Source organism: Theropithecus gelada, chromosome 5 (genome assembly GCF_003255815.1).
Source record: "Theropithecus gelada isolate Dixy chromosome 5, Tgel_1.0, whole genome shotgun sequence".
In the NCBI taxonomy this organism is placed as follows: domain Eukaryota; kingdom Metazoa; phylum Chordata; class Mammalia; order Primates; family Cercopithecidae; genus Theropithecus; species Theropithecus gelada.
Window position 1 is genome coordinate 96,534,325 of NC_037672.1, and position 63,986 is coordinate 96,598,310.

General features: G+C 37.9%; 1 protein-coding gene and 1 pseudogene across 2 annotated transcripts; both read right to left on the minus strand.

Moving 5' to 3' along the window:
* Window positions 1–10,185: 10,185 nt before the first annotated feature.
* ADH4 (alcohol dehydrogenase 4 (class II), pi polypeptide) lies at window positions 10,186–31,911 on the minus strand. Of its 2 annotated transcripts, XM_025384921.1 has the most exons (10): window positions 31,806–31,874; window positions 30,767–30,906; window positions 30,285–30,386; window positions 29,110–29,251; window positions 26,611–26,698; window positions 24,341–24,572; window positions 19,383–19,643; window positions 13,326–13,461; window positions 12,714–12,852; window positions 10,186–10,575 (listed from the first exon to the last, which is right to left on the minus strand). In XM_025384921.1, exons 6-10 carry the CDS (start codon window positions 24,536–24,538, stop codon window positions 10,551–10,553), a joined length of 759 nt encoding a protein of 252 aa, XP_025240706.1. In that variant the 5' UTR covers window positions 24,539–24,572; window positions 26,611–26,698; window positions 29,110–29,251; window positions 30,285–30,386; window positions 30,767–30,906; window positions 31,806–31,874; the 3' UTR covers window positions 10,186–10,550. The 2 variants fall into 2 exon arrangements, with proteins under 2 accessions (XP_025240706.1, XP_025240705.1); XM_025384920.1 differs by lacking the exon at window positions 30,767–30,906 and having other exon boundaries at window positions 31,806–31,911.
* A 16,652-nt stretch (window positions 31,912–48,563) lies between these two features.
* LOC112624341 lies at window positions 48,564–52,279 on the minus strand (annotated as a pseudogene).
* Window positions 52,280–63,986: the final 11,707 nt, after the last annotated feature.

The window sequence follows — 63,986 nt, forward strand, 5'->3', positions numbered from 1 at the left end:
AAAAAAAATCCCAGCAGATTATTTTGTGGATATTGAGAAACTGATTTCAAAGTTTATGTGGAGAAGCAAAAGACCCAGATTGGTCAACTGAATATTGAAAGAGGAGAATAAAGTTGGAGGACTGATACTACCTGACTTCAAGTCTTACTGTAAAGCTGCAGTGGTCAAGACAGTGTGTTATTAATGAAAGACAAAGGAACAGAAGAGAGAACTCACAAATAGACCCACATAAATATAGTTGGTTGATCTTGGACCAAGGGGCAGAGGTAATACAATGGAGAAAAGATAGTCTTTTCAATAAATGATGATGGGCCAATTGGACATTCACATGGAAAAAAACAGAATCTGGACACAGACATTATACCCTTCACAAAAATTAAGTCAAGATGGATCACAGACCTACGTGTAAATTGTAAAACTATAAAATTCATAAAAGATAACATAGGAGAAAACCTAGATGATGACCTTGGGTATGGTGATGACTTTTAAATTACAACATGAAAGGCATGTATGAAAGAAATAATTGATAAGTGGGACTTTATTAAAGTATTTTATGAAAGACAGTGTCATGAGAAAAGACAAGCCACAGACTGATAGAAAATATTCACAGAATATTTATTTGATGAAAGACTGTTGTCCAAAAAACACAAAGAACCCTTAAAATTCAACAATAATAAAACTAACAACCTGATTTAAAAATGGGCAAAAGACATGAACAGACTTCGAACCAAAGAAAATTTACAGATGGTAAATAAACATATGAAAAGGTGTTCATCATCATATGGCATTAGTCAATTGTAAATTAAAACAATGATGAGATGTTACTACATTAGAATGGCCAAAATTCCAAACACCGACACTAGCAAATACTAGTGAGGATGTGGAGCATGAGGAACTCTCATTCATTGCTGATGGGAATGCAGAAATGGTACAGCCACTTTTAAAGATAGTTTGGTACTTTCTTACAAAATTAACCATACTAATCATATGATTTAGCAGTTGTGCTCCCTAGTATTTACCCAAATGAGCTGTGAACTTACTTCCACACAATAACGTGTACACTGTTGTTTATAGCAGCTTTATTCTTAATTGCCAAAACTTGGATGTCCTTTAGTAGGTGAGTGGATAAACTGTGGTACATTCAGACAATGACATATTACTAAGCACTATAAAGAAATAAGCTATCATGCCATGAAAAGACATAGAGGAATTTTACATGCGTATTGTTAAGTGAAAGAAGCCAATCTGAAAAGGCTATACATACTGTAAGATTCCAACTATATGACATTTTGGAAAGGCAAAACTAGGAAGACAGTAAAAAGGTCAGTGGTTTTCTTGGTTTTGAGGGGAGGGAGGGATGAATAGTTAGAGCACAGAAAATTTTTAGGACAGTGACACTATTTTGTATACTTAAAATGGTGGATACATGTTACTATGTATTTGTCAAAACCCATAGAATGTACAGCACCAAAAATGTTCAAAGAGCAGGAAGAGAATTACAGCTTGGTTTAGAAATGCTCTGCACAATATCCTGGTAGTTGGTAGTGGCAGACTTGGAAAAATCTTGCTGCGGTATAGAACTTCAAGTATTATATTTCTGTGAACCCTCTTGGACAGGAATGAAATCGCCTGAGGTAAAGATCTACATTGGCTTATGGGTAGTAATTAATGATTTGGTCAGATGATCAGGGACTTTGAAAGAATATGATTGTAAGATTGGTAACGAGGAAATCTGGAGTAGAAGTGTGATGGACCTTTCGTAATGGTCACTGAGTGAGGAAAATTATTTTCCATGTGCTTCTCACCAAAAGGTCTGATTTTGAAGGACATTGTCAATAATTAGGTGAACAAGATGATCCACCTTGGGGATGTTGTTCAGAAGGGTATCCAAGTGCTTGCTCCATGGGCTTGTAAATGTAGTGGCCATGGATATAAGCGTGGGCCCAACGTCATAGGTATTTTCTTACCAAGGTTATTCTGACTCTGACACTGCTGAATACCAGATTGAGAAGTAGCACCACCAACCCTGAGTCCCCAATATGGTATAGTAACTCAAGGGGACTAGACAGTTTCTAGGGGACAGGTTGCTTACATTTGATCTCTTTCATCATGGAGGAGGCAGAAATTTGTTCTCACTGGGACCAACACTTACTCTGGATATAGAATTGTTTTCTGGCTCTGTCATGCTTCTACTTCTACCATCATCCTTGAATTTATTAATATAAATTAAACATAGACTGAGACTCTGAGATTTAAAAAATTAAGGCATAAGCTTTAAATTATTCTGTTATACATGTAGGCGGAAAGGAAAATGCTAATGGTTTTCTTTTAACTTAGCAGAAAAACTAAAATACTGCTTAGAAATACAGAGATGTATTCTTACAACATTTTTCCCAGGTCAAAACCTTGTCAGTAAGACAATCAGAATTACAGATTCCTTTTGGAGGTTATTTTCACAGGACAAGGCAATACTTTGTAACACTTTGGAGTCTTATAAGACATTTTGGTTCAAATAACATTTATATTACAGAGAATGGATTTCTTTTTAGCAAGGAACAGAAGAGGTTCTAGTAACAATTATGAATATTCACACAGCTCCATATTGCTGAGGATAACAAGTGGATTTTTTTGGAACATTCTTAATTTAATATCTTATCAAATCAGATTTTTTGAAATACTTCATGATGCAGAATTATGTTTCTCTTTCCATAGCTGCAAGGAGAAGGGATATCTTTTTCTCAGATTTCTTTGGTTAATTATAAAGACTTTCATTTTTAAGGTCAGCTTCTGAAATTTTATTAGCTATATTATAAGCAGGCCTATAGAAGATAATTTTATTGGCAGAAATGGAGAAAGTGATAAAAAGTTATTTAATACCAAATCATAGGATGGTATTGTTTTTCTTCTATATTATTAAGTACCCCTTGTTTACCTATAATTTCTTTCAAAAAGACCTTGAAACTTCAGGGAAGACAAATGGTCTATCCTTGTGTTTTTTGTTTTTTTTTTTTTTTTTTTTTTTGAGATGGAGTCTCCTGGGAGTGCAAGGCCGCGATCTCGGTTCACTGCAAGCTCTGCCTCCCGGGTTCTCGCCATTCTTCTGCGTCTGCCTCCCCGGTTCTCACCATTCGCCTGCCTCAGCCTCCCGAGCAGCTGGGACTACAGGCGCCTGCCACCATGCCCGGCTAATTTTTTTTGTATTTTTAGTAGAAATGGGGTTTCACTGTGTTAACCAGGATGGTCTCGATCTCCTGACCTCGTGATCTGCCCCCCTCGGCCTCCCAAAGTGCTAGGGATTACAGGCGTGAGCCACTGTGCCTGGCCTATTCTTGGGTTTAAAGTTATAGAATAATAGTGCCTAAGAGATATGAAAGAAAAAAATTAAAAAATTAAGTTTCTAGAAAAGAGCAGTCTGGTTTAATAGCATTTTAGAGTGGATATATTTAGGAATTTTATAAAACTCAATATTTGTCAACAATAGGAAACGGCTGGTAAGAGAGTACATAGAGACAGCATTTACTGGCTTATTTTTCCAAATAAGAATGTTATTCAGACTGTATATAGAACATTGAGTTTAAGTTATACTTAGAGCCATTTAATTAGGAATAAAGAGGACTTGGTGGTAGTGGGAAGAGTAGGGGAGAGGCATGCCAATAGTCTTTAGCTCTCCGGGGGACTGGACGTACGCTGTGATACTCCGGAGAGCAGAACGGGGAAGGCAGAGCTTAGCTTTAGCCATAAGGAAGAAATTGGTCTGTGTATATGTTAAGCCGAAGGACGGCTGACCTACCAGACATGTTTTAAAAAGTGATTTCTTTATTGAATTTGGAGTTGGAAACCATCCATGTTTCTTCACCCAACTTTTTACTTTGAAAAGTTTCAAGATTTCAAAATTTGAAAAACAGGACAATAAACATCTCTATGTCCTTCACCTAAGTGTACCAATATTTTTTGCCACACTTACTTTCTCTCTCTCTCCCTCCCTCTCTCTCTCTCTCTCTCTCACACACACACACACACACACATTTTTTGATGAAACATTTGAAAGGAAGTTTCAAAACTCATGAAATTCACCCTTATCTTCTTCAGCAAGTATCCCCTAAGAACAAAGACACTTTCCTACCGTTCCCATTCATCCTTAAGACAATGTTCAGCTTGCAGGTGCTATGATTCTCATAAACCAGTAAGAAAAATAGTGCCTGTTTTCTCTGTAATACAGGATTCATTCCGTAAAGTTCTTGCCTGCTTCACAAGGTGCGTTGCTGGAGGCCTGCTCTCTGCAAGCCTCTCAAAGAATATGAAAATAGTCCTGCCCTCAAGAAGCTCATCAGATGAAATAATACATATGAAAATACTTAAAATGTTAACTATGATATAAGTGAAAGATGCTATTATCATCTCTTTGCAAATTCTTTTTCTCAAAGAAAATAGGGTTTAGCAGATGGAAAAACAAAACAAAACAAAAAAGTACCACCAGAGGGCACTATAGTAGCATTTGTAGTAGCATTTGAAAAACAGTGTTTGAAGGCATTGTGAATATATCTTGAAACTTCATTATTTTTTCTTCTCAGAGTAATATACTGTGATTGTATTGCCTTCTAAATTCAACTCTTGTGCACCCTATTAACTGGTGTTCTTAAATATTTGTAATAATTTCAGACCAAAAAATAAGTTTTTTTACATAGACCCATGTATCTTATACTGAACAATATAATTTTTTTCCTGAAAATTTAATAATCTTTGACATACTGAAGGTCCATGGCTTATGTGCCTTGGACAGATTTCCAATGTTTGGTCCAGAAGATCGGGTTAGGGGGAGCGGTAATTCTGAAGAAATGTTTAGAACAAGGGAAGGTAGATCATCCATCAAACCTTTAAAATACCGCTTTTTGTTTTTTCCTTTGGAGGGGTCAAGTTCCATTCCAGTTTTGTTTCACTGGCTTGACTCCTTTGAAATATTTTAATTTGTGTTGCCCCTACTCTTTCAAAAAGCAATATTCTTTAAATGAAGAATGAATATGAGAATACTTAGGAGAAGTGGACAACTGTCAGTAGTTTACAGACTTTTAAAAATGCCTTTGAAGCGTAGTTCTTAATTGGAGGTTTTCTACATATTGCCAATGGCATCACTGATGTGTAATTTTTGTTTTCTCTGGAGTATCATATAGAGATTCAGCATTCATTCTTCAGTTTGAAAGAGATATATTTGAGCACCTTAGGCATTTGGTGTGCATTTTGAAAAATTATACTATAGGCCAGGTGCAGTGGCTCATGCCTGTACTCCCAGCATTTTGGGAGGCTGAGATGGGCAGATCACCTGAGACCAGGAGTTCGAGACCAACCTGGGCAACATGGCAAAAACCCATCTTTACTAAAAATACCAAAATTCGCTGGGGGTGGTGGCACATGGCCTGTAATTCCAGCTACTTGGGAACCTGAGGCAGGAGAATCACTTGAGCCTGGGAGGTGGAGATTGCAGTGAGCAGAGATCGTGCCACTGCCCTCCAGCCTGGGTGATAGAGACTCTGTCTTAAACAATAACAACAACAAACAAAACAAAACAAAACAAAAATTATACTGTAAATTACTAGGAATTTCAACTGGGTGCATGGAGGAGAAAAAAACCCTCTGTTGCTGAAAGAATGATGGAGGTGAAGCCTTAAACTCCATACATCTCACTCTGGGATTTCTCAGTTTTATTTTTGCTTCCAAGGCAGGGTCTTGCTCTGTCGCCCAGGCTGGAGTGCAGTGGTGCAATCACAGCTCACAGCAGCCTCAATCTGGGCTCAAGTGATCCTCTTTCCACCTCAGCCTCCCAAATGGCTAGGACTACAAGCACATGCTGACATGCTCAGCTATTTTTTATTTTTACTTTTAATTTTAGTAGAGACAAAGTCTTGCTGTGTTCCCCAGGCTGGTCTCAAACACCTGAGCTTATGCCATTGTCCTGCCTCAGCCTCCCAAAGTGCTGGGATTACAGATATAAGCCACCTTGCTCAGCCTCATTGATTTTATGAATAATTCTAACAGCTCTGCCAAGGATAATCAGAATTTTTTTTGAATTACAAAACTAGATATGAAAATTAGAAGACTCAGAGACAGGGACATTTACTGCAGCAGTGATTGCTCAGAGAAAGAGGAAGGGAGGAGAGAGAGACTGAGACTACTGAATCACAATTTAGCATAAAAATTAGTGATCATAATATGGACAAGAGACAGGGAAATACTGGATAGAAGAGGGTGGTTCCCCAGCAAAAGCCCCACCCTCAAGCCTGGAGACCCTCAGCCCTAAGTGGGAATGGGCATTTCTGTTTTTGTGCCCTGAAAGTTGCCTTTTGACCTGCTATGCCCCCCATTTGGTACCCATGTAACCCTGAACTTTAGGCTCCAGAAGCAGACGAGCAGATGAGATGAGGAGACAAGCAGATGAATGGCAGAACGAAGTGGCAGAGAAAGAGAGAAGAGGAGGAACATCTGAACGCCAAGAGGAGTTAGGCTGGGGGTGGTGGGAGAGGAGTTTAGCCTCTGGATGGCCAAACTCCAGGGGAAGATAATCTTCCCACTGCATCCCCACTTTCAGCTCCCTATCCATCCTGCTGAGAGCCACCTTTACCACTCATTGAAACCCTGCATTCATCCTTCAAGTATGTGTGCAACCTAATTCTTCCTGGATGCTGGGCAAGAGCTTGGGATACAGAAAGCTCTCACACTGGCCCTCTGCCCTTGCAAAAAGGCAGAGAGTCCATTGAGCTGGTTAACAGTTATGCTGTCTGTGGACGGCAATGCTAAAAGAGCCTTGTAACACTGGGGCTGCAGGCACCCACCCCTAGACACCACTGCGGGGCTGGAGCCCAAAGCACTCGCCCTGACTCCTGCACCTTACAGTCTGCATGCTCCCCTTCTTGTCAGGGGTTTGAGCAACGGTGACTGAACAGGCGAGTCACACCTGCGTTGCACATCCTTCGAGGGGGATCAGGAACTCTCCCATTTCAATAATTACTATTCTGTGTTGTTAAGATTATATTTGGGATTATCTATTTAGAAAAAAAGGAAATATAGAAAATGTTTTGGAAATATTCCATTCAAACGGGTGAATATAAAGTATTCAGACATGAGGATAGACTTTTGTTATCAAGCAACATATGTTTATCGAGCATCTCTGATAGAGGGATGGATTCAAAGATTGTTCTGCCTTCAGGGAGTTTACAAACATGTACTTGAAAAACTAGCAATGGAAACGGTGTGTGATAGGATTTTGATGAAAACGCTAAGCATCAAAGGAGATCAGGGAATGAGAACAGCTTTGTGGCTGCAAAGATCTGAAAAAGAGCTGGATCTGAAATGGAATCTAGGAAGGATTCACTGAGGCAAAGGAAAGGAGGAAAGGGGTGAGGAGAGAGAAAAGAATTAATATAGGGAATTGTATGAGAAAGGCCAACAACGTGTGGAGTGCATTTTAGTCCCACAATGCCAACAAAGAAAGCATTTATAGATAAAGTGTCTGGCTTCCATTTTTAACGAGAGAGAATTTTAAATAAGCAGGAATATAAGTTTCTACTTTGAGGTATTAATTACTATCATTTCAGCAAAATGTTTATCTTCTCTCAGAATTCAATACATGGTAAATCATTTTTAAAGAAAACTGAGGTTTCAGAAATTACTCCAAGGTGAAAGCTAGTCTTTATTACTCTGATCTAAATTATTATGTATCTTGTCTGTTTTTTTTTTCTTCAACTTTTATTTTAAGTTCTGGTCCAAGGTGAAAGCTGGTCTTTATTACACTGATCTAAATTATTATCTATCTGATCCTTTTTTTTCCTTCAACTTTTAAGTTCTGGGGTATGTGCGCAGGATGTGCAGGTTTGTTACGTAGGTAAACGTGTGCCATGATGGTTTGTTGCATGGATCAACCCATCACTTAGGTATTAAGGCCAGCATCCATTAGCTATTCTTCCTGATGCTGTCCCTCCTGTCCCCTGGACAGGCCCCAGCGTGTGTTGTTCCCCATGATGTGTCCATGTATTCTCATAGTTCAGCTCCCACTTATAAGTGAAAACATGTGATGTTTGTTTTTCTGTTCCTGCGTTATTTGCTGAGGTTAATGGCTTCCAGCTCCATCCGTGTCCCTGCAAAGGACATGATCTCATTCCTTTTGATGGGTGCATAGTATCCCATAGTGTATATGTACCACATTTTCTTAATCCAGTCTATCACTGATGGGCATTTGAGTTCTATCTTGTCCTTTTAAACTGTTCATTGTAACATCTTGAGTATAATAATTTGAAACCTTCCATTTTGCTATTTTTATATAAATCTTTTCATCTGTTAAATCTTATAACTATGAATGTTTACTTACATTATTTTATAAGTACATCAATTTTTGTAACTTTTAATTGACTATTGAAAATAGCATTAATTAGTACCAATTACAGATCATTAAGCTCAACATTATATGTTGTAAAAATTATCAAAGATCACTGATCATTAGAGAAATGCAAATCCAAACCACAATGAGATACCATCTTATGCCATTCAGAATGGTGATTATTAAAAAGTGAAGGAACAACAGATGCTGGTGAGGTTGCAGAGAAAAACGAATGCTTTTACACTGTTGGTGGGAACGTAAATTAGTTCAACCATTGTGAAAGACAGGGTGGTGATTTCTCAAAGATCTAGAAGCAAAAATGCCATTTGACTCAGCAATCCCATTACCAAGTATATCTCCAAAGGAATATAAAATATTCTGTTATAAAGCTACATGCACTTGTATATTCATTGCAGCACTATTCACAATAGCAAATCAAACCAAATGCCCATCAATGATAGACTGGATAAAGAAAATGTGGTACATATACACTATGGAATACTATGCAGCCATGAAAAGGAATGAGGTCATGTCCTTTGCAGGGACATGGATGGAACTGTAAGCCCTTATCCTCAGCAAACTAATGCAGGAACAGAAAAAGAAATACTGTGTGTTCTCATTTATAAGTGGGAGCTGAACAATGAGAATACATGGACACATCATGGGAAACAACACACTGGGGCCTGTTGAGGGGGTTTGGGGGAGGGAGAGCATCAGGAAGAATAGCTAATGGATGCTGGGCTTCATACCTAAATGATGGGTTGATATGTGCAGGAAACCACCATGGCACACATTTACCTATGTAACAAACCTGCACATCCTGCACACGTATCCCAGAACTTAAAAGTTGAAGAAAAAAAATTATCAAAGATGAAAGGGCAGTTATTTTATAGAGATAGAGACTTGAGAGAGTAGATATGCTTTTATTCTTTTAAAAATATTCACATAAATAGATTCTGATATTTCCTTACATGTGATTGCAGTTAATGATAGAGTGGGGCTAAGAGAAAAGAAATTAACAGATGTTAAAAAGAAAATTATTTAGCAACTTATTTTTAAAAAGTAGCTTGTGGCTTATTGGAACACAAATTATATAATAGTGTTTTATGTATGTATATGTGTGTATATATTAATATATATAGACATCACAATTACTATATATTTCATATATATATTTCATATATATAATGTGTGTATATATAGTGTATACATGTACACATATATGTGAAATATAGTGATTTTTTCAAGTAAAAATCTTTTTATTGTGGAAAATCTTTTTTTAATTTTTATTTTCAAATTTTTTATTTTAATTTTTGAGGGTATTAGATGTATATATTTATGGGGTACATGAGATATTTTGATACAGGCTGCAATGTGTAATAATCACATCATGTAATATGGGGTGTCCATCCCCTCAAGCATTTGTTTGTGTTACAAACAATCCATCATACTCTTTTAGTCATATTAAAATGTACAATTAAATTACTGTTGACTGTAGTCTCCCTGTTGTGCTATCAAATACCAGGTCTTATTCATTCTTTTAAAAAATTTCCAACTTTTATTAAGTTCCAGGGTACATGTGCAAGATGTGCAGGTTTGTTACACAGGTAAACATGTAGCATGGTGCTTTGCCACACAGATCATCTCATCACCCAGGTACGAAGCCCAGCATGCATTAGCTATTCTTCCTGATGCTGTCTCTCTGCTGACTCCCTGCCTTCAACAGGCCCCAGTGTGTGTTGTTCCCCTTCATGTGTCCATGTGTTCTCATCATTTAGCTCCCAGAAAGTTTTCAACATAGACAAAAGTGGAGAGAAAAGTATAATGAAACTCCATGTATTCATTACCCAATCTAAAAAAATTATAAACATAAAGCCAATCTAGTTTTATTTATTATCTCTTAATTCCCCACTTTCACCTTCCCAGAACTAATTTTAAACAATTTCTAAAGATCATATGATTCTGTTCATAAACACTAGTTGTTATTATTATTATTTAACATAGGGAATATTCATATATGTAACAGGTACAAAGGCTGTAATATTTAAAGCTCTTTTATGTTCCCGTATTAAATGTAAATATTTGTTTAAACTCATGGCTTTCCTTGGTTCATCAAATCAGGTAATAAATTAACCAGACAGGTTCACATTCAATCAGATAGCATTCCAAATTGCTCCTGGCATCTTCAAAAGATCAGGATTGTTCGGATGCTGTTAATAACAATAAAACATTAATAAGTATAATTTTCATGATAAATTTAACCAAAGCTCACAAATAAGTTTTGCCTTTTCATTTCAGGATCTGGTCTTCCTTTTTAGACATCCACTTTATTAAGCCTAATTTCTTTTATCCCATCATCCTCTTCCGTTCATAGTGTTAATAATATTTTATACATGTGCTAGTAAACTGGGGGGGAATTCAGGACCCTCACTCACCTTAGGCAGCGTCCTTGTTACTCAGTGGTGCTGTTGAGGAGAATTAGAATGTACCAAGGAGGGAGTCAGGTTTTAGTCTTGGAATAGTCACTGTTCTCAGATCTCCTATAGCTGAGGGCAAAGTTGAACATCGAAGGAGGGAGTGGGCATCAAAGTTGGTGTGTTGGGATTCTACTTTTTGAGAACCCAGATATTCTTATTCCTGGATAACTCCAACATGTAGACACCAAGCAGGGGATAAGCCTCAAGGACAGAGCAGTCCTTATCTCAGACATTACTGCTGGAGCTGTGGAACCCCTACTATCAGCAGCTTGCTATGCATAAATGTTTTCTTCACCCAGGACTGGAAGACACCCCTACCTGTGGAAGGAGAATCTCTGTGTCCTTTCCTCACTCTGGGGCAGGGTCACTGCACCTCAACAGGCTAATCAGTCATTGTATCCCATCCCCTTCCTCCCGCTTCCTTGCTTCTTTGCAGCTGGGTGGTAGGAGGGCCTGCCCTCTCTTGTGCTTCCTGTGCCCATATGGGGGACACACCTGATGAGGCCCAACTTCTGCCTTCCCTATTGCCACCTTTCCATCTGTGTGGGCAGTCTGACGGTATTCTCAGTGGGCTAGAGAAGGAGCAGGAAGCCTCACTCTGGTGTCTACCCCTAGGCTGATTACCAGGGAAGCCTCCTTGGAGAATGTAGGAGACTTGCCCATAAAGCAATGCAGCATTTTCCACCTGGCTGCCACTTAGCATTCCTTATGGGTGTGTTCCATAATTGAGAATTCTGGGAGAAAAAGTTTGTGTTAGAGGATATGAGTACAAGGGTGTGAGGCTCAAACCCCACCCCAACCTCTAACTACTAACTTGAGGAGTATTCCTTATGGGGATATTGAGATTGTATAAAGTATTGCAGGGCTTATATACTAAGTTTACATGGTGTAGCATAAAAAATAATGCTTGTATTTTCTTTTTATTGACCTTCCTTTTGATATGTTGTCACTGACACGTTTGCAAATTGGGGAGTTCATGTCAGTGGGGATATTTCCTCAGGTTTCTTCCCCAAGAAGTAGTCTGGGTCCTCACACCATGAAACTATCTTCTTCTTCTGCAACATTTATTCCCTGCTTCAAATCCCAGTTATTTTAATTTTACTTTAGCCTTTTCCTCCTCTCTTTTGTTGTGTCTTCTCTTTTCATTTCTTCTTTGTCCTGCATCTCCTCTATGTAACATTGTTCCTAATGTTTTTGACCTTTGTTTCTATTGATCAAGGCTGTGCTTGAATATTTTACCTAGAATCATTTATCCTAGTCTTACTAATCCGCCAAACCCTAAGAATCTTCCAGGCGGAGCATTTCTATATATCAGTTCCTGGAATCCCTGACATGGGAGACTATATAACTATAATAGTGGATCAGAAGGTATCTTATAGGAACTCCATGGCAAAGCAAGAGAATGAGACAGTTGGGGCATCCTTTACATGTCTGATCCCTGCCACTCTCTGTTCACATAGCCATGGTTTTCACCCCATTCTGATTGTGAGGGGTCTGGGGTAGGCACTCTGTGTCAAACTGCAGAACACCACGGTGCCAAACTCAGGGGTACACTGTACTAGAGGGATCTAACATTATACTATGCAGAAACCTCTCTTTCTAGGGAGCAGCCCCAACTGAGTTAATGGTTTTTGAAATAGAAATTGTATCAATTTATACCACCATTCTACATTGTAACAGTGTACAGATGTGCATTATTGAAATGGAAGCCTTTTCTCTCTGAAATAGACACTATTCAATCTTTTAAGCACATCTAATACCTGGTCGTGGAAAATGTCAGAAAAAACAAGTTGGTTAGTTCTTAACATAAAAAAAAAATAGAATCATTGTAAATGTTTTTTAAATCATTCAATCATCTATTAGTAATGTACCTTTTTCCTTGGTTCATTAGGTCGAATGCCTCACTGATTTTGTCAAAAGGCAGGGTATGGGTCACCAATGCATCCAGATTGAATTTCTTATTCTTATAGTCAGTGACCAGCTTTGGGATAGAATCTACACTTTTCCAACCTGTAATGTGGACAAAATGCAAAATAAAGACATGCACTTGACACAAAGTAGTTTAATCAGCATTTGCTGAACGAATGAAATTATTAGGTCAGATTTGCTTTGTTTCAAATAGATTAAACTCCTTCCATCTTTAATTTTCTGCACTTATATCTACTTTAAAAATTTTCTTTATAAGAAAAATTTAAGATTATTTTCCACTCTATATAACAAATTATCTCAATTAGATCAATGTTTATTTTTTGTTCCTTCATGTTGGTTTATTCAAATGCAAATTAAATTTCAATTTGAAAATTATAATTACTTTTTTATATAAATTACTTGTAAGTAATTAATAGCTTTATGTAGTGTTTGGATATGCTCTAAGGATTCAGTGTTTGAGTAAATTATTTTTATTTCCTTTCAATAATCTTCACTCTAAGAATTTCAGAACTACTAGAAAAAATATTTAAAGCTATGAAGAAAAAAAAACTGACCACCAAAGAATGTTCCATTTATAGTACGGCCGATTATTAGCTCCTCTGGAAAAATAGTCAATCCTTTGTTACCAGCAGCTACTCCAATGAAAGTACATGTTCCCCAGCCTGCGGTTGTACAGTCCAGGGCTGCTTTCTGTAAGATCGAACACAAAAGACTACTTGAGTCAGTGGAAAAGTAGAATATGAACTCCACTGTGGGAATGTACAATGCTTTAGAAAAAAATTAATGAAACTCTGCCTGTAAGATAATGGGATTCAAGCTAATGACATCATAGTATCATTGTAGATTGAGCCTTGAGGGCCAAGTGTTCCATTACAGATAGAATGTTCAGTACAGTCTGGGTGTGGGTGACTCATGCCTGTAATCTTGGAACTTTGGGAGGCCAAGGTGGGTGGATCACTTGAGGCCAGGAACTCAAGACCAGCCTGGCCAACATGGCAAAACCCCGTCTCCACTAAAAATACAAAAATTAGCTGGGTGTGGTGTTGCCTGCCTGTAGTCCCAGCTACTTGGGAAGCTAAGGCTGGATAATTGCCTGAATCCAGGAGGAGGAGGTTGCAGTGAATGGAGACTGCACCACTGCACTCCAGCCTGGGTGACAGAGTGAGACTCTGTCTCAAAAAAAAAAAAAATTAGTAAAATAAAAATAAAGGTGTCTAAAAAATCAGCATACATTTGTGTGTAAGTAAATAAGTTTTATATTTGCCTCTGATAAATGTTTAAAGTGTCAGAGTTTGGCACAAAGGTTGTGAGACTATAAACCTAGCCGAATCTATCTTTGTGTGACTTTTTTTTGACAAATAAGACTAATTTAAATTTGTTAGGTCAATAACAGCAACTGAATCACCTAATTTATCAGCAAAATACCTATGTGTTTAACCTTAAGTTTCTTACTTAGGTTTTCACCTAATGTTCAGATTTTAAAAATAGTTAACAAGGGCCAGGCATGGTGGCTCACGCCTGTAATCCCAGCACTTTGGGAGGCCGAGGCAGGTGGATCACTTGAGGTCAGGAGTTCAAGACCAGCCTGGCCAACATGGAGAAACCCTGTCTCTACTAAAAATACAAAAAAGTAGCCAGGCACGGTGGCATGTGCCTATAGTCCCAGCTACTCAGAAGTCTGAGGAAGGAAAATTGTTTTGAGCCCGGGAGGTGGAGGTTGCAGTGAGCCAAAATCGTGCCCCTGCACTCCACTGGGCGACAGAGTGAGACTCCATCTCAAAAAAAAAAGTTAACAAGGAAATAACCTTAAATAATGACTAATTCTGCATAATATCTCAGTTATCAAAAGTTATCCAGATAACTGTTAAAAATGAAAAAGTATATGTAAATGAAATAAATGCTTATAAGTGGACTTTGTGTAATATAAAATCTGAAAATTATTTTAAATTAAATAATAAATGCTGGATGTGTGAGTCATTTCCAGTTAAAAAATTGTGATATAGGAAAACATGTTTCTAAAATTGTGAGATGATTTCATCTATAAAATGCTTACATCTAACAGTTCAGGATTTCATGCTTTCTAAGTTTTCATGAAAATTTAAGGTTATTAGGAATAAGAATTCTAATTCATATATAAATATATAATTGTATTCTCTATTTTTTTGAGGCAGTCTCACTCTGTTGCCCAGGCTACAGTGCAGTGGTGTGATCATAGCTCACTGCAGCCTCAACTTCCTGCAGTTTCTCACCTCACCCTCCCAAGTAGCTGGTACTACAGGTGTGTGCCACTACACCTGATTAATTTTTGTATTTTTAGTAGAGATGGGTTTTTGCCATGTTGCCCAGACTGCTCTTGAACTCCTGGGCTCAAGCAATCTGCCCACCTCAGCCTCCCAAAGTGTTGGAATTACATGCGTGAGCCACTGTGCCTGGCCTGTATTCTTATTAAAAAATAATTTTATATAATTTGGAGATTATTTTAAAGTTATTTATTTAAAAAGATGAAAAAAGTAAGTAGGGGAGAGAAATATACAGTTATAAATATAAAAATGTATTTTTAATAAAATATTTTTAATAAAATAATTTAATAATTATTTTAATAAAATATGAATTATTCACATATTTCATATAAAATTTGATATAAAACTTGATATAAGGCCGGGCATGGTGGCTCAAGCCTGTAATCCCAGCACTTTGGGAGGCCGAGATGGGTGGATCACGAGGTCAGGAGATCAAGACCATCCTGGCTAACATGGTGAAACCCCATCTCTACTAAAAAAATACAAAAAACTAGCCGGGCGAGGTGGCGGGCGCCTGTAGTCCCAGCTACTCGGGAGGTTGAGGCAGGAGAATGGTGTGAACCCGGGAGGCGGAGCTTGCAGTGAGCCGAGATCCGGCCACCGCACTCCAGCCTGGGCGACAGAGCGAGACTCCATCTCAAAAAAAAAAAAAAAAAATTTGATATAAAATTTCATATAAATAATTTCATATAAAAATAATTTCATATAAAAAAGAATCTTATGGTAAAATCTTTTCCTAAAATAAAATGACTGATTATTTAAAAAGAAAAAAATTAGGATAAGTCAAAAGTCCAAGCATATCATAGATCATCTGTGTAAGTCATAATAAGGTTCATGAAGAGGAATTTATTTAAAAATTTTGTATGGGATTAAATTTGCTATAATTAAAAGAGGATTATTTAGAATAGTCTTTCTAAGATTATTCCCCTGTGTTAAAACAAAGTTTCTTTACAGTATTGATTTGCTCTTAATAAAATTAAAAGAAATTTAACTTTTAATTTTATAACTTGTTTCTTTTGAAAACTTCTCAAAATCATATGTCAGAAGTTCAACTTTTGCTATGTCTCCCTGCTTTCAGCTTTGTCTCCCCTTGGACTGTTATAACTCTCTTCTTTAGCCTTTTCATCAGTTATTATAAGTTTTTTCCTCCAGTTCTAACTATTCTTATGGCCTGATACTAAAATGTTTTATCTTAAAGGTCTAGGAGTGAATGTTTTCCTCCAGTACAACTTGATTCTGTACTCTTGGCTTTTCTTGATATGTTTAAATTTTTCAATGTAATCAGAAAATTTCTCATGCAACTACTAAGAATTATGTATTTTCCTACTGTACTCATAATCCTGAACACATTTTTCCCATGTCTGATTAAATTCAAGCACTTTTCCCATCAGGTTTATTGAAATGGGCTTCCCATAAGGAGAAGCAGTCACACTACCAGTTTTTCTTTCCCTTTCTGGTAACTGACTTAAGAAACAACATTTTACATTTTATCAAAATAATTCCCATGTTGTCTATATTAGGTTTTTAATTACTTTAAAGAACAGGGTTAAGGTTTTTACATCCATATATCCTTATGTATTGCCTTTAAAGTCTTTTGATGAAATAAGTAACTATTGCTTTACAGTGACCTATGGTTCTGTTTTCATCAAATGTTTTGAGGCCTTTAATGTTTTTGACAAACACTTTCAAAATTAAATTCTAAATTAAGTCTCTGACTTATTGCTGGGGCTTATCAAAGCTATAAAAAATTAATCACTGAAAAGTTATAAAATCTTTCTACAGCTTCCAGTCAGGTCATAGACTCCAGTATCACTACCTTCAGCTCCTTAAAAGGGTCCTTAGCAGGTGTTAGTAAACAGTCCTTGTGCTGGTAAGTTACAGGGTGTTGACCCTTGGTTTAGAGGGTTAGAGGTCATTGAAACCTAGAAACATAGCTTTTCCTAGTTATAGAAACTTTTGGTAGGAGAGTAGGTAACTTATCTTTTGGTGATTAAGTAAATCCTTCTCTTTCCAAGGATTTATTTGGATTCTCTAATGTAATTCTGTTCCATAACTGAAAATGATTTTCATGATATAATAAGTCAGTTTAATGAGAGAAGATGCTAACTTTTAGGTCAGTGGTTCTCAGCTTGAGAAATTAATTTTTAAAATGTTGTCAGTGGGCCCCCAGCACACAAGAATATCCTGGGTATGGCGCATTCATTGGTATTAAAAAAGCAACAACAATGAAAAACCCTTGAGGAAATTCTAACATATAGCTAGTGTTGAGAATCTCTGTACAAGAAAAATAAGGTGAATAGGCTAAATTTTAGTGTTTGTAAATAAATGAGCCATGGGAAGCGGGGTGATGGATGTGGCATGCTGCACACTGCAGGTACTAACATCAATTCAAAAGCAGGGCCTGAAGCCTTGAACACAGGTGAGCAGTGCCAGATATGGAGCCCTTGATGCATGCATTTTCAATAATAGCTAATGTTTATTGTGTGCTTAGTACCTGCCAGATACTGTTTTCAGCAGTTTGCATATATTATAATGAAACTGTTCAGAGAAGAATGACTGAGGAACAGCAGCCTGTGGCTGTCATCACAAGTCTTCCTGGATCTCATTCTCTTCTGGGGAATACACCAGTTGTGTAAGAACCAAGGGGGAAGAACCAGCACAAAATTTGCTTCTGGGAAGTATAGAATTTTATGCTTTATATCTTGCCTAGAGGATGGCTTGGGAGCTAGGCTGAGTGAAGGTGTAAGTAAAAGGAATAACATCACAACTACTTCATGGCTCTCACTAATGAAATAAGAAAAATCCATAGGCAGATAATTCAGTTGATGAATTCTTTGGTCATTTCATTAAAAACAAAAACAAACAAACAACACAAAACAAAACTCCCTAAATCTGCTTAGTGTCTTTGAGTAAATACACATTAGGTGATTATTTGCTGACTCTCTGGAGAATTAGGCTGGGCACTCCAGCAAGGTAACTTTTCAGTATATTGCCTGTAGTTGTAGTTGGTTCTTCATTCCACTTTTTGGAGTAGAATAGACAGGCCGGCTTCATAAGTGTGCAACCAGTGCAGTCACTGAGGGCACTGTAGCCTGTCCTGAGTCGGGAAGAAATCAGAATGATACAACATTGCAGTGTTCAGGAAAAAAAGGTGATTTAAATTTTGTGGTATGGTTTTTTTGAAATATAGAAAATTTCAAATGTGTAATTTGGACCTAATTTTGCAACCTATTTATTGAGATCTGATGGACAGAGCTGGGCTGTGTGCAGGTTGCTAGCCTTTCCCTGTTCTACTTTAATATGGGAGCGAATGTGTTGTAGCTATTAGGAAACACCAGTCACCCTCTCTTATTTCCTCCTCTAGATCTGCCTTCTGTATATTTTTTTGTGGGGGGAGGGCTCACTTCTCATAAAACACAATTCTTTTAAAATGTTCATTTCTAAGTTTTCTCTTTATTTTTTGCTGCGTTTCATATAGAAGAATGAACAAATATTAGTAACATTAATATTAAGGACTAATAGAAATAGTTATTTACACATTAATAAACATTACTTACAATAGATTATTATATAATGTATAGTATCTAAGTGTTAACAAATAGTATTTATTATCTGTAAACATGTTAAATATATCAATACATGCACATATTGTTTATTAATTTTAAATATTATATACTGTTATAGAAAAGATATTCTACATTATTAACAAATATTAATATTAATGACATGTATATAATGTATAAGATAGCTAAGCCAAACAGGTGTTTTTCCTATTTATTCATTGCAGTTAGTTAATTCATCCCTTTATATCTTTTGCTAAAGAATGCTGTCACTTAATGCACTTGTCATTTTATTTGATTTCATAGTCAAAAGGAACATTTCTCTAATTAATTAAAAATGAAGAAACCCCTAAAATTGTCTCCAAGGAATAGGAATTGGAATTATCATAGAAAACAAAATTAGAAAATATTATCTCCAGACAAATAATATTGAGCTTTTTAAAGGGATCTCAAAAGAAAAATCAGCATCTACACATAATGCTGGCATGGCTTCTTATCACAAGAGAAGATTGAACTCACCAAGATAGTACTGGCATTTGGGGGGACACATTCATGGGCATTGAAGGAGATGGAGTATAGCTGAGGGAATGGGAAATGATTTGTGGCTTATACTTCTACTCCACTGTCATCCATTTGAAAGTACTAAGAAGGAATGGTTATAGTTGCCATAATAAACATAACCCACTTTCCCCTATTATTTAACAGCTAAAGAATAAATTGAAAACATAAACCAAGAAAAAAATATACATACCATGGTTTCAGATCCACCTGCACAGTCAAGAGCAAAATCCACACCTCCCTTGGTCAATTCAATGATAACCTCCTGGATGGGTTTATGTAGGTCTCTAGGATTGAGGCAATCAGTGGCTCCCAGGGCTTTAGCCTTTGCAAACTTCTCGCTGTTGATGTCAATACCTATGATTCTGGAAGCTCCTGCCGCTTTACAACCCATTACAGCAGAAAGACCCACACCTCCTAGGCCAAAGACAGCACAAGTCGAGCCAGGGGTGACCTGCAAGCAGAAAAATTGTAAAATAACTTTTAAAGTAGCTAGTCCCACTTTTTTCGTTTTAAGGGGCAGGAGGAAGTGGGGGCATGAACATATGAATTAAGGACAGCCTGCTATTAAACTCTATGATATAGCCAATGGAGGAAATCTGCCAGTGTGAAAATGGATGCATTACTACCTAAATTTGGAGAATTATTTGATGTTCATTAAGATTATAAGAAACAAACCCAAGTAAAAATAATTCCCTTGTTTTACTTTTTCCCTTCAGTGTTAGAACAAAATTTGAAAACCCACACATTCTGAAAGGTTTATTGCTTTCCTTTTAAAATTGGATCACTAGTAATTTGACATCTATATTTCTAATAGGTCTCATTTGGTTGTATTAATATTACAGTGATTTACTTGATCACTCCAAATCACCAGTTTGGAATGAAATCCAATTTGTTTTACATGGCATGAAAGGATTTTTATTGTCTGACCTCTGTCTACCTTCCAACTTCATCGCCATGATATTCCCAGTACAAGAACTGCGAACGGATTGTTGCACTTCTCCTCATGCTGTAGTTGACACCGTTCCCTCAGACTGATGTACTTTTCATCTTATTTTCTTTAATTAAAGTATAACCTATACTCCTAGGCCTGACTTCAAGGACATTCTCTCTATGAAACTTTTCTTGATTCTTTAATCAGAAATCAATGCCTATCGTTTTGTTTTTCTTGTATCATATAATTTATAACCTACCTTGATTGTGTGTGTATGTGTGTTTCTTTAAAAGACTACATTTTATGAAGGCAGAAACTTTTTAAATTCCACATTATTGTGAAAGGGTCTTCTGTATGTTGAGTCTTTAATAAATGTTTGTTTCATTGCATTAAATGGAAGTAATAGATAAGATGGTAAGAAAAGATGCTGTAACTGTAATATGTTATTCTACAGACTAGTATAGTGATAGAAAAATACTACATAGAGAGATACTTAATATTTCCTAATGAGGATGCAAAGCTGTTAGTATTAAAACATAAACAAAAGGAAAAGAGAAAATCTGCTCAAGGTAAGTATTAATACATTCTAAATTGGAAACAAAATTACTGAGCAACAGGTAAACTGCAATATTTTCATTATTTATCTATATTAGGGTATGCACACCTCTGGCTTTTGCACTCAGGGGAAATAATATATATGTATATATATTGCAAATAGTAAGAATATTGTTCTTATGATGGCTTCTTTACTATAATGTTGTGGCATGTGTTCAGTATGTTTCTTAATATATTTCTCCAGAGTCTCAGTTAAAAAGAGCCTGTGAGTCTCTTAGGAAGTGGAAATGCATTTTTCCCATTGCAGCAGTGTAACTACTAGTTGGATTCTCAGGCTAACTCATGACAGTGTGTAAATAGAATTTGCTGCATTACTTGTATTATACAACTAGGCCCGTGTGTATAAAAGTGCATTTGCTCGCAGAACTTTGGTGGGGTCACTATAAATTGCCCCTACAATTTGCAAGTAGGTCTACACACAGTGGATGATTATCTGTCTGCAAGTACCACTGTTAGAGGACATTTCCACTCTTCCAAAGGTCTCTGTGTAATGTTTAATTGGCAGATACAAGCACATCAAAAAGAAATAGGGGTTCTGGTGATGCTAGTATGTTCTCAATAATTATACAGAGAGGTTGCTTCACTTTTCTTCCCAGAAGTAAGTTAAATTTTATCAAAGCTCTTGCCTTTTGAATAGAATTACTGATACTTCACTTTCCTTAATTTCTTCCTATCAGATTCATTTCTCTCTGAGCATCCCATGAGGTGGCTCAGCAGCTAGAATCTCCTCCTTTACAGTGGGAAGAATAGCTCCTGGAAATTTAGGTCGACTTTGACTGGATTTAAAAGAAAGCTGTACAATTCCACTTCTGGATATATAACCAGAGGAAATGAGCTGTGCATACCCATGTTCAATGAAGCATTATTCACAATAGCCAAAATGTGGAACCAATCCTTAAACAAAAGGAAGAGAGAAAATCTGCTCAAGGTAAGTATTAATACATTCTAAATTGGAAACAAAATTACTAAGCAACAGGTAAACTGCAATACTTTCCTTATTTATCTATAATATTAGGTATGCACACCCCTGGCTTTTGCTCCACAAATAGATGAATAGATAAGAAAAATGTGGTATGTATATACACAATGGAGTACTACTTAGACTTTAAAAAAGGAGAAAATCCTGTCATAGTGAAAACATGGATGAACCTGGAGGATATTATGTTAGGTGAAATAAGCCAGGCACAGAAAGACAGATACTGCATGATCTCACTTGTATGTGGAATCTAAAAAAGACAAACTCATAGAAGGAGAGACTAGGCTGGTGGTTACCAGAGTCTGGGGGAATAAATGAGGAATGGGATGATGTTGGTCAAAGGATACAAAGTTTCGGTTAGAGAGGAGGAATAATTTCTGGAATTTCATTGTACCCTATGGTGACTATAATTAATAAAAATGTATTGTTTATCTGAAAATTGCTACGATAGTAGATTTTTAATGTTCTCACCACAAAAATATTAGTATATGAAGTGATAGGTACATTATTAGCTTGATTTAATTATTCTACAATGTATACATATATCAAAACATTACATTATACTTCATAAATATATAAAAAAATTTTTCAATTAAAAATAAGTAATTAAGAAAGAAAGCTGTAGCTGAATCTCTAGAGCTAATGGCCCTTAAAAGGACTAGAGTAGTAGAAGAGGATGGACTGCATGGAGCCCAGCAGAGGAAGACTTGAAGAGTGATACTTCTTCCCTGAATCTCTAGCACCATACAGCAGAAAACAGGCTTTGACTGCCATGTGCACATCTGCTGTCAGCTCCACCCAGCTACTAGTACCCTTCTCTGATTGTAGATTGGTTTCTAATACAATTTTTAAATTTGTGTATTAATGAGTAATTGTGCGGATGAATACATTTTTAAAGGGAGATAACATGCTGATAGCAAAGAGTAGCATTTTTGTCTATGTAGCAGATAAAATTCTCAATGAAGAGTCATACTTTGGTATCTTGGCTACTAGATCAACCTCTTATTGTGGTGAGGCTGACTTTGTTTCCTTGACACTGAACAACTCTAGGTAACCTGATAAAAAGGACTTTCTGGTTTACAAAGCTGAGGACCAGGCCTCACCAGGATGTTTTAAGGGTTTCACATGCACCTGGTTTTATTTGTTCATTCATTGAAAAATTATCGAGCTCCTATTATGTGCCAGGGACAATTCCAGCCTCCAGAGCTATCACAATGAATAACAGAGAGTTCTTGCCCTCAAGGAACAAATAGTACAATAGGACAGAAAAATACATGGGAGATTTCTCTATAGTGTGATAAGAATGAAGACAGAGGCTGGCGGTGGCTCACGTCTGTAATCCTAGCATTTTGGGAGGTAAAAGTGGGAGAACTGCTTGAGCCTAGGAGTTCAAGACCAGCGTGGGCAACATAGGGAGACCCTGTCTCTATAAAAAATTAAAAAAATAGCCAGGCATGGTAGTGCATGCCTGTAATCCCAGCTACTTGGAGGACTGAAGTGGGAAGTTCGCTTGAGCCCAGGAGGTCAAGGCTGCAGTGAATCATGATCATGCCACTGCATTCCAGCATGGGCAACAGAGTGAGACCCTGTCTCAAAAAAGAAAAAAATTTGGGGTGAAAACTGGGAGGGACACCCAAAGCATACCTGAGAACCTGAAGTAGATCTCTGAGAGGAAGTGATAAATGGAGTCAGCCTGAAGGAGGCAGGGTGGTCTTCTCTGCACTGTTGCTGGAAGCCAAGTGTGGAAAGCCCAGAGACCACAGTGACTGAAGCCTGGAGACTCAGAGTGGAGCCAAGGGAACAGTGCACAGCGGAAAGGGAGAAGTAGGAAGTCACTGTAGCCTACTGAGGAATTTGACCTCACCCTGAGGGAAAAATGAAATAATGCAGGAAAAATAAAATCTTCAGACTTGTTGTTTGAAAGACCACTCTGGCTGCATTTTGCAGTTTTGAGTCAGGAATAAAGGTTGATGTCAGGGAGGTTCAAATAAGGAGGTTATTTGAGATGTCCAACTGTGAGATCCGTCTTTGATATCTCTCTAGTTCTAGATCAGATGCTTTGTAAGAGTCTCTAAATTCTAACTTGGGATTCTAGGGACACATCTGGTCAACATCAGGGCTGCTACCAGAGACCCTCCTTTGAAGCTACAAAGGAACAGGATGAGAAGCAGAAATGAACTACTACTGATTGAAGGAGAGAAATCTGTAGCATCAGGGAGAAGACAGGGGTGGTTGTGTGAAGATGGAAGTGAGTTTCTGTCATTTTTATTGCCCTTTGATGGAGTCACCTGTCCTAGGATGAGCATTCATCCTTAGGAGACATATTTAAACAGGCTGTATTTGAATCAGGGATGATCTATAATCTAACATGTTAGTATAGTATAAGAACATATGCTGGGCGCCAATTATATGTAGGCTACTGGGCCAGATGTTTTACATATATGATGTGATTCAATTATCCCCATGAGTATTTTTAGTAGATATTATTCTAGAAGGGTTAAATAACTTGCCTAAAATCACAGAGGTAATAAATGACACAGCCAAAGTTTAGAGATAACAGGTTCATCTGTATCACACTGCCTCCCAGTAACTTCTGTTTTACACAAACTGGTGTTTAACCATTTACCTTGGCATTGTTGATTGCAGCCCCATAGCCAGTTGAAAACCCACATCCAAGCAGACAAACTCTCTCTAAATTTGCATCATCATCTATTTTGGCAAGATTAATATCTGACACTACAGTGTACTGAGAGAATGTACTGGTTCCAAAGAAATGGTAAACTGGTTTTCCTTTGCAGGTAAACCTGCTGGTTTTGTCTTCCATTAGTTGTTGATCACTAGCAGGACTTTTAAGATTACTAGAAAATTAAAAAAGAGAGAGAGAGAGATACAAATAAAGAGGAGTTACAATAAATGGAAGACTGATCATTTTCCTACAAAATATATTGAGCATTATACATCTTTCATGACAATTTACACGACAGAAAAATTAGGGAAACAACAAGACTTTTCACAAAATATAGTTTGTTGAAAGCATTTTAAAGATAACAACAACAATTTTTTTAAAGTGACAGGGTCTCGTTTTGTCACTCAGGCTGGAGTGCAGGGAATAAACTTTTTTTTTTTTTTTAGACGAAGTTTTGCTCTTGTTGCCCAGACTAGAGTGCAGTGGCACGATCTCAGCTCACTGCAACCTCCGCCTCCTGGGTTCAAGCAATTTTCCTGCCTCAGCCTTCCGAGTAGCTGGGATTATAGGTATGCATCACCATGCCTGGCTAATTTTGTATTTTTAGTAGAGACAGGGTTTCTCCATGATGGTCGGGCTGTTCTCAAACTCCCGACCTCAGGTGATCCTCCAGCTTCGGCCTCCCAATGTGCTGGGATTACAGGCATAAGCCACCGCACCGGCCAGGGAACAAACTTTTTTTGAATGCTTTTGTGTACCAGAAATGCTTTTAAGGGCTTTACATGTATTAACTCTTAAAATTTTTTTTTATGGAAAATTTGAACATGTTTAAAGTAGAAGGAATAGCATAATGAACCCTTATGTGTCTGTGTCCCAGCTCCAGTAACCATCAACTCATGGCCAATCAAGTTTCACCTATTATTCCTTCACAATACCTGCTCCCTCCCCTACACTGGAATATTTTGCAGCAAATCCCAGATATCACTATTTCATCTGTAAATACATTAACGTGTGTCTCTAAAGGATTCTTTTAGGTCCACATATTTGTCGTCTCTTAATTATCTTAAATTATAGATCCCTTCTCTCTCTCTCTCCCCTTGCAATTTGTTTGTTGAAGAAATTGAATCATTTGTCTTGTAGAGTTTTCCTCACTCTGGATTTTGCTCATAACATTCCTGTAATATGGTTAAACATATTTCTGTATCCCTGTATCCCCTCATAAATTAGTATTTTTGATGTAAACACTTGATCTGATTCAGATTTTATATTTTTGTGGTAATACTTTATAGGTGGTATTGTGTATTTCATTTGGAATATATAATTATCTCTTTTTATAACATTAGAAAGAATTTATTGGCATTGTCTAAATCCATTATTTCATTAAAACTTTGCAAAAAATATTAGTTCTTTGAATGTCTAGAACAAATCTATGAAGCAGGCATTATTTTGATCCTCATTTTTTAGATGAAAAAATTGAGGCACAGTAATAGATGTAAGAGTAGTACAGTTTTAGCTTCTTAAATAACTGCTTTCAACTAGTGTTAAGGAAGAAAGGATCCGTCTGTAGTCTCAGTAAAGCAAAAACAAGATGATTAAGATTGTGGACTCCGGAGCCATACTGCCTAGGTTAAAAACCTGGCTCTAAGACTTATAACTATGTTGCCCTGGGGTAAATCACTTTACTGTGCCTTATTGTTTCCCTCTGTCATCCCTGTAGAAGTATTTATTATTCTGAATTTGGCATTTATTATTTCAGTGATTTATTTATGCTTTTACTACATATACAAATAACCATTAGAAAGTATACTATTGTTTTTGTATATGACACCTTACTAAATATTCCTTCAGCAATTTGCTTATTTCCCTTAACATTATGTGTGTGAGATTATTTTATGTTAATACATGCAGCTCAAGTTTAGCCATTTTCATTGTTGTGTAGTAGTCCATTGTGCTACTACGTAGCAATTTTAAAATTCATTCTCTTTCTGATGGACATTTGTGCTGTTTTAAATTGCTTACTATAATAAACAGTGTTGCAATGAACATTCCAGCACATGTTTCTTTGTGTGCACTTGCAATAGTATCTTGTACACACCTAGGATTAGAATTAGTATGTGGAAGGTTTGCACCTCTTCAAGGCCATTTAGGTAATGTCAATGTGCTTTCCAAAATATTCATTCAAATTTATACTAACAGTGTAGAGTGCTTACCTGATTTTTCCACAAAAATTTGTGAGTGGACTCAGACAAAACTTGCATTTTCTACATAGAGGTGCATAAAGTGGAATTACTTTGTCACCTAGAAAGAAAGGCCATATGTTGGATGGTGCCTAAGATGTTACTTATAGTTCCGACCAGATAAACCAGTGGAAAACACCTTTTCTTTATAGTACACATTTTATATTCAGTGGAAAGTATAGGTGGCTACAATATTTCATTACCTTACAAGACTGCAGATTCCCCCAAGTATTGCCTATATTGTATTTTTTAAAAAATTACTCTGCTAGGCAGTCAAGCAACAAATCTGTGTTGATATCATCAGACACAGAACTCTGGGACTTTGCTGTCATTATGACTCTCTGCATCATGACTATTGTTTATTACATTTCCAAACACCATGTATGAAACATAACATCCTTATATAATAGGAGAGGTAAACAATTATAGGCTAGGTATAAACTTTATATCATTGCCATGTTTCACCTTTAGATTCACTTTCAAATTCCACATTTTTCCACTTTTTAATACATTCCGATTTAATCGTGACTTCTGTGCTTCAATGCCTGAGGTCTAATGATGATAATTCACATTTGTTCAACATTTAATACATGCCATGCATGCATTTAATACATGCCACGCATGCATTTAATACATAACTATTTACATGTATTATTTCAGAACTTAATTCTCAGAACAACTCTTTTAGATGAGCCCTATTTTTATTCACACTATATAAAACAGAAATCTGAGCTGAATCACAGAAAAGTGACATAACTGGTCAAGATTACATAGCCAGTAAGTGGCAGAGCTGGGGCTAAAGGGATGATATTGGCCAGACTCCTTCATTGACACAAAATGTTGGGAAGCAATTTGTTTGTACAGTCTTTTTTGGAATGGAAAGGTACTAATGGACCTCTAACTTTGGAGCATTCTCATTCAAAGAGAAAAGAGTGGCATGGTTCATCCAGCCTGCCAAATGAGGATTACATAGCCCATATTCCAGTATCTGGAGGATCTGTTGTAAAATGTGGAGTAAATAATTTCAGCTATTGGTGTGTGCTTCATTTAGGTATTATGTTTATCTTACAAACTTCCAAAAAGACATTTCAGCTAACACTGACATATGTATATTTCTCACTAAAGCTACCTCTAAGTCCTAATTCTTTACATAGTTTACTGTTAATATTAAAATAGTTTGCATTTTTATATAGAAGTTGTTATAACATGTCATTAACAAAACCTTTTATTTTACACCAGATGCAGTGGCTCACATGTGTAATCTCAGTGCTTTGGGAGGCTGAGGCAGGCAGATCGCATGAGGTTGGGAATTCAAGACCAGCCTTGCCAACATGGTGAAACCCTGTCTCTACTAAAAATACAAAAATTAGCCAGGTATGGTGGATCATGTCTGTAATCCCAGCTACTCTGGAGGCTGAGTCACAAAAATTATGTGAACTCGGGAGGTGGAGGTTGCAGTAAGCCAAGATCATGCCACAGTCCTCCAGCCTGGGCAACAGAGTAAGACTCTGTGAAAAAAAAAATGTCTGGGCACAATGGCTCATGCCTGTAATCCCGGCACTTTGGGAGGCCAAGGTGGGTGGATCACCTGAGGTTAGGAGTTTGAGACCAGCCTGGCCAACATGGTGAAACCCTGTCTCTACTGAAAATAGAAAATTAGCCAGGTGTGGTGGCACATGCCTGTAATCCCAGCTGCTCGGGAAGCTGAGGCAGGAGAATCGCTTGAACCCAGGAGGTGGAGGTTGCAGTGAGCTGAGATTGCGCCACTGCACTCCAGCCTGGGTGACAGAGCAAGACTCCATCACAGAAAAGAAAAGGAAAAACAACACTTTTAATTTTAGATTTAGGGGTACATGTGCAGGTTTGCTATATAGGTAAACTCGTGTCATGGAAGTTTGGTGTACAGATAATTTTGTCACCCGGGTACTAAGCATAGTACCCGACAGTTATTTTTCTGAGCCTCTCCTGCCTCCATCCTTCATCCTTAAGTAGGTCCCAGTGTGCCTGTCATTGCCCCATTTGTGTCCATATGTTCTCATTATTTAGCTCCTACTTATAAGTGAGAACACTCAGTATTTGGTTCTCTGTTCCTGCAATAGTTTGCTAAGAATAATGACTGACAGCTTCCATATTCCTGCAAAGGACATGATCTTGTTCTTTTGTAAGGTGTCATTTGTTAAACATGGAAATTTCAGTTTAAGCTAACCTTGTAACTTTGCTTCATAGGACAATTTCTCAGTGCTTTATGTAAATAAAATGACCACATTTCCCAGATTTTATTAGACAGTTCTGATTTCAAATATTCTGTCCCATTGCTAGACTGTGATAGATTGTGTGACTCAGTTTTACTTTGGAAAAGATGGTCCCCCTTTGTAAATAGAGATCAATTATAGCATGCCAAGCCAGGACTCTCTCAAGAATTATCTCTGAAATATTGTGACATTTCCATTTTATCTGAATAAAATAAAATACCTGGTTTGAAGTTGGTCACTCCTGGCCCAACACTTTCCACAATCCCTGCAGCCTCATGGCCAACGATCACTGGGAAAGCTAAGCCCTCAAATTTAGAATCGATAACAGTGGCATCAGTATGGCACAGGGAAGTAGCAATGATCTACAAGGCAATTACAGACTTGAATTGTATTTCTGCAACTATATTATTGAACTGGATGTTACATATAATATTAGGCCTGATCTCATTTTGAAACTTTATAAGACTTCTAGAACTCAATAAAAGAATCACCTTTTGAAAAAAAGAACCAATAAAAATGTACTAGGTTAAATTTGTTTTATAATGCATCTTTGTTTTCTACCTTTTGCTGTTGTCAGAAAATCAAAAAAGAGATAGGATTGGCAATTATTGCCTCCAGGAGAGGAAAAATGAAAGGTAATAGGGCTTATATTATAGGGTTATTATATTATAGGCTTATTATAGGGTAAATTTACTGAAATAAAGTTAAGGTAATATACCTTTTACAGTTACGAGAACGATATCAAATTAAGGATTGTCTACATTAATTACCAATGGATATCTATATTCTTCTTCAAGGTTCTGTCAATGAGGATGTCCCATTCACTCTCATGTACAGACTCTTAATGTGGGGGTCCTCAGGGAAAATATAAGTCTGGTCAGCTTGGGAAAAATGAGGAAAGTCCAAACTTGCCATCGGTGATCTCACTCCATTCCACGTACTCTCTTCTCCCTGTGACCTACTCCTGTCTCTTCCTCTGGATACCCAGAACCCTTTGGCTGCCCAGAGCAGCGTATCAGGTTTTTCTTCTTTGTTGTTTTGGATCAAATTCTCTATCTTCCTTTTAATAACACTTTCAAATAATTAGCAATTGGAAAACAAAAAGAAAACCTAACTAATTCAAATTCAAAGTGAATTCCTTTGTCTGATTCTTAGGGTAAATGATTAATGTTAAGACCAATTAAATTTTAAACCCATTATTCAAAAATTACTAAAATAATGGATAATTTATTCCTTTTTGGGATAATGCCTATTTTTGACTGAACCTAAAAATACAACTTCCCTGTACTAGAAACTCCAAGGCCTCTGAATCATAGCACATAGGATTGACTTGACAGAAGCCATGTCTCCACTTGGGGCCCTGTCTGCTCCCACCCAAGGAAAGTCTCCACTTACCTGAATGCGAACTTCATGAGCCTTGGGGGGAGCTACTTCAACCTCTTCAATGCAAAGGGGCTTGCCTGCTTCCCAGGCGATGGCTGCTTTGCATCTAATAACCTGAAAGAGAGAAAGAAAAGGAAGAAGGAGATAGAGATTTTGACAGGGTTGGGGGTGGGAGAGAGGATATCATGAGAAAAAATTAGAATATATTAATACTATAATTTCATGACAAAGACTTAAAGAGTTTGTGGCTGGATCTTACAGATATTATTTTAAAGACAAGAGATCTTAATGAAAAATAAGAAGTTAAATTCTACATTATAGTCATTACATTTTTTATTTCTTGAAAAATAATAACAGGTGTATAGAAGTTTACCTTAATATAATGCCTCAAGTTTTTCCCTCTATAACAGAGAGGATAGATTTATAGAGTTGGAAAAGGTAGATGGCCTATAAAAATCTATTGAGTGAACTGTTTGAAATCAGCTCTGAACTACCTGAGTCAGATAATTGCTGGAGAATAGATGTGTTTTACATCTTTGCAACTCGAAGTGTGGTCCTCAGACAAGCATTTATTCACATGACTTGGGAATCTGTTAGAGATGAAAGCCCTGCCTCAAATCCACTAACTCAAAATCTGCATTTGAACAGTGTCCCCAGATAATTCATTAAAAGTCTGAGAAATGAGGCTTACATCATTATCAAATTTATCTGTAGGATATAAATTAAATAAAAATTTGGTCTAATTGTAAGAATTTGGGTAAAGATGAATGAACAGAATTTAAGTATTTGGGATTCTATAATCCCAATTCTTTTCTAGCCTCAAATTATATTTTTAATTTCAAATATAAGCAACATTGAAAGAAAGCAGAAAGAAACAAACCTATAATCTTCTGTTCTAACACTACTATGCTTACATTTGGTATACTTTTCCCAAAGTCTTTGACCACATGAATATCTATTTTTCAATAGTTAAGTAATTTTGAATTATGTTTTTGAATATTATTTATTTTGTTTCAAAGGAAATATATATTAATTATAGGAAGTTTCAAAGTGCCAAGGCATACCTGTTTTTAAAGACAAAAAATAAAATGAAATTCATCTGTAAGCTCATTACCCACTTTATGCTTTTGATGCAAATTCTTTGAATATCCCCAAATAAGATACATTGTCCATAGTATTTTGTAATCTGCTTTTTCTACTTATTAATATACTGTGAATGTTTTCCCATATTCTCCTGCAACGTTATTTGTAACTTATGCATATTCTATTTTAGGGTTACAGACTAGTTACTTAAATCTCTCTTCTTTTGGCCATTTGAATAATATTAATATTAACTCAACACCCTTGTAATAAACATTTTGGCAATCCACAGTTAATTTCCCTGGAATAAATTCCTGGCATAGGGGCCACTCATATCCTTTTGATCAACTGTAAGTCACTGCTTACTGAGTTCCTGAAGGAAGCTTCTTTTAGCCAAACATACAAAGACACAGAAAAGCACAAACTGAACAAAGATACAGCTTATTTGCTTACTTTGCCCTTGGTGCCCATTTTTCTTTGGGAAACTGTGTTGGGAGTTTCTTTCTGAGTTAAGAAGGCTTCCACTGCTCCCCAGAGAGTTCTGTGTCCTATAATGAGCCGTCTTTGCATAAATACCATTCATGTTGCATAATTCTCCAATCACTTTCTTTCCTTCTTTGTTGCTGTAATTCACAGCTCTGCCGGCCTCTTACCACGTCATTTGTACTATTGGACTTCAGCTGCAAAGCCCACTACTCTCAGTGAGCTCCAAGATTTTTAAAATTCTTTTTTCCTTAATTGAAAAATATAAAATAATAGAGAAAAGCCCATTAAACATATAAAGAGGAATTACCAAATAATTATGAAGTAAAGGAAATTTCTACTCCTCAGAATTGCCCATTTAACTTACTTATTCTCCTCCTTCACAACTCTCATAATCATTTCTGCATATTTAGTGGTTTACTACCTATTTATGCTTCTCTATCCAATAGTTTAATCTAGTAAAGCCTTTTTATGAATGGAATCATAGTGTATGTATTGTTTCATGTCTTTTTTCTCCCCTCTACTCTAGTGAGAATCATTCACATTGCCTGTGACTGTAGCTTATTTTCATTACTCTAGAATATTCCACTGTATGAATTGAACATAATTTATTCATCCATTTTCCTTTTTGCTGTTTTTTTTCCTCTTTGCTTGTGATGAATTAGTGGTTACATACACATTCTTTTCATGTACACGGTTGCACATATGCTTGAGTTGCCTTAAAGAAAATTCAGAACTGATATTCAGCCAGTACCCACTATGAAGTCCATGCCAATTATCAAAATTTGGAAATATTTTTATTCAGCTTGGTAAAAAGTCACTATCCCAAGTCCCCAAATTCCCCTTCAACTCTGTTGCAACCCTGGGGGCCCCTATTTAGTCACTGCTAAGGAGCTACTCTTTTTGTCCCGCCTGATGTGTGAGTCCATCAACCAGCCCTGATGGTTCTGGGTCTCTAGCTGTCCCCCCAAAACACAGTAGTCCCTGGAACCCCAGTAGAGAAATACCTAGTGTCCATCTGACCTCCTGGGGCTGTGGCCACCAGTGCTGTGGGTCAGAACTCCCCTGGAGTCACATGTGTATTTCCATTTGTGAGAAATGGAGTTTCCTATCTGTACTGGTTGTTAAATATTTTTTGACTACGAGTGGAATTAAAGTCTTCAACTTTAATAGGAAGGCCAAGGAATTGTACAGAATGGCTTCACCTACCATCAGCAGTGCATGAGGGTCCTTGTTGCACCACATCCTCACGCATGCTTGGAATTGGCAGACTTTAAAAACTTTCTTAATCTAGTGGTGCGTAAAGATATCTAATTGTGTTTTTTAAATTTGTATTGATCCGATTATTAATAAGGATAAGCACCAGTCCTGTACTGGAGTCAGCTCATACTGATTTTGTTGTGCTTATTTTATTAACTAGTGAGAGATGTTTAGAAATCATTATGATTACTCTGATTTGATCATTACACATTGTATGTGTGTACTGAGGTATCATAGGTACTTCACACAATATGTACAATTCTTTCTGTACATATTAAAATTAAAAATAAAAATGAATAAATAAAATTATTTTAAATAATAACTAAAAATAAAAAGAAACAAAAATACATCATTATGAATTTGGTAATTTTTGATAGTGCTTTTTCTTATTTTACATATCTTGAAGCTTGATATTACGTGCATGTAAGTATTCTGTGTTCCATGTGTTTTAGGAAATTTAACAACATATTTTTACTATCTTTCCCTGGCAGTGTGTTTTCATTATCTACATTATTTCTTTTAATAGTCCCCTAGTATTCCACCATCTCTTAAATATTTCAGTTCTATTAAACTTTTTGAAAGCATAATTTATACTCTTTGTTTCTACTTTTTCACTAACTACGTTTCACTCAGCTCATTTGATTTCCATCTCTTTGTTCTATTGAAACTGTTTTCCCCAATGCAATGCATGCCTTTTTTTCAGTTTACTCTGATTGGAGCATCTACTGTGGCCAACTAACCCCTTATATTTCCTTAAGGTGCGTCTCCTGGTTACTATCTTGCATTCCCATTCTTTCTATTTGGATATGGTCTTTTTCCTTTTTGAATCTCTGTAGCACTCGTGTTTGCATAACTCTTCAGGCTTACACATAAATAGGCAAATGAAGCAAAGTAAGTTTTGCTTATTTTGTCTCATGTTCTGTTACTTGTGTCTTTTCTGACAACCTGTTTCCTACCTGTAGCCTCCTTAACTGTGGAGATTGTATTTTATTTACATTTCGTATCCTGAAGAGTATACTTCAGAGCCCCCCCAAAATACTAGGTGATTACTAAATGCTGGTCAAATTGAATAATGACCTTGGAAACACAATCGGTACTAACCCTCTTTTCTGAATGCTTGGTATCTGTCTTTTTTTGGTCTTTGCTTCTGTGCTGCACTTTGATAAACTTTTTGAAGTTAAGGATGGTCTTTTCCTTTCTATAAATATCAAAGGACCTGCTGAGAATTGTTTTGAGAGGAGAAGGGAGAAGAGGTATCAGAATAGTAAATCCTGGGCATTTGAATGTGAGGGCTTCTTCTAAAGGTTAAAAAAAAAATCATGGATTCTTCTTATGAGAATGGTTTTACCTTTTGTGACTTTTCATTTGTGGGCTTCTAGATGTTTTCAAAATTCCCAGTGTTATATATACCTTTAGAAATATAATTTCTCTCCCATTATATTAGCATAAATAATATTTTATAATATTCCATCATTCTCAACTTGAATACCCAAATAGCACATTTGAAGCCCAAGATGTTTCAAATTGAACTCATTGGGTTTCTGCACCAACCATTCCTTTTTTTTTTTTTTGAGACAGAGTCTCGCTCTGTCACCCAGGCTGGAGTGCAGTGGCGTGATCTCAGCTCACTGCAAGCTCCACCTCCCAGGTTCACGCCATTCTCCTGCCTCAGCTTCCCGGGTAGCTGGGACTACAGGGGCCCGCCACCAAGCCTGGCTAATTTTTTTTTTTTTTTTTGTATTTTTAGTAGAGACAAGGTTTCACCATGTGTTAGCCAGGACGGTCTTGAACTCCTGACCTCGTGATCTGCCCGCCTTGGCCTCCCAAAGTGCTGGGATTACAGGCGTGAGTCACTGCACCCGGCTTCCTTTCTCCTTATTTTTAAAATAATTGTTTATTTTCTACATGTAAGGACATCTCTCCTAGATTCTGAAACACTTCCCTTTTCATTTTAAAATCTCTGTAATCAGTTGCTTCTTACTATCAATGGCATGTCATAGTTTAATTGGAAGCATTTTTCTTTCACAATGGTTCATAAAATTATGGTGTACCTGACAATTGATGTCTTAGCCCTGATAAGGTAGAGTAGTTGTAAAAATGTATAGATTGCAATTCCTCAGCATTTCACCCATTTGTCTTTTTTTTTTTGACAGAGTCTTGCTCTGTCTCTCAGGCTGGGGTGCAATGGTGCTATCTCAGCTTACTGCAACCTGCACTTCCAGGGTTCAAGCGATTCTCCTGCCTCAGCCTCCGAGTAGCTGGGATTACAGGTGTCCACCACCACGCCCAGCTAATTTTTGTATTTTTAGTAGAGATGGGGTTTCACCATGTTGGCCAGACAGGTCTCGAACTCTTGACCTCAGGTAATCTGCCCACCTCGGCCTCCCAAAGTGCTGGGATTACAGGCGAGTCACCATGCCTGGCCCATTTGTCTTTTTCTGCCTACACTTCTACATTGTGGTTCATTTCCTCACTATTTCTTCCTGTTTTGAAACAATTGAGATAACATTTACTTAACATAAAATTTACCATTTTAACCATTTCAAGGTATACAACTTAATGTTTTCAAAATATATTCACAATGTTATGCAACTATCACCACTACTAGTTCTAGAACATTTCTTTTTTTTTCTTTTTTTTTTGAGATGGAGTTTCGCTTTGTCACTGGGGCTGGAGTGCAGTGGTGTGATCTCGGCTCACTGCAGCCTCTGCCTCCTGCGTTCAAGTGATTCTCGTGCTTCAGTCTCCCGAGCAGCTGAGACTACAGGCACGCACCACCACACCTGGGTAACTTCTGTATTTTTAGTAGAGACGGGGTTTCGTCATGTTGGGGTTTCGTCATGGCTGGCCTTGATCTCCTGACCTCAGGTGATCTCCTCGCCTCGGCCTCCCAAAGTGCTGGGATTACAGGCATGAGCTACCACGCCTGGCCAGAACATTTCAGTCACCCAAAAGAGGCCACATATGTGCTAATTTCTCCTTCCATTTAGCTTCTGGCAACCACTAATCTATTTTCTGTTTCTATTGATTGGCTATTCTGGACATTCCTTGAAAGGGAGTAATAATGCTGGAGAGTGCTGAAAATGCTGAAATGCTAAAAAGTGGTGGACATGTTAGGGCAGCAGGAGCCTAGGAGAGCCAGAGTAACAACATTTTCAAATAAGCTCTATCTTAAAACTAGCAAGGCATATTCCTTGCCAGTCATGACCTATGGTCCTAAGATGTTTACCACTAAGGAAGCGCTTGGTAATGCCTGCAAGGACAAACTCCTACAACAGAAAAGTCCAGATGTCACAGCACCCATAACAATATATGCTTTCAAGATAAAGTTATGCTTCGATGGACTTACACACTAAGATATCAAGGATAGTTTTCTTTAAATCAATAGAATAATACATTTAGTCATGCTGTCAGCCCACCTGCACATAGGCACAGCCGGTTTAATCTTTACGTAGGAAAGACCTTTTATAAGAAAAACTTAAAGACAGTACATTCCTCTGCTTGCATTTTGAGGATGCTCTACTGGGTCACATAGTGGCTTTCAGTAAACTATCTCTTCTCACAGAACTCTGAGACTCACCTTGAATTCCTTCCTGTGTGAGATCCAAGAACCTTTTCTTGGGGTGTGGATCTTGAAAAGACCCCTTTCTAGCATCATCTTCTGGGGACACCATAAAGGGACCTTAAGATGAGAGGAAATTCAGTCTGCACAGCCCTCATTGTCCCCTCTGGTTAGCTGGGTCCATCTTGGTGTCCTCTATTAGGTTTAGGCAAAGCCGATATTCAGGTTAGAGTCTGAGCCCATGAGGTTAGAGTCCCTGGGGTATAATAAAAATGGAAGTAGCCTTGCAAGATCTTTGCCACTATGTGCTTTGTATTAATCCACCTGGTCCCCTTTGCCAGGTGTGGAAAAGCTATAGTTCTCATGATTTTCCAGCTTGATGCCTTTGCTTTACTGCAGCTCTATGCTGGCCTTGTATGGCTGGCCCAGAGGTTCACTACTTTCACTTTTCATGCTTGCCATCTGATTACCACATCTGAAGTTCTCTGTTTCTCTCTTTTCTTTCTTCCTGCTTTGAATCTGCTGTTATTAGGCTAGTGGTGCTGAGATAAAACTTATTGTTCAAAGTTACTTGGAGATTTTTTTTTCTTGTACAGTTCAACCAGTTCTGGCTAAAATGTAAACATTAGAAACTCATTTGAAACTGAAGAAAAAAAAAGGTGAAAAAGCCCTTTTTAAAAAAACCAAACCCCCGCCAAAGACCTCTTTACCCAAAGTTTTGGTTTACATCTTTCCTTGGATTGCTTGTTGGATGTCTGGGTGATTTCCAATTAAGAAAGTTTATGATATGGGAAAACAGGTTTCTAAAATTGTGGAATGATTTTATTTATAAAATGCTAACATCGGACAAATAGTTCAGGATTTCCTGCTTCCTAAGTTTCTGGATTCATGGATGAGTGGTGCCCTTTGTTGTCCCTTCTCTTCCCTTTCTTGTCCCTTTTCCTTTTTGCACTCTGCTTAGCCTTCTGAACCCAAGGAGACACAGAGATACCCATGTTCTTTTTATTCCCCAGGGATTGGGGGTTAGGGGTCCCTGGTTGTTGGATCCTTTGGGCCATGTCTGCTGAGGAGCCTGGAGTTATGGGATCCTCCAGGTCGGCTGCCACCCTGTTGGACAGAGTTTTTCAACCTTTAGGGGTCTAGGGTTGCAATGTCTCCCTGACGGATAAAGTGTTTGAGGTACGAGAGATATTTGTCAGCACCTACTGCTTCTTGGTCCCCCTTGTCCCCTTTTTCTGTTGAATACTTGCTGTCTGTGCCTTACTTGTGATGGATGTCGACCTATGTTTGCATGCCTTGAAGTTAATAGCTATTGTTTTCTTTCTGGTCTTAATGATTTTTGTTCTTTGGGCTATTTAATTTGGCATCTCTCTGGATAGCATTGGAGAGGAGAGCCTCCTGGGATCTAGTCTTATTGAGAAAAATAATCATTTTGTCAAATTCAGAAGTTATCTAAAGGTCAACTCAAATTATGAACTTAAAAACGATTACTTATGAAACAAAGTGAAAAAGAACCAGTAAGTAGGAGAGAGAGAGAAACATAAAGTTATGAAGATGTATTTTTTGGTAAGTCAGGTTATCAAAAAAAGAGAATATTTTGCATGAAAAAGGATCTTGTATGGTAAATTTCTGTCCTAAAATAAAATGACTGATTAAGAAAAAGGGAAGTTTAGGACAAGTCAGAAAGTCCAAGCTTGTTGTAGGTGGTCTGTATAAGTTGTGATAAGCTTTGTGAAGGGGAATTTTTGAAAGGAATTTTGTATGTGATTAAGTTGGTTATAATTAAAAGGAAATAATTTATAATAGTCTTTCTAGGATTAGACCCCTGTGTTAAAACAAGATTTTCTTAGGGTGTTGATTTGCTCTTAATGAAATTGCAAGAAATTTTTACTTTTAATTTTATAATCTATTTCTTTAAAAAATCTCTCAATCATATCTCAGTTCAACTTTTCTGTGTCCTGCTGCTTTCAGCTTTTTCTCCCCTTGAGAAAGCCTGAGATAATAACTCTCTCCTTCAGCATTTTTGTTAGCTCCTGTAAATTTTTTCTTCCAGTTCCAACTGTTGTTGTGGCCTAATGCTAAAATGTTTTATGTTGCAAGTTTAGAGAAGCAATGCTTTCCTCCAGTATAATTTTATTTTGTACTGTTGGCTTTTCTTGATATGTCTAAATTTTCAATGTAATCAGAAAACTCATGCTCTTCCCAAGAAGCATTTCCCCACTCTACTGATAACCTTGAACACACCTGTGTCTTTCTTAAATTCAAGCAGTTTTTTTCCCATCAAGTTTGACTTCCAGACTATCTAAGTGGGCTTCTCACAAGGAGAAGCAGTCATATTGCAGAAGTTTTTTTCGATGTTTTGGTAACTGACTTAAGAAACAGGATTTTGCAATTCCTGTGTCTTTATTAGGTTTTCAATTGCTTTTTTAAAACTTGGATTTAAAAGGGCTAAAGTTTTTACATCCATATGGCTTTCTGTGTTCTCTTTAAAGTCTTTTAATTACTACTTTGGTTAAATGAGTAACTATTATTTTACAGTGACCTGTGCATCTGTTTTTATCAAATGTTTTAAGCCTTCATCATTTTTAACAAACATCTGTAAAATTAAACCCTAAATGAAGTCCGACTAATTGCTGGGGATTATTAAAGCTATAAAAATTAATCGCACAAAGTTATAAAATCTTTTTACAGCTTCCCGTCATGTCATGGACTTCATTATCACCATCTCTAGCTCCCTTGTAAAAGGTTCTTATCAGGTACTATTAATCAATCCTGTGCTATTAAGTTACAGGGCTTTGACTCCTGAGAACACATATGTTATCTAAAGAAGGCACTGACTCATGCAAGTATGTGACATCAAACTCAAGTTAACCAAAGCCTTGTCTCTGGACCTGGCAAAGGCAACCATCAGAGTAAACAGCTTTCATGAAACACAGGGACAGGCCTTTGTTAACAACCATTAAGATTTAGTTAATAATTTTGTCTTTACCTGAAATCATCCTTATGTTTTGTTTTACCTCCAGAACTTAAAACTATTAAATCCCACCAGGCCCAGAGACTATCACATGAGATTGTAAAGGCTGGTTTTGAGGAGTAAAATTAATTCAGACCCTCCAAATCAAGGATGGTACACAGATTCCTAAATAGCTGAACAAAATGCTATGATTTGTATAGCTAATTGCTAAAAGCCAAGATTGCAGTAGGTTGATGCATAGAATTTATAGATAAGTCAATTTTTGTAACCTTACTTTTTGGCTTTTGGTTTTTGGGATTTATTTTGCTTAAAAGAGGTTTTAAGGTTAATGAGTGTCTACCCACTTCCATTCCCACCTGGCCTAGTGCATTTAGTTGGCTATCAGTCTTTTGACTCTAAGTCCCCTAGCCATAGAGTTTCCACCAAGGGCCATGATGGATCTGGGATAGATAACACACCTTTGGGACATGTTAACACACATGCAGCATCAATATGGGACAAAATAAAAGCTTGGGATACCTTGACAAAAAGGATGGAATATAAATGTAAAAAAATAAAATAAAATCCTAAGAACCCCAACAGAATGGACTCCTCTCTTGACAAAAAGAAATAATAATAATAATTTAAAAAACATTTAAAGTGTAGTTTAGGCCATGAAGGGAAGCTGGGGGTCACGTATGTCTCACTATACATCTCCCCCAGCCCTCTCCCAGAATTCAGGCACAACCAACCAGCATTAACATTAAAATTGTGATCATAAGATTGACAGAACAGACTCTTCCTTTTAAAATAGTGATCATAAGATTGACAGAACAGACTTTTTTAGGTTTTTATTTATTTATTTATTTTTAAAATTTGGATAGTTTTTGGGGAAGTGGTGGTTTTTGGTTCCATGGATAAGTTCTTTAGTGACAATTTCTGAGTTTTGGTGTACCCATCACCCAAGCAGTATAGAGTGTACCCATATGTAGTCTTTGATCCCTCAACCCCCTTTCACCCTTCCTCCCAAATCCCCAAAGTCTTTCTAATGCCTTTGAGTCCTCATAGCTTAGCTCCCACTTATCAATGAGGACACACAATATTTGGTTTTCCATTCCTGAGTTACTTCATTTAGAATAATGGCCTCCAACTCCATCCAAGTTGTTGCAAGGGTCATTATTTCATTTTGTTTTATGGCTGAGTAGTATTCCATGGTGTATATGTGCTACATTTTCTTTACCCACTTGTTGGCTGATGGGCACTTAGGTTGGTTCCATATCTTTGCAATTGTGAATTGTGCTGCTATAAACATGTGTGTGCATATGTCTTTCTCACTACTGACTTTTTTCCCTTTGGGTACTGGGATTGCTGGATTGAATGGTAGTTCTACTTTTAGTTCTTTAAGGAATCTGTACACTGTTTTATATAGTGGTGGTAGTAGTTTATATTCCCACCAACAGTGTAAAAGTGTTCCCTTTTCACCACATCCACACCAACATTTATTACTTTTTGATTTTTAAATTATGGCCATTCTTACAGGAGTAAGGTGGTATCTCATTGTGTTTTAAAAAATTTTTATTTATTATTATTATTGTTATTATTCTTATTCTTATTCTTATTTTTGAGACGGAGTCTCACTCTGTCACCCAGGCTGGAGTGCTGTGGCGTGATCTCAGCTTACTGCAACCTCCACCTCCTGCGTTCAAGCGATTCTCCTGCCTCAGCCTCTCGAGTAGCTGGGACTACAGGTGTGTGCCACCACACTCAGCTGATTTTTGTATTTTTAGTAGAGATGGGATTTCAGCATGTTGGCCAGGCTGGTCTTGAACTCCTGACCTCAGGTGATCCACCTGCCGTGGCCTCCCAAAGTGCTGGGATTACAGGTGTGAGCCACTGTGCCTGACCAGAAAACATTCTTTATGGCAATAAGATGTCAAATTATGAACAGGATCTAAGACCATGCCAGGTAAGGGTTAAGTCTCCATCCCAAGGTAAACAATGTTATACGTTACATGCACGTTCGTTCAATATACATGCATTAGGACCACGTCCATAGATATTCATAGCTCCCCTGTTCAATGAGGGGACTTAGTCTTATTAAAAACTTGGAAAGAGGAAATTCCTCAAAGATTAATTACAACCCAAATGGAAGGGCCCCTATCAGGTTATTTTTAAGCACCCCCACTGCTGTTAAACTTCAGCTGAATGACTAGCTGTCTACACATGTCCAAAATTAAACCTGTTTCTTATGATTCCCTGCAGGCACCTGAGAAAATCACCACAACCCACACTTGTGAACCCCTAGAAGACCTAAAGCTGTGGTTTTACAAATAAACAGATAAGTAACATTCCTATTCTTTCCTATAGGTACTCAATCTTCTTAACAACTCCCATCCCACACAGGTTTGCATCCCCAACAGATACCTATGGCTATGTGGTCACCCATTCGATCAACCTATAAAAGACTTGTCTCTCATTTGAGATTGTGAAACCCATGGTTATCAGTGTATATGAAAATGTTTGGTTCAGGGGTCAATGTACAATATGACAAGCAAAGTCCTCTAATATACAGTTACATAACATCACTCACCTGAGAGCTAAGTGGTCAATTGGCCTTATATTGGCTGGAGTTGGAGCCCCAGAGGGAAAATTTGCTTATTATTAGGCAACTCTTCGAAACTTTACTTCTTCATTTCTAAACACTGTCTCATAAAATGGGGGATGCTTTAGATGAATTAAGATTAGCACTAGATTACTTATTGGTTGAAAAGTAGCACTAGATTACTTATTGGTTGAACAAGGAGGAGTGTGCACCAAAATCAATATAACCTGCTGCAGTTATGTAAACACCTCAGCTCACATGGAAGAAGATATATAGAAAATACATGAATAAGCTGTGTGGTTGCATAAATATAACCAAGGCACCAATCCCAACTGTATCTGGTCAGCCATTAGAAGCACCCTCCTGAGTCTCACTTGGTTGTTGCCCTTCCTAGGGCCTTTGATAGTTATCTTATTATTAATCTTTGGCCCTTGGTTGTTTAAATTCTTGGTAAAGTTTGTGTGTTTTAGATTACAACAATTCCACATAAAGATGATACTGACACAAAGCTTCCAATCCATCCCATCTTCTGACCCGGGAAATAAAGACACCCTGCCTTTAGGCCTCAGAGATCAGGCATCTAGAGATTTTTACTCCTCCAATACTTGGCAGGGTCTATGTCCGTAGACTCATCAGGATACCATGTAAATGAGGACCTCCCTTGGTACCCCAGAGACCAACTGTAGACCCTTATGAGAAAATCCTGTCCCAAAAATGAACATCCACTGTCAGCAGGAAGAAGTTACAGAAGACCAGCCTTTGCCCTTCATCTCCCCTTACGATTAAGGGTCCTCTTGTAAGCAGAGTGGGGAATGTTAGGAAAGCAGGCGCCTAGGTGATCCAGAGTGTCACCATTTTAAAACAAACTCCCCCTGAAAACTAGCAAGGCATCTGTACACATCCGTTTAGCAAGTATATCCTTATGTAACTGGAAGAAAGAGTGTTATTTTAGAATATGCCTATAATTTGTAATAATTGGCCAAGGGAAAAAAAGCTCACATTGGTGTAGGGAAAGTGCCCTAATGGTCATGGCTAATAATGTGGGATGGTGGTTCTGGTCAGTGATTTGAGGGAAGGGATGTAGATAATATATTGTTGTAAGTAATAAAAACAAAAAAATTGTTGTAAGTAATACAAATAAAATAATATTGTTGTAAGTAATAAAGTAGGAGAAATATTTGGTCTTTTGCTTTTGGGTTGGTGCAACAGTAGTACCATTACTTGGAGGAGAACATAGAGAAGGCAAGAATAGGCTTGAATAAGGTGAGTGAGAAGAGAGAAATATTTCATAAGTGGAGATGGCCAGGGAACACCAGGGCAGCAGAATCTAACTCTGAATTTAATGCTGTTGTCTGTTCATATTGTACTACACTGTAATCTCCCTATCTTTCCTAAACCATTGGCAAAGTCTGCTATCCACGAGGGCCTTGGGTCGGTAGTGCTTTGGGAAATACCAGAAGAGGGAAAGTACGGCAAATGTGCAGTGTCACAGATGACAGGAGGAAAGCTGGCCAGTGGGATGGATGATTAAAAAAAAATTTCAGTGGGAGTCGGAATTCAGACCATGTAAATGGTCTGAATTAAGAAAATTTCAAGAGATAAAAAATGTTTCTAGTGAGCCAAAGTGAAAGCTCTTCATGAAGATTTCTTTATAGAGGCTCTCTAGTGCTTGTCCTCATTTCCTGAAATCTCATGTGTATCTGACTCTCCTGGTGCCTGCCTCAGACATTCACTGTGGCAATTATATGAGCAGCTTGGAGAATCCTAATTCCAGTGGTCTCACTCCCTGGATCTACTTTCTCTTAAAAATCATTCCCCTACGTTTCTGTCACTTGGTGGAAGCTTAGTAGATAGCTCCACATCTCCAGCCAGAACAGCACTAGAATTTCAGGACTAGGGCCATAGAGTCTGATATTAAATTCTATCTATCTATCTATCTATCTATCTATCTATCTATCTATCTAATCTTTTACAGAACAATTTGTGGGATAGTAGCTTTGGGGTCCTAGATCTGGGATGGGCCTGGTCCTCCATACTAGTTCTCCTGGGTGATATTTCTGTTAGTTTGAATAGTAATCACACTTTTATTACTGTTTCATCTTTTTTTTCACTCTTAGACTGATTTTTTCATGTGTATAAAACATACACACACCTACATTTCAAGGATAAACATTAATCCTCGAAAAATATGTGGTCTAAAACTATATTGAGGAGAGAAAGAGAGGACACTTTAATTGCCACATGATTAACACGAGGTCACCACACAGCTTTCACAAATCTACAACTCATTCTATTTAGGCTGAGCCAAGTTCTCCTTTAGGTCAGCCAGAGCACAAATAATGGAACAATTTGACTCTTCAATGACAGATCTCTGATTTCCAGAAAAGAGACTTTGAAGTACCCAATTCTAGTAAACATGCAATTAAATTTCCAGCTAAATGACCTTTGCTCCTGTAGTCTTCATCTTGGGGAAGGGAAAGAAGAAGGCTTATTCTGTTTAGTTTGATTTTTATAATAGGGTTTGTCTCTGTTATAATTCTTGTTTGATATTTAAAATGTTAGCTAAGAGAAAACTTCTGTTTGGTTTTATTTAGTGGGAAGAAACGAATCCTCACTGAGTGCTTATTTAGTTAACATCAGGCACGTTATACACATAGTCAATTTAATCCTGACCACAACCCTGTGAGGTGAGTATTATGTACCATATTAACAAACAAGACAACATGCTTACCCTGTTTGATCCTTTCAGTGTTTGTCAGGGAAGCAGAGGTTTGATTTGAAGTCTGTTTGATTACGAAGTCCATGTTTGCTGTCAAGTTGCTGATCTTGAAAGTTTTAGGCTGTTTGATGAAATTTGGGCTTTGTAGTCTCCGCTCTCTTGCTGTTATCTATAAATAGAACTTGGAGAAATTGTTCAGTTTTATGTTTGAGAGATTGTTTACATTTGAGATTTTGTACTTTTTATTGTTGTAAAGTTAATAGTTACTCTATGGGATTACTACTCTAGGTCATAGTTAGAATGCAGGAAAAATATTTTTTCATCGTTGGATGAGTATCTGTAAGTCAACAATTCACACTAATATAATTATTTGAGTATTGAGATACCAGACAAATATAACTTTTCTGTGTTATTCAGATTTTATCTTTAACATTACCTCTTCAAGGTCAGCCTCCCTAAATCTCTCAGACTAGGTCAGGGACCCTCTGTTACAAGCCACCTATACTTTTCATTCATAGTACTTTAAACTTTTATTAATACTTTCAAAATTTGGTGGGCTCTCTTTTATCTCAGTTTCATCTTGCGATTTCTCTAGGATGAATATAGCATGCAAGACTGAAGTGCACTTGCAGAATAGCAGGGAAACATTCACAGAATGGACCTGAGCTGCCCTGAGGCAGGGTCAGCATAATGGGTTATTCCTCAAGAAAATGAAGATCAGAGACTGGAAGATAATGCGGAAAGAGACACTGAGTTGTCAAACATCGCGTATGTTTTATTGAATATTAATGAAATACAAAATGAGTGATTTATGTAAGCACCTTCACATTCTGCTAATGGTAGAAACAAAGCACAGTCATCAAATCAAATAATAAAAACCTAAAAGCCAGAGAACACAGCTCTAAAGACAATGAATGCCATATTTTCTAAAAGGCTTAGTATAAATATAAAAATATGTAAGTATTTTATACACACACATTGCTATTTTAGTATTTACAGTTTACCTTAGGACTATACTTTCAGAGTTCATTTCTACAGTTTGTTACAGCTTACCTCAATAACTAAAATCTGCTTTCCAATCTAAAATAAGTCTACCTTTTCATTCTGGCTTGGAACAGCCCATAATCTTTTTCTTAATCAATTTGTAATAATCTATTATTTTGTGTGTTTATGTGTTTAATGTCGATTCCCCTTATGAGACTGTAAGCTCTGTGAAGGTAAGGACCATGTCTGTTCTGTTCAAATCATGTACACAGTGCCTGCCTACCAATAATGCCTGAACTACGGTCATTTTATAGACTACTTGTTTACTGAATGTTGAGTGACTAGGGCCAGGAATGTCTGCACACTGAGCCAGCTTGAAATAATGACAGGATAAATTTGGCCTCTGTAGCATGAATGTAAATGTTGCTTAAAAACCTTTCTTGTTGGCCGGGCGCAGTGGCTCATGCCTGTAATCCCAGCACTTTGGGAGGCCGACACGGGCGGATCAGGAGATCAGGAGAATGAGACCATCCTGGCTAACACGGTGAAACCCTGTCTCTACTAAAAATACAAAACATTAGCCGGCCTGGTGGCGGGTGCCTGTAGTCCCAGCTAGTCGGAAGGCTGAGGCAGGAGAATGGCGTGAATCCGGGAGGCAGAGCTTACAGTGAGCCGAGATTGCACCACTGCACTCCAGCCTGGGCGGCAGAGTGAGACTCTGTCTCCAACAACAACAACAATAACAACTACAACAACAGACAATAACCCCTTGTTAAAAATCCTTTCCTTTAATCTTAGATCTGCATCTAGTCATTGTACGTTTTACAGATCCATGGATGATTCTGGGTTTAGTTCTTTGTGAGACTGCCAGAAACTCCAGAGGCTGGGTCAGTGCATAAAGAGAGGCCATTGGAGAGAACGTCTGCTGGATTGCTGAAGACAATTGCTACTGAGAATAGATCGTAACTTAGGAAGAAACAACTCAGTACCAAAAGAATAATTGGAGCCCTTCTGGAAAAACCTAATAAGGTACCTCAAGACTTGTAGATGCTAGATAAAAATAGCATGAGCATGCTGTTGGAGAGTTTTAAAGGCCTAATTTTTTAGTTAATTGTTTTTTAATATTACATAAATAACATTTGTTATAGATGTAAGTTAGGGTGGTTTTAATCCATCTTTCCCCAGGTAAATAACTGTGTATAATTATCTTTTGATAATGGCCAGCACGTCTTTACATTCCTCAGGTTTTCTCTTCCAGATATATGTGCTATCTCTTGGTCTACAGATGGCATTCTATCTATCAGGATACCATGAAAAAAAAATCTGGGATATTGGAAAGGGCACATTTTTTTTTTAGGTCATCAGGGTGCTCTATGCAAACCATGGTTGAATACTTGAAGATGTCGAGTAGCTGCTTGAAGATTTCCTGATAAAGAGCTACCCAGCACCATGTTCTGCCAGCAGTAATAGGTACTTGGATTTTCACTCTTCAGATTTAGCTCCTTCTTCTTTTGTCAAACAGAGATGCAATTGCTTCCTGGTCCTAGAGTCTCTCCATTGGCCTCAACTTTCTAATTGTTATCTCCCCAGAGATAATATGAGTTATAATCTTCCCAAAGATGTTAGATGTCTAGAATCATTTCCAGAATGCTCCCCAGACCATCATAAAAATAAAGCACCTGCTGATTCCCCCCAGGACTCAAGTCATGCCTGTTTATGTATCTTCCATTCAATTTGCAGCATATGTGTGGTTTAGGACAGTCTTTCTTGAGTGATCCATAGTGAAGGATGACTTTTTGTTTGTTTTATTTTCAGTGTATTGTGGACTGGTACTTTGTATAAAATATAATAAAGTTAGTTGTTAGAAATGTAAAATCGTAAATAAAAACAGACATACAAAATACAAACCACGTTTCTTATTAGTAGATTCAAAAGACAAAATTACTCTGCCAATGTGCTAGTTTCTTTTTTGACATTTAAAATTCAGATTAGACTTTATTTAAGCCAGGCGTGGTGGCTCATGCCTGTAATCCCAGCACTTTGGGAGGCTGAGACGGGCAGATCACGAGGTCAGGAGATCGAGACCATCCTGGCTAACACGGTGAAACCCCGTCTCTACTAAAAATACAAAAAATTAGCTGGGCGTGGTGGCGGGCGCCTGTAGTCCCAGCTACTCGGGAGGCTGAGGCAGGAGAATGGCGTAAACCCGGGAGGCGGAGCTTGCAGTGAGCCGAGATCATGCCACTGCACTCCAGCCTGGGTGACAGAGCGAGACTCCGTCTCAAAACAAAACAAAAGAAAAAAACCCCCCAAAAACACCCAACACTTTATTTAAATCAGAAACACAATTCTTAAAATTGCATTTAGAGTCAAGATCCCTTTTATAACCCTCCTGTTATAAAAATCAGAAGGAATATTTGTAAGTAAAGCAGATATCTCTCTAGGTTAATGAGACCAGATTTGACTTTGGATTTTTTACTTTAAACAGATTCTAGAAGATAGAGGAAAAAATATGTTATATACAGAAAACAGTATCTACCTGTGTATTCAGAGGCATAAATTTATTGATAGAAATGATTTCAGTACACGCTGGAATCTCAGAAGCAATTTTCAGAGCTTAGTTTTATTTTCTTGGATTTTAAGAATTTCTAAAATCCTTTTTCATCTTCAATTTTGGGAGCCAAATAATACTTTAAATGTTCCATATCCAGCAGTTTTATACTCTACAGCAAGGGGTGCATCTGCAGACGTACTGAGTGTTACTAGGAAGAGAGAGTGGAGTGCCTGTTAAAAAGAAATTTAAGTACCTTAGTGCAAAAGTTAGCTGAACTGGCCCATTCATCATTATGGCAACAGCCTCCTCTTCTTTATTGTGATTACTTGTTTGTGACAATGTTTCCATTTCCAAGTCCTCCATTTGCAGAAAATTTCACTCCATCTTTTGCACAGGAAATTATAACAGACTCTCCAATATGACTGAGATCTTGGCATATATGCACAAATTCACTAGAATGCATCTTTACTACACAGCTGTACTCTTGTTCTGGAATTTCAAGTTGCTCAGTATCTAAAATCATTAACTTCAATTCATAGTCAAAAAGTTCTCTTGATTTAGTGCTTCAAATTCTAACACCAAGAGGTCCATGGTACCTTCAGTCCTCCATGTAATGATGTCTTCACTGCCATTGTCATATTTTAGCATTTTGGACGTGTTGGTGAGGCTCATGGTTATGACTAGGTTGTGGTCACAGCGGTATGTGTTGAAGCCCTGGGCATGCAGGGTGAACTGCACCAAGGAAATGTGTGATACTTTCACGCTGTGTAGGTTCACCTGCTTGAACTATTGTCCCAGCAGGCCTATCTCTCACATTGAATAGGGCTGACTGTGCAACTAATAAGATGTTGTGGAGATGACAGTGTGTGACATCTGAGGCTAGGTCATAAAATACATTGTGACTTCTCACTGTTTCTGGAAGAAGTCAGCTTTCATATCACGAAGACACTCAAGCAGCACTTTGAAGAGGTCCAGGTGGTGAAACTGAAGACCTTCACAAACAGCCAGCACTAATTTGCCAACCAAATGACGGTCTTTGGAAAACAGATCCTCTGGCCTCAGGCAAGCCTTCAAAGACTACAGTCCCAGTCAGCCTTTTCACTGTAACCTCATGGTAAACCCTGCACTAGTACCGTCGAGCTGCTCCTGAATTCCTGACTCACAGAAACTGCAAGAGAATAAATGTGGTTGTTCTGGGACACTAGGTTTTGAGGTAATCTGCTACACAGCAATAGATGCAATGGATAACAAAGAGAAACCACTACATAAATCAATACATAACTTTCATCTGCGTGATAGGTGTTATGATAGCAGTAGAATACAAGGTGTGGTACAGGCAGAGTGGATCTGAAGTAGTAGCCTGTTGTCTTAGTCTGTTTTGTGCTGCTGTGATGGAATTTCACAGACTGGGTAATTTATAAAGAACAGAAATTTATTCTCTCACAGTTCTAGTGGCTGGCAGGTCTAAAATCAAGGAATGGTCAGGTTAGGGCTCAGTCTCTCTGCTTTCAAGATGATGCCTTGAACACTGCAACCTCCAGCGAGGAGAAACATTGTGTCCCCACATGGCACAAGAGCCGGAGAGGAAAGGAGACAAATGAGAATTGGGCTTACCCTTTTATAATAGCATTAATTAATTCGTGAAAGTGGAGACCTCATGAGCTAAACACCTCCTTTTAGGTTCTGTCTTCCAACACTGTTGCTTTGGAGATTAGACTTGCAACAAGTTAGCTGAACTGGCTCATTCATCTGTATGGCAACAGCCCCTTCTTTATTGTCATTACTTGTTTGTAACAATGTTGCCACATCCAAGTTCTCCACTTGCAGAAAATTTTACTCCGTCTTTTGCACAGGAAATTATAATTTTGGGGACATATTCAAACTATAGCATCTACCAAATTAGTAACTCTACCAAGGCAATGCTATGATTCAAGTTTTCACATTTTCCCCAAGCCTGCTATAAATTATTACTTGTTGATTACAAAATAATCAGCAAAATACAAGTATTTATTCCTTTGTACATGGAAGCAACCAAACAGTTTTTTTTTTGGTATGAAGGTCTACAAGTGATAATCTGTATTTATCTTCCTAGTTAAGTACAACTATAATCAGGGGCTCGACTCTTGAATTCATGTTTCTCTTTATTTTTCAATGTTGAGAAAGTAACCAACAATATATGTGGCCAAATAAAAAGCTTTCACATATAACATTTCAAAAATTTTTAATTCATTGATCCTCTCCTTCCCTCACCTCCAATAATTTTTTTAGTAAACTGGGATGCCTCCTCATTCACAGAATGGAGGACCTATGCTAGCATTTGGGTTACTTTGGTGTCAGTGTCAGCTCAGACCCTGCATCTGAGAGTTCTTTAAAGATATGAGTATTTCTGGCCAGGCGTGCTAGCACAGGCCTGTAATCCCAACACTTTGGGAGGCCAATTTGGGAGAATTGCTTAAGACTAGGGGTTCAAGACCAGCCTGGGCAAAATAGCAAGTTCCTGCCTCTACAGAAAAAAAAAAATAGCCAGTCTTTGTAGCAAGTGCCTGTGGTCCCAGCTACTTGGGAAGCTGAGGTAGAAGGACTGCTTGAGCCTGGGAGTTTGAGGTTGCAGTGAACTATGAATGTGCCACTGCACTCTAGCCTGGGTGACAGAGTGAGACCCTATCTCAAAAATAAATAAATAAATAAATAAATAAATAAATAAATAAAAGTATTTCCCCTTTCCCCATATATAGTAATACTGCTTTATCAGTCTAGGGAAGGTCTGAGGGAATTGATAGTGTGTACAATTACTGTGTGTTGGGTTCTTTCTGCAGAGGACCTAGCTTTGCTTCCATTGATGGCTCTGGATTTGAGAACTGGCTTAGGTTTGGAAACTGGATAGAGAGATTATAATTTTCTATTGTGGCAGCTGACATCAACCTTTGACTCATCCATTATTGATCTTCTTTTGGGTGTGGGTGAGGCAGTACCCTTATCCATCTTAGCTCTAGGCACACCATGATTTATTAACCATCACTACAGATCTCTGTATGTCACAGCCCGCTGGTTTCCATTCAACCTTTGTTATCTATTTGGATAATTACATCAATCTTGCTCTTGATGGCTAAGTGGTGCCTTCTGGCCTCTGCTGTTTCATAATCCTATCATCCCTGAATCCTAGGGGCTTCCCTACTGTTACCCCTAGTGTACAAAGCATAGACACTGCCAAGCCTCTCAGTGAGGCCAGTGCCCTTCATCCCCAGCCCTTGCACCACTTTGCGTTTCTTATTGCTTTAGTAAAAGGAGTGTCCCCTTTTGATTCTCTTGAGAAACACAGTCATCTTCTGGATTTTCAGGTCTTATATGACAAGTCCAGTTGAACATTCCCACCTCTCTGAGCCTCTTGACTCCTTCCTTAGCACTCTTCCAAAGCAGTTCTGGAATCTTCACCTGATTTGTTGTAGGCCATAATTTCCCGCCTCCGCCCACCCGCCCAATTTTAAAGGAGCTATCCCAGTAGCACAGAACTGATTCCAGATGTCTTTCTTGGGGTACTACTTCTTCAGTTGCAGGAGATTGCCCCGATTTCAACAACCTCTCCTTTATATTCTGCTCCCCTGGCCGAGCATGCTCATGATTGATATCTGATAAGCTTTTTCTATTCCCACAGGTACATATGAGTTGGGTCCTATAGTGATTTTTTGGTGAACTGTTTCCCTAGTCAAGCTGAGATTTGATTGTTGACCATATTTATTGGCCTAGAAACCATTTGGGGACACGAGGACATACCTTGAGGGGGATAACATCATCTTTTATTTTAAAAAACATTTTTTTATTTTTAATTTTTTATGAGTACATATTAGGTATACATATTTACGGGGTACCTGAGATATTTTGATACAGTCATACAATGTGTAATAGTCACCTCAAGGTAAATAGGGTATCTATCACCTCAGGCGTTTGTCATTTCTTTGTGTTAGGAACATTCAAGTTCCACTCTTTTGGTTATTTAAAAATATACAATAAGTTATTGTTGACTCTCCTGTTGTAGTTTCAAATATTAGATCTTATTCATTTTATCTAATTATATTTTTGAGCCTATTAACCATCTTGACATCCTCTGCTACCCTTTCCCACTACCCTTTCTAGCCACTGGCAACCATCATTCTACCCTCTATTTCCATGAGTTCAACTTTGGATTTGGTTTTTACCTGCCATGAATCAGTGAGAACATGTGAAATTTGTTTGTTTTGGTCCTGGCTTATTTCACCGAACATAATGTCTTCCAGTTTCATCTATGTTGTGGCAAATGACAAGACTTAATTCTTTTTTATGGCTGAATAGTACTCCATTGTATATATAATTTCCATTTTCTTTATCCATTCATCTGTTGATAGACACTTAGGTTGATTCCAAACCTTGGCTATATTAAATAGTGCCATAGTAAAAATGACAGTGCAGATATCTCTGGACTATATTGACTTCTTCGCATTTGTGTATATATCTAGCAGTTGGATTGTTGGATCACATGGTAGTTCTGTTTTGAGTATTTTAAGGAAACTCCATACTGTTCTCTATAGGGACTGTACTAATTTACATTGCTACCAACAGTGAAAAAGAGTTCCCCTTTCTCTACATCCTCAATAGAATTTGCTATTGTCTGTCCTTTGGATAAAAGCCAGGTCACTGAGGTGAGATGATATCTCATTGTACCTTTCATTTGCATTTTTCTGGTGATCAATATTGAGCACCTTTTTATATACCTGTTGGCAATCTTTATGTCTTATTTTAAGAAATGTATATTCAGACCTTTTGTTTATTTTATTATTTAATTTCTATTTTTTAAAAATATATTTTTATTTCCAGAGATTTTGGGGAACAAGTTGTTTTTGGTTACATGGATGAATTATATCATAGTGAATTCATTTTTTTTAAATGACAGCAAATTTCTTTTTTTTTTTTCTTTTTTTTTTTTTTTGAGACGGAGTCTTGGTCTGTCCCCCAGGCTGGAGTGCAGTGGCCGGATCTCAGCTCACTGCAAGCTCCGCCTCCCGGGTTCACACCATTCTCTGGCCTCAGCCTCCCGAGTAGCTGGGACTACAGGCGCCCGCCACCTCGCCCGGCTAGTTTTTTGTATTTCTTAATAGAGACGGGGTTTCACCGTGTTAGCCAGGATGGTCTCGATCTCCTGACCTCGTGATCCGCCCGTCTCGGCCTCCCAAAGTGCTGGGATTACAGGCTTGAGCCACCGCGCCCGGCCAAATGACAGCAAATTTCTTAAGGGAGTACAGGAATAAAAGAATGGAAACATGGGCTGTTCAACTGAATATACTTTTAGTTATTTCTTGATTATATGCTAAACAAGGGGTAGATTATTCATAGACTTCCCAAAAAAAGTGGGAAATTCCTGAAACTTAGGGTTTCTCCCTTTTTTGACCATTTAGTGTAACTTCCTGATGTTGCCATGGCATTTGTAAACTGTCATGGCACTGGTGGGAGTGTCTTTTTAGCATAGTAATGTATTATAATTAGTGTATAATGTGCAGTGAGGACAACCAGAGATCACTTTCAACACCATCTTGGTTTTGGTAGGTTTTGGCCAGCTTCTCAAAACAGCCTGTTTTATCATCAAGGTCTTTGTGACCTGCATATTGTATCAACCCTCCGTCTTATCCTGTGACTAAAAACACCTAACCTCCTGGGAATGCAGCCCTGTAGACCTTGGCCTTATTTTACACAGTGCCTATTCAGGATGGAATCTCTCAGGGTTGAGAATGGCAATCATCTGACCTATTTCCCCCGTCCCTTTTACAAGGGAACCCTTAATCCTAAGGGTTATTGAGGGACAAAGATCCATCTTCTGTAACTTCTTCTTTAGGCTGAATAGGGGCAATGATATTCTTGCCTAACTATTATGATCTCTTGTATTTGAGGTAGAGAGGAGCTCAGTCACAAGGCATCCATATGCTGAGGATCATTCATTACTCTGAATTCTGACAAAAGATGATATCTGGAAGATTAATAAGTGTTCAATTTAAGAAAACATTGAGTAAGCTTATCCTGCATTCCTACACAAAGAGTACAACAGCAATACATTCCACAACAGTACAGCAAAATAAGCAAAACTATCCCAAATAAACTAAACAAGAAGGCTTTCCATGAACTGAGCAACTGTTGAAACCAAGCTGACATGGGATTGCCAGCTAAATCCAATATGTGCTCAGAACTAGAATATTGATCCAGGTTTTTACATTACCCATCCCTCTTGTTTATTTTGAGCAGCAGCCAGAGATCACTGTTGGTTTATAGGAATAAGCAGAATCAGTCTAAAGTGCAGAGAAAAAACCTAAAAAACAACCGACGAGACTAGAATATATTATAATAACAGGTGTACCATAGTTTTTGAAACAAAACTTTTCCAGTTTTACTAAAGACAAACCATAATAGGACCAATTTGTTTGCAAAAATAAGGTTTAGTCTTATACTTTATACTTATAAAGTGCAGCAAGAAGAATTATTTGCCACATAGGGTTTTAAAATTAGCTTTGATGGAGCTTTGTTCCATAAAAGAAATATCAGATATGACTTTTTTATTTAAAGCAGAACCCAGCCATGGGTTTGTACTATCAAATTCCTATAATTTAAAGGTAAATTTCTCTCCCCTTCATATCCCAAGATAACCTGGGGCTCCTGGGTCTGTCAGAAAGTGACATTCTCTACTTGCCACAGGTCAGGAACACTGTACAGGGATTGTGTAGACAAGGTATGAGGTTAGTTTTCCCAAGCGGCTTTTATTGGCTCTATAAGTCAAGTTTGATTCCTTATGAGTCTCCAAGTTCATTATAGCACTCTGTATGCCTTTGTGTATTCATAGCTTAGCTTCCACTTATAAGTGAGAACATATGCTATTTGGTATTTCATTCCCGAGTTACTTCACTTAGAATAATGAATGGCCTCCAGCTCCATCCAAGTTGCTGCAAAAATAAATTATTTTGTTCCTTTTTATGTCTGAGTAGTATTCAACAGTGTGGAATCGTGAATGATCTGTTATATTTCTGTGGTGTTGATTGTCATGTTTCCAGTTTCATTTCTAATCGAAATTATTTGAATCTTCTCTCTCTTTTTCTTCATTAATCTAGATGGTCAATACATTTCATTTCTCTTTTCTCTTTTCTTTTTCTTTTTATTGTTATTATTATTTTTTTTAAGGCAGAGTTTCGTTCTGTCTCCCAGACTGGAGTGCAGTGGCATGATCTTGACTCACTGCAACCTCCCCTTCCAGGGTTCAAGCAATTCTCCTGCCTCAGCCTCCTGAGTAGCTGGGATTACAGGCACCGATCACCACACCTGGCTAATTTTTGCTTTTTTAGTAGAGATAGAGTTTTGCAATGTTGGCCAGGCTGGTCTCAAACTCCTGACCTCAGGTGATCTGCCCATCTTGGCCTTTCAGAGTGCTGGGATTACAGGCGTGAGCCACCGTGCCCAGCCAATTATGTTTATCTTTTCAAAGAACTAGTTTTTTGTTTCATTTATCTTTCATATTTTTTTTTTGTTTCAGTTTCACTCAGTTCTGTGCTGATCTTTGTTATTTCTTTTCTTCTGCTAGCTTTAGGTTCAGTTTGTTTATGTTTCTCTAGTTCCTTGAGGTGTGATGACAGGTTGTCAATTTGTGATCGTTTTGATGTAGGCATTTAGGGTGCTATAAATTTTCCTTTTAGCACTGCTTTTGCTGTATTTTAGAAGTTTTGAGAACTTGTGTCATTATTATCATTCATTTCAAAGAAGTTTTAAATTTTTATCTTAATTTCATTGTTAACTGAATATCATTCGGGGTAGATTTTTAAATTTCCATGTATTTGTAAATTTTTGGGTATTCCTTTTGTGGTTTGTTTCATTTTTAAAAATTTTATTATTATACTTTAAGTTCTAGGGTACATGTGCACAAGGTGCACGTTTGTTACATACGTATACATGTGCCATGTTGGTGTGCTGCACCCATTAACTCGTCATTTGCATTAGGTATATCTCCTAATGCTATGCCTCCCCCCTCCCCCCATCTCACGACTGTCCCTGGTGTGCGATGTTCCCCTTCCTGTGTCCAAGTGATCTCATTGTTCACTTCCCACCTATGAGTGAGAACATGCGGTGTTTGGTTTTCTGTCCTTGCAATAGTTTGCTGAGAATGATGGTTTCCAGCTGCATCCATGTCTCTACAAGGGACATGAACTCATCCTTTTTATGGCTGCATAGTATTCCATGGTGTATATGTGTCACATTTTCTTAATCCAGTCTATCATTGATGGACATTTGGGTTGGTTCCAAGTCTTTGCTGTTGTGAATAGTGCCACAATAAACATATGTGTGCATGTGTCTTTATAGCAGCATGATTTACAATCCTTTGGGTATATAACCAGTAGTGGGATGGCTGGGCCAAATGGTATCTCTAGTTCTAGAGCCTTGAGGAATGGCCACACTGTCTTCCACAATGGTTGAACTAGTTTACAGTCCCAACAACAGTGTAAAAGTGTTCCTATTTCTCCAAATCCTCTCCGGCACCTGTTGTTTCCTGACCTTTTAATGATCGCCATTCTAACTGGTGTGAGATGGTATCTCATTGTGGTTTTGATTTGCATTTCTCTGATGGCCAGTGATGATGAGCATTTTTTCATGTGTCTGTTGGCTGCATAAATGTCTTCTTTTGAGAAGTGTCTGTTCATATCCTTCACCCACTTTTTGATGGTTTTTTTTTTTTTCTTGTAAATTTGTTTAAGTTCTTTGTAGATTCTGGATATTACCCGTTTGTCAGATGAGTAGATTGCAAAAATTTTCTCTCATTCTGTAGGTTGCCTGTTCACTCTGATGGTAGTTTCTTTTGCTGTGCAGAAGCTCTTTAGTTTAATTATATTCCATTTGTCAATTTTGGCTTTTGTTGCCATTGCTTTTGGTGTTTTAGACATGAAGTCCTTGCCCATGCCTATGTCCTGAATGGTATTACCTAGGTTTTCTTCTAGGGTTTTTATGGTTTTTAGGTCTAACATTTAAGTCTATAATCCATCTTGAATTAATTTTTGTATAAGGAGTAAGGAAAGGATCCAGTTTCAGCTTTCTACTTATGGCTAGCCAATTTTCCCAGCACCATTTATTAAATAGGGAATCCTTTCCCGATTTCTTGTTTTTGTCAGGTTTGTCAAAGATCAGATGGCTGTAGATGTGTAGTATTATTTCTGAGGTCTCTGTTCTGCTCCATTGGTCTATATCTCTGTTTTGGTACCAGTGCCATGCTGTTTTGGTTACTGTAGCCTTGTAGTATAGGTTGAAGTCAGGTAGCGTGATGCCTCCAGCTTTGTTCTTTTGGCTTAGGATTATCATGGCAATGCAGGCTCTTTTTTGGTTCCACATGAACTTTAAAGTAGTTTTTTGCAATTTTGTGAAGAAGGTCATTGGTAGCTCAATGGGGATAGCATTGAATCTATAAATTATCTTGGACAGTATGGTCATTTTCACAATATTGAGTCTTCCTATCCATGAGCATGGTATGTTCTTCCATTTGTTTGTGTCCTCTTTTATTTCATTGAGCAGTGGTTTGTAGTTCTCCTTGAAGGGGTCCTTCACATCCCTTGTAAGTTGGATTCCTAGGTATTTTATTCTCTTTGAAGCAATTGTGAATGGGAATTCACTCATGATTTGGCTCTCTGTCTGCTATTAGTGTATAGGAATGCGTGTGATTTTTGCACATTGATTTTGTATCCTGAGACTTTGCTGAAGTTGCTTATCTGCTTAAGGAGATTTTGGGCTGAGATGATGGGGTTTTCTAAATATACAATGATGTCATCTGCAAACAGGGACAATTTGACTTCCTCTTTTCCTAATTGAATATGCTTTATTTCTTTCTCCTGCCTGATTGCCCTGGCCAGAACTTCCAACACTATGTTGAATAGGAATGGTGAGAGAGGGCATCCCTGTCTTGTGCCAGTTTTCAAAGGGAATGCTTCCAGTTTTTGCCCATTCAGTATGATATTGGCTGTGGGTTTGTCATAAATAGCTCTTATTATTTGTAGGTATGTCCCATCAATACCTAATTTATTGAGAGTTTTTATCATGAAGGGCTGTTGAATTTTGTTGAAGGCCTTTTATGCATCTATTGAGATAATTGTATGGTTTTTGTCTTTGGTTCTGTTTATATGATGGATTGTGTTTATTGATTTGCGTATGTTGAACCAGTCTTGCATCCCAAGGATGAAGCCCACTTGATCGTGGTGGATAAGCTTTTTGATGTGCTGCTGGATTCGGTTTGCCAGTATTTTATTGAGGATTTTTGCATCAATGTTCATCAGGGATATTGGTCTAAAATTCTCTTTTTTGTTGTGTCTCTGTCAGGCTTCAGTATCAGGATGATGCTGGCTTCATAAAATGGGTTAGGGAGGATTCCCTCTTTTTCAAGTGTTTGGAATAGTTTCAGATAGAATGGCACCAGCTCCTCCTTGTACCTCTGGTAAACTTCGGCTGTGAATCCGTCTGGTCCTGGACTTTTTTGGTTAGTAGGCCATTAATTATTGCCTCAATTTCAGAGCCTGTTATTAGTCTATTCAGAGATGCAACTTCTTCGTGGTTTAGTCTTGGAAGGGTGTATGTGTCCAAGAATTTATCCATTTCTTCTAGATTTTCTAGTTTATTTATGTAGAGGTGTTTATAGTATTCTCTGATGGTAGTTTGTATTTCTGTAGGATCGGTGGTGATATCCCATTTGTCATTTTTTATTGAGTCTATTTGATTCTTCTCTCTTTTCTTCTTTGTTAGTCTTCCTAGTGGTCTATCAATTTTGTTGATTTTTTCAAAAAACCAGCTCTTGGATTCATTGATATTTTGGAGGATTTTTTGAGTCTCTATGTCCTTCAGTTCTGCTCTGATCTTAGTTATTTCTTGCCTTCTGCTAACTTTTGAATGTGTTTGCTCTTGCTTCTCTAGTTCTTTTAATTGTGATGTTAGGGTGTCAATTTTAGATCGTTCCTGCTTTCTCTTGTGGTCATTTAGTGCTCTAAATTTCCCTCTACACACTGCTTTAAATGTGTCCCAGAGATTCTGATATGTTGTGTCTTTGAGTTTTTGAGTGAGTTTCTTAATCCTGTGTTCTAGTTTGATTGCACTGTGGTCTGAGAGACAGTTTGTTATAATTCCTGTTCTTTCACATTTGCTGAGGAGTGCTTTACTTTCAACTATTTTGGAATAAATGTGATGTAGTGCTGAGAGGAATGCATATTCTGTTGATTTGGGGTGGAGAGTTCTGTAGAGGTCTATTAGGTCTGCTTGGTGCAGAGCTGAGTTCAATTCCTGGATATCCTTGTTAACTTTCTATCTCGTTGATCTGTCTAATGTTGACAGTAGGGTGTTAAAGTCTCCCATTATTATTGTGTGCGAGTCTGAGTCTCTTTGTAGTTCTCTAAGGGCTTGCTTTGTGAATCTGGGTGCTCCTGTATTGGGTGAATATATATTTAGGATAGTTAGCTCTTCCTGTTGAATTGATCCCTTTACCATTATGTAATGGCCTTCTTTGTCTCTTTTGATCTTTGATGGTTAGAAGTCTGTTTCATTAGATACTAGGATTGTAACCCCTGCTTTTTGTTTGTTTGTTTTCCATTTGCTTGGTAGATCTTCCTCCATCCCTTTATTTTGAGCCTACCTATGTCTCTGCACATGAGATGGATCTCCTGAGTACAGCACACGGATGGGTCTTGATTCTTTATCCAGTTTGCAAGTCTGTGTCTTTTAATTGAAGCATTTAGCCCATTTACATTTAAGTTTAATATTATTATGTGTGAATTTGATCCTGTCACTATGGTGTTAGCTGGTTATTTTGCTCGTTAGTTGATGTAGTTTCTTCCTAGCATCTGTGGTCTTTACAATTTGGCATGTTTTTACAATGGCTGGTACCAGTTTTTCCTTTTCATGTTTAGTGCTTCCTTCAGGAGGTCTTGTAGGGCTGGCCTGGTGGTGACAAAATCTCTCAGCATTTGTTTGTCTGTAAAGGATTTTATTTCTCCTTCACTTACGAATCTTAGTTTTGCTGGATATGAAATTCTGGGTTTAAAATTCTTTTCTTCAAGAATGTTGAATATTGGACCCCACTCTCTTCTGGCTTGTAGAGTTTCTGCTGAGAGATCTGCTGTTAGTCTGATGGGCTTCCCTCTGTGTGTAACCCAACCTTTCTCTCTGGCTGCCCTTAACATTTTTTCCTTCATTTCAACTTTGGTGAATCTGACGATTATGTCTTGGAATTGCTCCTCTTGAGGAGTATCTTTGTGGTGTTCTCTGTATTTCCTGAATTTGAATGTTGGCCTGCCTTGCTATGTTGGGGAAGTTCTCTGGGATAATATCCTGCAGAGTGTTTTCCAACTTGGTTCCATTCTCCCCGTCACTTTCAGGTACACCAAGCAGACGTAGATTTGGTCTTTTCATATATTCACATATTTCTTGGAGGCTTTGTTCATTTGCTTTTACTCTTTTTTCTCTAAACTTGTCTTCTCGTTTCATTTCATTCATTTGATCTTTAATCACTGACACCCTTTCTTCCAGTTGATCAAATCGGCTACTGAAGCTTGTGCATGCATCACGTAGTTTTCATGCCATAGTTTTCAGCTCCATCAAGTCATTTAAAGACTTCTCTACACTGATTATTCTAGTTAACCATTTGTCTAATCTTTTTTCAAGGTTTTTAGCTTCTTTGCAATGGCGTTGAATATCCCCCTTTAGCTCAGAGAAGTTTGATCATCTGAGGCCTTCTTCTCTCAACTCATCAAAGTCATTCTCTGTCCAGCTTTGTTCCATTGCTGGTGAGGATCTGCTCTTCTTTGGAGGAGAAGAGGTGCTCTGATTTTTAGTATTTTCAGATTTTCTGCTCTGGTTTCTCCTCATCTTTGTGCTGTTGTCTACCTTTGGTCTTTCATTATGGTGACATACAGATGAGGTTTTGGTGTGGATGTCCTTTCTGTTTGTTAGTTTTCCTTCCAACAGTCAGGACCCTCAGCTGCAGGTCTTTTGGACTTTGCTGGAGGTCCACTCCAGACCCTGTTTTCCTTGGTATCACCAGTGGAGGCTTTAGAACAGCAAATATTGCAGAAAAGCAAATGTTGCTGCCTGATCATTCCTCTGGAAACTTCGTCTCAGAGGGGCACCTGGCTGAGTGACGTGTCAGTCGGCCCCTAATGGGAGGTATCTCCCAGTTAGGCTACTCAGGGGCCAGGGACCTACTTGAGGAGGCAGTCTGTCCGTTCTCAGATCTCTAACTCCATGCTGGGAAAACCACTGCTCTCTTCAAAGCTGTCAGACAGGGACATTTAAGTCTGCAGAAATTTCTGCTGCCTTTTGTTCAGCCCTGCCCTGCCCCCAGAGGTGTAGTCTACAGAGGCAGGCAAGCCTCTTTGAGCTGCAGTGGACTCCACCCAGTTGGAGCTTCCTGGCTGCTTTATTTACCTACTCAAGCCTTAGCAATGGCAGGCACCCCTTTAGTTTATTTCAAGTTTTCTTCCATCATGCCTGGCTTCATTCTGTCAATCTGAGAAGATATTTGATATAATTTTGATATTTTAATATTTATTGAGACTTGTTTTGTGGCCTATCATATGACCCATGTTGAAGAACATTCCATATGCTGATGAGAAGAATGTATATTCTGCAGTTCTTGGGTAGAATGCTCTGTAAATATCTGTTAGGTTCACTTCCTTTTTTTTTTTTTTTTTTTTAATTAATTTATTATTATTATACTTTAAGTTGTAGGGTACATGTGCATAACGTGCAGGTTTGTTACATATGTATACTTGTGCCATGTTGGTCTGCTGCACCCATCAACTCGTCATTTACATCAGGTATAACTCCCAATGCAATCCCTCCCCCCTCCCCCCTCCCCATGATAGGCCCCGGTGTGTGATGTTCCCCTTCCTGAGTCCAAGTGATCTCCTTGTTCAGTTCCCACCTATGAGTGAGAACATGCAGTGTTTGGTTTCCTGTTCTTGTGATAGTTTGCTAAGAATGATGGTTTCCAGCTGCATCCATGTCCCTACAAAGGACGCAAACTCATCCTTTTTTATGGCTGCATAGTATTCCATGGTGTATATGTGCCACATTTTCTTAATCCAATCTGTCACTGATGGACATTTGGGTTGATTCCAAGTCTTTGCTATTGTGAATAGTGCTGCAATAAACATACGTGTGCATGTGTCTTTATAGCAGCATAATTTATAATCCTTTGGGTATATCCCCAGTAATGGGATGGCTGGGTCATATGGTACATCTAGTTCTAGATCCTTGAGGAATCGCCATACTGTTTTCCATAATGGTTGAACTAGTTTACAATCCCACCAACAGTGTAAAAGTGTTCCTATTTCTCCACATCCTCTCCAGCACCTGTTGTTTCCTGACTTTTTAATGATCGCCATTCTAACTGGTGTGAGATGGTATCTCATTGTGGTTTTGATTTGCATTTCTCTGATGGCCAGTGATGATGAGCATTTTTTCATATGTCTGTTGGCTGTATGAATGTCTTCTTTTGAGAAATGTCTGTTCATATCCTTTGCCCACTTTTTGATGGGGTTGTTTGTTTTTTTCTTGTAAATTTGTTTGAGTTCTTTGTAGGTTCTGGATATTAGCCCTTTGTCAGATGAGTATATTGCAAAAATGTTCTCCCATTCTGTAGGTTGCCTGTTCACTCTGATGGTAGTTTCTTTTGCTGTGCAGAAGCTCTTTAGTTTAATTAGATCCCATTTGTCAATTTTAGCTTTTGCTGCCGTTGCTTTTGGTGTTTTAGACATGAAGTCTTTGCCCATGCCTATGTCCTGAATGGTACTACCTAGGTTTTCCTCTAGGATTTTTATGGTATTAGGTCTAACATTTAAGTCTCTAATCCATCTTGAATTAATTTTTGTATAAGGAGTAAGGAAAGGATCCAGTTTCAGCTTTCTACTTATGGCTAGCCAATTTTCCCAGCACCATTTATTAAATAGGGAATCCTTTCCCCATTTCTTGTTTCTCTCAGGTTTGTCAAAGATCAGATGGCTGTAGATGTGTGGTATTATTTCTGAGGACTCTGTTCTGTTCCATTGGTCTATATCTCTGTTTTGGTACCAGTACCATGCTGTTTTGGTTACTGTAGCCTTGTAGTATAGTTTGAAGTCAGGTAGCGTGATGCCTCCAGCTTTGTTCTTTTGACTTAGGATTGTCTTGGAGATGCGGGCTCTTTTTTGGTTCCATATGAACTTTAAAGCAGTTTTTTCCAATTCTGTGAAGAAACTCATTGGTAGCTTGATGGGGATGGCATTGAATCTATAAATTACCTTGGGCAGTATGGCCATTTTCACGATATTGATTCTTCCTATCCATGAGCATGGTATGTTCTTCCATTTGTTTGTGTCCTCTTTTATTTCACTGAGCAGTGGTTTGTAGTTCTCCTTGAAGAGGTCCTTTACATCCCTTGTAAGTTGGATTCCTAGGTATTTGATTCTCTTTGAAGCAATTGTGAATGGAAGTTCATTCATGATTTGGCTCT

Excerpts from the sequence above, each read along its gene's own strand:
- ADH4 (XM_025384920.1), bottom strand. Across the intron at positions 26,699-29,109 it reads AGTGACCAACTTCAAACCAG|GTGACAAAGTAATTCCACTT; the intron begins GTATTTTATTTT and ends CTTTCTTTCTAG. Across the intron at positions 10,576-12,713 it reads CTAATGAACCAAGGAAAAAG|CATCCGAACAATCCTGATCT; the intron begins GTACATTACTAA and ends TGTTATTAACAG.